Genomic DNA, 57,460 nt, shown 5'->3' on the forward strand with positions numbered 1-57,460 from the left:
CCCATGCTGACTCCTTGGTGAACGTCTTAAAGAGATTAATGTTCCCTACAATCATGAATGACCAATTCTCTATAGGCCTATATCATCATGACTGGAAATCAACATTTATGCTCGGTTTGCCTCTTGTCAAATTCCAGAGCTAAATTTAATTTCCTGATCTTGACAATTCCTTCCATTCCTTTCAGTGCTCTGTCTCATGAGCCATCTTTCTACTCTCCTCCTGAATATCATTGGGTAATACAATGTTAGTTATCTTTTGTCTGAAACGTGTGTAAAGCAAGTGTTTGTGCTTTCTGAGGGTAGGAGACAATGTTGAGTCTCCCTGTGGTAAATGGAAAGCTCTGACCATGTGAGTCATGTGTGCTGTTCGTGCAGAGACTGCTAATTTATCTCATCATAATTCGTGAGTTTAGAATTATAAGGTTCTATCTCCGTTTCGGGTAGTTCAGAGATATTGAGTGTCAAAGTTTTTACATTCTATTATGTTTTGTGAGATGGAACCTTTGTATTTTATTAATTACTAACTAAAAAATGTCAACATTTTAAAAATAACACCACACAGGCATTAATAAACACTTAATGAATCAGATTATGTAAAAAAACTCGATTTTGACAAAAATGGAGATAGAACCTTATAATTCTAACGTCACGATATGGATGGTTCATCATCACAAGATGTGTCCTGTCCTGTAAGCTCCACACTGTTCAGTGATTGGCTGTCCTGTAAGCTCCACACTGTTCAGTGATTGGCTGTCCTGTCAGCTCCACACTGTTCACTGATTGGTCGAACGTGTGTGTAGACGATGACTGCATGGTTGTTGTCATTACATATCATTTGAAGGTCATTCTTGTTTAACGGTCAATTGTAATGATCTTTTATCTTTTTTTTCTTCCTTTTTAAAAAAAATAAAGTTGAACAATTATGCGTTGTTGTTGCATTATTTTATATTTTAGAGTTGAGAAACTCCACCGACTAGAGCCAGAATGACCGGCGTAGAAATCGCGCGGACCCGTTCAGGACCATGACAATGGATATTGGCAACAAACAAAAAAAGCCTGTTGCTCATATATATATTTTACAGTTACATACCACACCAAAGCAAGTTATATAATTCACTGAATATGATCAGCAACGTCACAGGGAGTGAAATTACAAATTACAGGAAGACTATCTAAAGCTACATACATTATGTGTCAGGCTTATTTTTGACCACCCCTAATATAACCTACTTCCGTCAACATTACCTCAATTGATCTGACACATGCTTGCCGCTATCTTAGCTAAATGTTAGTGAAGCTCAAATATAATCTCAATAATAACATTTGGATATGTTGGGAGGTAAGGTAGAATAACGCAAGAACCGGAGACAATCAAGATCACACTTTGACTTTTGGCGGATCGAGCAATAGCCACCCGATGATTATAGTATTGCCGTTGAGTTTGAATTGAAAATCTGTTTAGCTAATTGTGACGTTAGAATTATAAGGTTCTATCTCCATTTTTGGTCAAAATTGAGTTTATTTTTTATTTTATTTTTACAAAATCTGATCCATTAGGTGTTTATTAATGCCTGTGTGGTGTTATTTTTTTAAATGTTGACATTTTTGAGTTAGTAATTCATAAAATACAAAGGTTCCATCTCACAAAACATAATGGAATGTAACAACTTTGACGCTCAATATCTCTGAACTACCCTAAACGGAGATTCTAGAACCTTATCATTCTAACGTCACGATGTCTCGGCTTTCCAAGAAAACACGATCTGTGTGCACGGATGATCCACTGGACAACCCTGAAATCTGTCAGAAGATGACAGTGATGAGGCAGATCTTGACGTCTTGTTTCGGAGCTCAGGGCAGACTGAAACTAGTCCATAATAACGTGGGGGGACACGTCCTGACCACCTCCACCTCCTCTGTGCTCCTCCCAGCGGTCCCCTCCTCCGAGCCTCTGATCAAACTCATAACCACCTCCATCCTCAACCACGTGTCTCGTTTCAGTGATTGTGGTCTGTACGCCGGCATCCTTTGCTTTGCCCTGATTGACCAAGCCAAGCAATCTAGCCTCAGTAGAAGCCTGGCCATCAAAGTGAACAAGCAGCTATTGGGGGTATGCACGGATTACTTGAATAAAGTTGATTGCGGCTGTAAAGTGCAGATCGACTTCTGCAGTAGTCAGAGTTTGGTCACCCTAGCCCGGGGTGTCATCTCCAGTAAACCAGCCTGTGTGTTAACAGAGAAGGAAACACAGCATGTAAGCACACTGGCAGTGCAGGCCTTCTTACTGACTGTTCCCTCCTCCAACTCCCCAGGCTCCAAGGTCTGTCTCGGGAGGACATTGACTGTGTCTGTTGAGGGCCAGCCTGTGGTTGACTCTGCTGTTTTCCCTGGGTTGCTGGTGGACATGCCAGACATGCTTCTTAACCCATCAGACATGGAGAAGAAGCTCAGACCTGGTCGTCCACTACGACTGGTCCTGTTTAACGTGTCTCTCTCTGGGGATCTGCCAGAGCTCGGCGAGGGAACAGTTGAGGTACACCAAGGGTGTGACCCAGAGGCAGAAGTCCTGGAGCAGCTCATGAGACTCGGAGAACAGGCGGTTAATGACAAGGTGGACATGTTTGTGTGTCAGAGGGTGATACACCCAGTCCTGCAGCATTACCTGAGGGGACATGGTGTGGTGGTAATAGAGAGACTGGGACTTGCACTCGTTGAGCCACTAGTTCAAATGACAGGTAATAATCTATGATGACCAGAAATTCAATGTTTTATTTATTTGTAGGTGATAAGCGTTTTTCATATTTGAAGAAATTGACCATTTGAAAGCCTCCTTACCAGATTGACACTGTTCTAAATACATGTTTGTATATCTGTGGGGGGGAAACCTCCCCAGTTCCACTAGCTAGGTGTTTTTGAATTCCAAAAAATCTAATTATGCACTTGTGGTTTTCATCCTTTCTTATGTACCAGGTGCTCAAGCTGTAGCCACATTTCAGACCCCAATCAGTCCCACAGCCTATGGGCAGGTGAAAGGCCTCTCTGTGAGGCACTTTGGATCCAAAGAGCTCCTTCACCTGCTTCCTCCCAGGGACTCAGATGTCTGCACTATGGTTATCTGCCACAGGAACGAGACCATGCTCAATGAACTGAAAGTAGGTTGCCACACAACCTGACCTACTGTATCACTCAGCAAGCCCATTTCCATCATGGACATTTAGATGGAACCATTCTCAAACTACCTCTGACAACATCACAGAAGATAGCCTAGGCTGGCTTTCATTCTCTTCAAAGAGTCTTCATTTATGAGAAAACATATGACAAATTGGTTGTTTTAATTCCCTTAATCGAGATGTTCCTCTGGTCATGTTTCAGGTAGCGTGTCAAAGGGCAGAACATGTGTTGAGACTCACCCTGAGGGACCCATTCGCCCTCTTGGGAGGAGGATGCACAGAGACACACCTAGCAGCCTACATCAGAAACAAGGTCTACACACTCTTCATCTCAAACCCAAGCAAATGTGAAACATATTTGGCATTTATTGACGGTGCTCTATGTTATTGAGAGGTCAAAGCAATGTTATAAAACGTTCCTATTAACATATCTCTAATGGAACAAAAACGTATTTTTGAATGATTTCAACTTCTGTCTTTGCAGACTGTTGACGAAGGGCGAGAGGTAGCATCAACGCTGGGATGCTCGCCGTCTGAGTACCTGATGGGTATGGACGGATTCTGCTGCTCCCTGGAGTCTGTTGCGCAAGCGCTGGAGCATGATGGGGGACACTGCCTCATTGATCTGTCTCACGGCCACCGGTGGATTGTCCCTGGAGATGCAGCCCCCCAAGACCAGTGGGGGGATGCTTTGGGCTCCTGTGGCTGCGGACTGATGGAGAGTAGTAAACCTGGTCTGGAGTGGTCCTCCCTCAACACCAAATACCCGGAGATCCCTACTTCCTCCCCCCTGATCAGAAACTCTACCTTTCAGCCACGTGTGCTGGACTCTTTCACAGCCAAGCTCAATGCTATGCAGGTCGCTGTGGAGACTGCTAATCTCGTGCTGGACATTAGATACATAATTCAGGATGTAAACTAACTGCAATGTTAATATATTTTCTCTTTTTTTAATATGATTTCTAATTTTTTTGTAGAAAGAAAGCCTGGAACCTACTAAGTTTCTTCTCAATGCTCTGTGTAATACTTCATTTCGGACACTAGATGTCCCCACTACTCTGTTAACCCCAAATCTCCTATTTACTTACGACTTTATCCCTGCAACATTTATGTGTATTCAAATGTGAGTTGCTTACGGTGATCATATTTCGGTAATTAAAAGACATGAATGATATACAACACGTTCAAGTGTCTCTGGGCTACATTTGTTGTGACGACTGTCAGTGCTCACCTCTGCTCCTGGGTGTGGTGCTGTTCACTTGAAACGGATCAGGTATCTTGGCTAGTGATGCTTTTTGGTCCCTTTTATTCAGTCTGGAATCACAATAGTGTTTCTCTTTAACTTAAAAGTGTCACTTGTGAACCAATTAAGTATCTAATGTCCACAATCTAAACTGTAGATAGAGAATGTTTGGAGTAGATAGATAGATAGATAGATAGACTGTAAACTGGCCTGAGCATAGATTCATTTTCCCTGCGATGGATAGATGGATAGATGTCCTGCTATGACTGATGGATAGAGACTTACTTAGTCAAATGTATTTGTTGTAAGTCGCTTTGGATAAAGGCATCTGCTAAATGTTAAAAATGTAAATAAATGTAAATGTAGCCTGAGCATCGATTACTTAACTGTCAGGTCACAGAGAATGTTGTTTAGACTGGGTTGTTTGTTTGTCACATATACATATCTGCATTTGTGTTTGTACTCTAACCTATTTGTTGAATTGAATTGAATGGTTGTTAAACACAACATGGGACCCCATCAGTGCACATGGTCAGGTTTAGACCATTGGAAGGGCAGCCAATAGGGCACATCCTCTAATTTTGCCATTCAAGAGGGCACTTTAGTGCGACGTTTTTCAACGGTGACATGGTCAAGTTTAGACCACTGGTGGGGCACCAATAGGGCATGTCCTCTCATTTTTGCCACTCAAAAGGGCACTTAAGAGAGACGTTTTTCAACCGTGGGGACACCAGGAGGGGCGGTCGCCCCCCCTGCCCCCCCCCTGAGTCCGCCAGTGATTATGAATATGGAAATAATATACATTTAGATTGGATCGAAACTTAGTTTTCAAGATTTACAGGAGTGATACTCTAGGCTACTCTATAAGGCTGCAGATTTCCCTCCATAATTAATACATTGGTCCAAGCTCTGTGCTATGTTAATTATAGTTACTGCAATAATATTTGCTCATAGCTGGCAGGGATCAATTCCCTGTGGAAATAAAGACCAAATTTGTCTCTAAACACAAACCTACTGTTCAGTCTCTCCCAGACAGCTGTGAAAATACACTGACTAACCTCAGCCTATTACGTCCAGGTCAAGGTTGATGTACTGTAACTGCTCTTCACTATACAGTGTTGAATCAAATTTGTAGAGTTGTTTTTGAAGATGGAGCCCAGCTCATCCAATAATGCGCATTCCATTTACCATGTTGCAGATATGTTTTGCTGGCATATATCAGTTACCTAGCAACATTGAATAAGATATTGGAATCCTAACCTGTGGCAGATAGCTGAGCAGGTTCAGAAAGGACAGCAAGCCACTATTTTTAGGAAAACATATATATATATTTTTAAATTTCCTCCAATCCATTTATCTGAAGTTTTGATCATTAACCCAGAGAGCTACTGCAGTATTTATTGAGAAAGGCAACAGCCTTGGTTACAACTGAACATGAACATATTAAGCCATTGTGGTAAGCAAAGAGACATATTCAGTATTCTGAACATACATTATGCTATGTGTTTGATGTTCCAGATTGTTGATTGGACTGCAAGGAGGAAGGAGGAATCCAAATGGTTCTAGTGCAGATAGAAAATACAGTTTGTGCAATGTCAGAAAAGGTTCAGTCAGACATGAGACAAATCAAAACAGTCAAAAGTGCCCATGAAGTTGATTCCTGCTTGTGTATTGCTGATCTCATTAAAGTGCTCTTTGAGACATCTCATTCTGACGATGGAATGCAAAACCTTTATTATCAAAAGATGAATGGATTGGAATCAGAGCTTTCAGTGACCTGGGGTAGTCTTTGAATTTCTCAAGGTAGTACCTGTGACCATGGGAAAAAGTCCAAAGTAATGGTAGGCACTTGGTCAATAAAGTGCCTCGTAGTTAGTACTATGCTGTAGCAGCTGCTTCTAGGAGAGCCAGCAGAGCATTTTTACTTGTTTGGAAGATAGAATAAAAGGCTGCATAATATCGTGAGCTTAGAATGATAAGGTTCTATCTCCGTTTAGGGTAGTTCAGAGATATGGAGTGTCAAAGTTTTTACATTCCATTATGTTTTGTGAGATGGAACCTTTGTATTTTATGAATTACTAACTCCAAAAATGTCAACATTTTAAAAATAACACCACACAGGCATTAATAAACACCTAATGGATCCGATTATGTAAAAAACAACATTTTGACCAAAAATGGAGATAGAACCTTATCATTCTAACGTCACGATGTTATGAATGTTATTACCAAATAGAGCCTATTGTCTACCATGGAGAATCTGTAACTGAGAGGCGGGGGTCGGGGGGCAGCTGAACTTTACTGAAAGAATCTCAGCTGCTCTTCAACGCACAGATCAGATCAGATCAGAGCCCACGCCAGCGTTCCGCTTTTCCTCGAGGGGTCCCGGGACACTTGGTGAGGTTAGAAATGATAAGGTTCTATCTCAAAAATTTTCAAAATTGAGTTTTTCCACATAATCTGATCCATTAGGTGTTTATTAATGCCTGTGTGGTGTTATTTTTCAAATGTTGACATTTTTGAGTTAGTAATTCATAAAATACAAAGGTTCCATCTCACAAAACATAATGGAATGTAAAAACGTTGACGCTCAATATCTCTGAACTGCCCTAAACGGAGATAGAACCTTATCATTCTAAACGGAGATAGAACCTTATCATTCTAAACTCACGACTTCACCTGCCCTTCAACTCCGCCCTCCGGTCGCGTCTCTCCGCCTCTTCCCCCGGTCCAGGCTGTCAAACACCGGGCAGAGCGAACAGCGAACAGCGAACACCGAACACGGGTCATGCACCGGAGCTGTGTAGGGAATGAAAAGGACTCCTCTTGGTTTTCAACAACCTTAAGACAAACTTCACTGACCAAGTGCCAAAGGTAAGTTCTATCTAGGGAACGGTGAGAGATCCGTTTCACAATAATGTACTTGCGGGGAATGATTCTCATAACTTATGTACTAAGTTGATAGGTCGGAAATCCAATTATAGCCTTTGATTCTTTCATTCGGCATGAACATAATTATAATAGAGCATCTCTGCAACTATGGACCATACGAAATGGACTACAACGTTTTTTAGTTTTTCCACAAGTGGCACAATTTCTGCGCGCAAATGGTTTTGGCGATGGTTACTTCCACAGTTCTCGTCGTGGACTCTTGTCCGGCCAGCAGAGCAGACAGCTGTTGGCGACATGTGTAATGATCGAACAAAGCCTATTGTATGTCTCCATTGAACATGTGAGTGGAACAATCATGCTCGATAGACTCCAATGTTGGGGCCAACAGAAACAATAGGCGTCCCAGGATAATGTCCTCACACTGTCACCAACTGAAGGTCAGCAATGTTTGGATCTTTCTCCTTTAGTGTAAATATAACACTCATCTCAAAAACAGAGCACATGATTTTAGCACATGATTTTAACCCAATCTTGAGTGACTACTAATTGTATAGTAGACCGAAGACCGATTATAATTGTTATTATAGGCTACCATGTTATGGTTTTGCCCTGTTTTTGAATCAGTCCTAGATTAAATATGGTGATCTGGAAACCACCCATACGACTCCCTGGGGCTCCCTGGGGCTCCCAGTCCTGCTAAGGTTCAGATATGACAGACGGCAAGCCTGTGTGTGTCCTGCTGTCCAGGGACCCACTGTTGACCCCCAGACTCAACCTGTCATTCAGACCCAGACAGCTTTGAATCCCAGGAGGTCTAAACTGAAAGAAAGCGTTAGTACTTTTGTATTGTACTTTTTAAATGTACTTTTTCAACATAGACTTGATATGCCCCATATGTCCCACGAGGAATACAGTAGTAAACAACATAAGTGAAATGTCATTTTGCTGGACATACATATGGCAGATCTTAACACAGCATGCTTGTTTTGTAACATACACTGTTGTGTATGCCACATTGTCGCATATTGTATCTGCACCAGAATCAACAAAACAATTATACATATGTTCTATTTGATACAGTCTATAAGTATGGTGTCCTGAAGGACTTTATTATATGAGAGGCAAACTAAACTATATATAATAATAAAGATATGCCATATAGCTGTTGCTTTTATCCAAAGCGACTTACATTGCAGTGAGTGCTATAATTTTTCTGTATGTGGTGGGATTCCCAGCGGGAATCAAGCCCATAACCTAAGCGTTGTTAGTGCCACACTCTACCAACTGAGCCACACATACCATACCGTTAACTATGTATACTCACTCAACAAACAGCATGTTTGGTCCACTTTGTCTAGACAGGTGGTTCTCAGCATGGTCCAATACACCAACTGCTTCAACTGGTCCAGTGCAACCAAAACAGGCTAAAAACAGAATTCAGACTGACCCCTTTTTCTTCAAGACAAGCATCCATTTTGAGTGTGGAAGCGGAGGGCAGGAGGGGCGGGGATGCTGCCGGCATTTGTACTAAGGCCCCCCAGGGAGTATTGTGCCATGTTGTGACCACACAATTTGATTTATTTAATTTAACTTTAAATTTAATTTAAAGTCTGTGTCTTCTGCTTCGGCTTTCTTCAGCAAAACCTACCGTCCCAACTGCCCCTTGTTTATTTGGTTAGCCATTCTCTAGCAATCAGACCAGCTTTGTATTGATCCTACTCAGGTAGGCTTCTGTCCTCACCTCCATATTTATCCTTCACCTGTTCTCCGTAGATGTGTCCAGCCTGGCCTCTTTACCTGTGACGGTCTTCTAATCTATTGAGCTCCCACTGTCACACTCCCTGCCTCTCTCTCACACATGCACACAGGCACGCATGCACACACACACACACGCACACACACACACACACACACACACACACACACACACACACACACACACACACACTCTCTCTCTGTGTGAGTGTGTGTTTGTGTATATATACAGTATATATATAGAGAGACACACACACACACACACACGCACACACACACACACACACACACACACACACACACACACACATATATACACATACACACACACTCACACAGAGAGAGAGACACACACACACACACACACACACACACACACACTCTCTCTCTCTCTCTCTCGTCCCCCTCCCCATCTGACTGGTCCTGCTCTCCTCTATCTCTCTCCATCAGTCATTTTCCAGGGCAGTGAGGAGTGAAACCGAAGCTCTCGTGTGCTCTTATCGTGTCTGTCAGAGCACAGAGCAGCATGGGTAGCAGGGGTAGCAGGGGTCTGCTGGTCCAGTATGCCAGGGTGCAGAGTGAGAGGACAGTGGAAGATCACAGGGGTGTTTGTTCTGTTTGATGTCCTCCCCTCAGTTCCTTAGGAGGGCCTCTGCCAATGGCCTTAGAGTCTGGAGGGTGCAGACAGAGGAGGAGAATCAAGTCACATTTAAAAATAAGTAATAAGTCATACTATATATATAAAGGGCTAACATAAGGCTTATGCCCTGAATTGTATCACTGTGATGTACAGTTAGTATGACATTGGCTTGAATCGATTTATGAAGTGTCTATCTACAGTATGGCATATAAAGGCTTTATACAGGCTTTATTAAGCATTCATAAGCTATCTTGTGCCCCCTGCCCCCCTTTTATTAAGACCAAAGAGAAACGTATTTTACCTGTGTAACTCCTGCAGCAAGGCCGAAATAAGAACATTGCAGAACATTGCACTGAACACTTACAGCGCTCCAGATATTTACCTTTGTTTAATGTTTAATTGGCCGCCTGTCGGTTCTTGGCAGTAAGATGGCAGCTCTTAGAATTATGGTTGGTGTGTTTGTAGTCAAGGAGAAGGCATAGGGGAAGGGGGTAGATTACTGCTAATGGTGTGGGAGAGGTAAGTAAGAATAGAGGGTAGATTAGATAACCGCGGATTATTGTTTCTGTTTATGATTATGGCAAGAACACCGCTAACGTATCCTACTGTATCACGTTCATCTTGACAAGTGTTGTTCATGTTTGTATGATTGATTTTTTTGCTCTACCTGGCAAAGAAAGTGAATTTAGTCGTTGGCTGCAAAGAAGGATGTAGAACTGGAATTGTTTGGCATTGTGTTTTGTAAGAGAATGTGGATTCACGTGCTGCCTTTGTTAGCGAACAGTTGATTACGGCAGGTTCTTCATTAAACAATTTAAATCCAAGCCAGGAGTTGAAGCTGAGTTGCTTTTGGTGTGTCCTCCCCCTTGTGTGTCGTATATAACCCACTTCATCAAGGCCTGATGCAGCTCAAGGTAATTACACAGGAATCTGAGAGTGGTCACACAGCACCAATTAACTTTTTATCACTCTGCTGAAAAGAGGGGGCCTTGTTCAGTGGACTGCTTTGAGTCAGCAGCCTCTTTTCCCTGTGGCTGGAGAGAGAGAGAGGGAGGGAGAGAGGGAGGGAGAGAGGGAGGGAGAGAGGGAGGGAGAGAGGGAGGGAGGGAGGGAGGGAGGGAGGGAGAGTGAGAGAGAGAGAGAGAGAGGGAGGGAGGGAGGGAGAAAGGGAGGGATGGAGGGAGAGAGGGAGGGAGGGAGGGAGGGAGGGAGGGAGAGTGAGAGAGAGAGAGAGAGAGAGAGGGAGGGAGGGAGAAAGGGAGGGAGGGAGGGAGAGAAATAGAAAAAGAGAGAGAGAGAGGGGGGAGGGGCTATGTATTATAGCCACCTTGGGTCATGGAGCCCCCTGGTATCAAAGTGATGATCACATGAGACAATTGAGTTTAAAACATACTCTTGTTTTATGCATGTACACTATAACGATCATATTATGTAATTGTTTGCTGAAGCAAAGTTAATTAAATTGGATGACAAGATGGAAACTGTATTTGAAAAAAAATTTGTTCCCTGCAGCAACTATTAAATCTGAAGAGACAAATCAAAGCACCGCTTAAAACTCCTACAAGAGCGAATGTGAACATGTGTGATTAATTGCTTATGTACATTTTCTAGACACCCAAAGTGCTCCACATCGTATGGGGGAGGAGGACTCACCTCACCACAATGCACAGTATAGCACCCACTTGATACTAGGGGCTGGAACACCCATACACTTTGAATGCAGTGACATCGGGGTTTTGTGGTGGGGTCTTCATTTAAAACACTATTAAATAGGTCAGCCCTCGGGCTAGTGAACATCACCTCCCCTTCATTACAGGTGTCACCTGAGTGTCATGACAGTACATCATGTACCTGTTGATGTCATGGAAGAGATGAGGACAGGATGTCATTTTAGAGAGGAGAGATTGATGTACATACACTTCACCCAAACGTAGTGTTTTCTCCTCCTACTTAAACAGGAACTTCCGCAAAATCTGCTGTTCTTCTCTCTCTGTGGGGTCTTGAGAAATCCCCAGTCAAATTAAATTACAAGCTTTGAATATCCCACCATACTCATTTTAACTACAAGAAAATGTACCACCATAACTCGTTTTAACTGGTTATTTCCAAAGCATTGTGTAAGATGGAACAATGTCAAAGGAAGGCCTGGTACTGACTGAGACAAGGGAGTGTCAGTAGTTCCTTGCAAGTTAATACTTAGATTGAAGGGGCAGGTGAAAACTATTGATCCAGCAAAGAGGAATGGTCACTTTTAAGCCCTATTGGTGATACGGCTCTGGCCTGAGGCACATGCCCTCTCCCAGAGATATGTCAGTAATACTGTGGTGGAGGAGGGGGGGATGGTGGCCTCTTCTCCCTGTCCAAGGCCGCCACAATGACTGATAAGGGTCTGTTACAGCCGTTTGGCAAATTGCCATCGTGTCCTCTCTGAGAAAACATGCAGGTCTCAAAGGCTATCTTGAATCCACATTATAAGACAGATAAGGTGAAGTCATAAAGAAACATTGAAGAGATATCGTTCGGTCTGCATGAAAACAAGAGCACGGTTCTGTATTTTTGATGAGAATGAATTTGACAACGTTTTCTATTTTATGCACGATTTTCCACGTCTTACTGTGTGATTAAAACGCTCGCTTGTAAAAATATTCTCTCGACTCCGTCATGAATCGGCGATTGAAGTGGTGGATTCTCTTCTGTTTAGTTGCCAAGGTGACGATTCTTAAATGTGGTGTGGAAACTAGAAACACCTCGTTTCCGTCAACAGAACACCCAAGTCTTCATTCCTGTCTTATCTAATCCTAAATTAAGAGTTTAGAAACACGTCTGTCATAATGTTGGCAAGAAAGTTAAGTTTCCCACTGTTGCCTTCTAGGTAAGGCTTGTCTTTTACACATGAATGAGCACAGAAATGAGTTATTATTTCCATCAGCCTCCTTCATCTCCAAGCCATTGAATGAATCTTGATTTAAATTACTAAAGGGATCTTTTTTATTACCAAGGGGAACCATGACAATTACGTTGACACGCTGTTTGGACATTATCCCATATGACCAGCACTTGCCCCATAATGAAAATCCGTAATCCCATTTAGATAAGTGGCTAGCTAAATGAATTAGTTCTCTTTGAAGTGCTGTGTTAAGAGTGTCATCTAAAGTCCAACCACCTTGACCTGTGTGTGGCTTTTTGATTCAATGTCATGGGACATCTCTAAAATGGAAACTGGTAGTGCCCCCCATCAAATGCACACAGGCCCGGACGGATGATTCCGGAGAAAGAGAAGAAGGGATTACTATGTACTCAACCTGGTCGGATGAAATGCCCAGACATCTCTTTTCAATTACCTTGGCCCAAGGCCCAGGTGGGACAGCCAAAAGGGGTTTTATTTAATCTTAACCTGACAAGCACGCTCTGCGATAGGACCCAATCTCTCATCGTCTCAGGAGATTAGATCTACAAGAGGCAAGGTCAACAAAGGTGCTAACTGATCCGATCCCCAGCCTTCTCTGGGTCTATTGATTCCACTGTAACGTTTGGAGAAGGCATTGTGTGCCGTTCATTAAGTTAGATTGAAGACCGTCCGCCGTTAAGGACTAGCTCAAAACTTAATGAGGATAATCGCTGACTTGAATGGACCGATTATACAGCCTATTAAACCAGGTACGTTTTGTCCTTTTTAAAAAAAAAGTTTCTCCATTCAATAGCATTGCGTCATGGGAAAGTGCTGAGTGAGCGATGCTACAGTGTCACTGGTGAGTTTTTCGTAAGTTGATTTACCAAATGTTTTATTCAATTTCAGCCAATTACTGCTGGTGGTCCTGAAACAGTTAACAGGAGTGGTAGGAGAAGTGCAGATAGCGCCCCAAGTGTTGTCCCAATTAGAGGTATGCACTGAACATCTTTAAAACCTAAGTGTTTACCATCAAAATGACTGTCTAAAACATGCAAATCCCCAGCTGTACTTGTTTAACTGCAGTAGTCCTGTGAATAGCTCCTCCTCCCAGCTCGAGGAAGCCAAGGCCATTGTTTTCCCATGAATAAAGTGCCTTGTATTTGAAACTCACCTGCAATTCCAGGCTCACCTTTTCAGTTGGAGTGTGTGTTCGATATTTGAAAGACTGCTTTGTCCTGGGTTTTTTCTTTCTTTTTTTATGCCAGAAAAGATTAAGTGTACAATCAACTCATTGATGTTTTTACGAAAATTCATTGATGTTTATTTTTTTTGTTAAAATCTTTCGATGTTGTTGTTGTTGTTGTTGTTGTTTGGGGTTACGTGGTTTAAAGATAGATAGATAGATAGATACTATAGATAGATAGATAGATACTATAGATAGATAGATAGATAGATTCAACGTTATTGTCTTCAAGTACTAAGACAACGAAACATAGTAAAAGTAGTTAAATAGACCATACTTGTTGTTGTATGGGGGTCACATGATAGACTATATCTGCTTAGTTGTACATAATGCAGTGCTCCATGTCCTATTGTCATCTCTGAGAGGTGGCTGCTTGGACTGAAGTGGGCGGAGTAGTGGGCCATTTGAAACCAATAGAAATGTAAGGAGGATAAGCCTTGTGCTGTACCTGACACAGGTCAAGCTGTCACAGCACAATAGACCTACAATAATCAGTCTGAGATTCCTCTTTCTCTGACAGAGTGAAGGGCTGACACAGCACAAAATACACTTCATTATCGTCTCAGCATTGGTTCTCCATCTCCATGACTTCCAGGCTGTTTAATACAAAGACCTATTATAGGCTACGGGGCTAGACATGTGAATGAACCACAATTGAGTGTGGACTGCTGCATGAGAATCGACTGCATCGTGTGCGATCTAGGAAGTATCGGTCTACTTTCTGTACTTTCTGTCCCATCCAAATGTCGCTCGTAGAGATAAAGTGGTAGTGAAATCGCCAATCTTCGTGGTCTTAATCGCCACTATGTCAAAAGCAATTCCGTTGCTTTTCAGATCAAACTAAATGGCTGGCCCTCTGAAAACCGTTCACCACCCGCCATTTGTAATCTGCTGGCTTCGCTTGCAGAGCGCTGCTTCTACGGTACGATACCTGAGACAACTCTCTCTCTCTCTCTTTTTTTTTTTTTTTTTACTCCGAGCCGTGCTGTCCAACCCTCTCTGAGGCCTCGGAGAAAAACGTTTTCGATTTCCTGGCAGAGTGGCCGACACAAAGACAGGCCTTGTTGTGGAGTCGCCCTCTCCTCTGGGCCCGGCGGGCTGAGACCAGGGGAGCGTAGCAGGGGCGGTAAGGGGAAACGGGGGGGACGTAATCAGACGGTCAATTTAACTGACCTTGGTACTTCGCCCCTGTGTAATGACCCAGCAGTATAACCAGGAGGGAGTAGTTCTCCTGGAGAAGAGCTCAGGAGAGGACAGAGCAAAAGGTGGATAGTTCAACATTCAACATTGCAGCACTGGAGCTAATGTTGGGGTCATCCCTATGTTCCAACATTTTTAAGTAATCAAGGGTTAGGTTTAGGGTTAGGGTTACCAGACCCAGGAACATTGGCTGAGTAACAAAAACATGAACAGCACATAACTGAGGAAAGTTCAACTGAGGAAATACAGGGCTATGGGAACATAGGGCTGTGGGAACATAGACACGCTCCCCTACAAAGCTAACTGTTACATGTAGTACATGTACATTTTGGGGCATTTAGCAGATACCTTTATCCAAAGCGATTTACATTTGTCTAAGTAAGTGAATCATCTATCCATCAGGTGTAGCAAGAAAAAGCAATCTATGCTAGGGCCACTGGCCATTGGCAGTCATAATGCTAGAAGAAGAATTAAGAAGAATTATTTCTACAGTATATTATGGTCTTCTCCACTGTGAGTTTGAGTGTGTCTACCATGTCTACATTGTTAATTCACTACAATAGCTTACCCTTTTAAATGTTGGCTTTATGAACCACAAGTCCACAAGTTTTAACTGGTTTGGAAAAGTGGATAAAGATAGGTTTCCTTCGTATGCAGATTAGTGTTGTGTTGTTGGAGGATTTGGATCAACTGGTGCCATGTGAGGTGTGAGGATCAGCTCAGTGTTGTTTCAGGAATCTCAAAGCGTGTTGGAGTGACAGTTAGCTGAGCTGCTTTTTTAGTTTCGTCAGATAAGATGACAACAATGCACAGAGAAAAGTTCACTGACCAATTCCGAGAATGGAATGAAATGCGAGACGCACGATGAGATTTCACAATGATGTCTGTTGATCCTATTATCATGCCATGGAAGATGATCGCCTCTTCCTCCTCCTTCAGAAAAGTTGTTCTCTTCTCGTTTCACTTTAAGGATAGAGCATACTCTCTTGATCATTGACTTTTATTTCAATTTGAATTATTTAAAAAAAACAATCTTGTCACTCTTTATAGTTGACCCCATACCTGTGTTGTAACTCTTGTGTAATTACTCTAGTAACAACATTGTATGAACACGCTGTTTAATTGTACATTAGTTATTGCTTTGTAATGGTCATGGTAATTGGGTTGAGTGTTACTACACAAGTGAAATAAGGATCCTCAAGCCTATAGGAAATGATTGCGCAATATTGTATTATCTTCTGCACTGTCAGCACCACGGAGCATACACGTCTGGCCCACGTGCATCATGCCATGACATCACCTCGACATGATGCAACCCGAATGAGTCACGTAGCGGGGGCTTCTGTTCGATCATTCTTTCTTTCCGTCTCTTTTCTTTGCTGACCTCATTAGAAATGACTCCAGATAGGCCTATAGAAGAACAGTACAGTACGATATGAAAGCCAAACCAGCCCGATCAGGATCCTCCACCTTGCTTGCTTTCTCGCCAAGGCACAACAGGACGAGATACACTAACAACCCCACATTACACTCCCCAAATGTATTACCACCATACATCACCATGCGTCTCCTACGTACACCCACCTGACACGGCCCAGAGGGAACTGAAGGCCCCTCTTAAGTGTTGGGTTGACACCGTAGCACCGAGCTGTCGTCCCCCGCCTGGGGCTTTGTGCGATGAAAGGAGTGGCACACCACAGAGCCATTTTCAGGTTAAATTAATGGACTCAAAACACACATTTAGTACCACGGTGATTCCCCCCTTCTGCCTTTTCATTTGACTGATGTCATTTTATTTGTCATTGTAAAACAATGTAAGTGCATGATGTAACAGGAATGATGTGCATTGGCAACACATAGTACAAGTGCATCTTAGACAACAGCACAGGGGAAGTAGGGTCTGTGTAGGGCCAAAGGGAATATTAAATGGAATATAGTATGCATACAGTAGCTATATGATGGAAGGCAATGTACAGTATGTAATGTGATGCATCCAAAACAATTCACTTATTGCTAACACAGAAGGTTCTCCTACCTAATGGTGGACCTTAATCTGATGGTTGCGTAACACCACTTTGGAAGCAGTCCCATTCTAAACACTCAGGTTAGCTTTTATATGGCCATTACCAGGGCAGTAAAGTCATAGTAAAAAAACGGTCCACCTGGATTGGGTCAGACTCTTGTGTTTGTTTATTAGCTCATTTCCATGCCTTTCAAGTCGAGCAGTATTGATGAGATCTTGAGTGACATAATCACAGAGTAAACAAGTAAAAGAGAAAGATGAAAGTGAACACCCTGTCTCCCAACCGCGTTTCTGACCCACCAAAGGCACATCATAGATGTCTGAACCGGCCTTGAGGCTAGGTTTGGTTTTATAGAGCAGTCTTTTGTCACACTTCGTTGGCTTGGTTTGTCATAATACTCTCTGTTCAACTGTCATTCCACTGAAATTACACCAGTCAGGACCCCAACATATTTTCACTTGGTTGGAGAGACTCATTCTGCAGTTAAGTGAATCAGCTGCACGCACGCACACACACGCACGCACGCACGCACGCACACACATGATATTTTTTCAATGGTAAATGGACTGCACTTATATAGCGCCTTATTCCAAAGTGATGGCCTCTCATTCACCCATTCACACACACACATTCACACACCAATGGCGGCAAGCTACCATGCAAGGCACCAGCCCGCTCATTGAGAGCAATTTGGTGTTCCGTGTCTTGCCCAAGGACCCCTCGACACATGGCCAGCTGGTGATCGAACCGCCGACCTTGCGATTATTAGATCAGCTCTTACCTCTTGAGCCACAGCCGCCCCTTCAAGTATGACATCATTCAAGTACGTCATTGAATCCGATGACTTGCTTGGAGATGCGTCTTCATCCCATTGTAACCCTTTTCCTGAGGGTTGAGTCTGGCTGTTGGCCTGCCTTAGGGAGGTCAAACTGTGGTCTAGACACACTAGCCCATTCACAGCAGGGAACACCACTACTACATGCCCCTGTACCTCTCTCTGTAACTCTGGTGCGGATCCGAGGATTGTCTGCACTGGGGCCTGAGTGCTTTTACGACCTGCGAGAGCCTGTGTTCTGGCATTGTGGCATTGTCAAACGAGTGGGTGAACGACCCACACAGACACAAAAGAGCCTTATAGCCCCAGAAAAGACCCCCTGGGAGTAAAGCTCCAGGCCTGAGGGTTTTTCTGTTTTTTTACGACTGCCAGTGGCCTGCCCACTCTGCCATATCCTGCTTTGGGGGATACAACCTGCGTGGGAGAGAAGGAACAGAGGAGATGGTTAAAGGGTGACACTAAAAGGAAACAGGAATTTGGTTTTGTTTAGAAGCAGACAGTGGGCAAACCGTCTTATTTGGAGAGCAGTGTGGGATTGCTGTTTGCGGTTACTAATGGTTTTCTCACCACCACCACATCTCTTTCTGTTTTTTTACGTAGAAGAGGATAGAAGACTCGAGAAGGCCCACTGAAGACTGAAGACCGACTGACTGACCGTATTAGGATATCTCAGGTAATCTAATTGTTTGTGTGTTTGGCGTGCTCTGTGTTGGCTATGCTTTGTGGATGTTTATCACTCGTCTTGCCTTGTCGTCTTTGTTTATAGAACAAATGTTACAGATTACAATTCATTATTGAAATACAGTATGTCCCTGTTAAGTGATACAGTAAAATTAACACATACCACACATGAAGAGAGAGAGAGAGAGGGGTAGAGGGAGAGAGAGAGAGAGAGACATGGAGAGGGAGAGACAGAGGGACGCTGAAAGAGAGAGAGAGACCGAGAGAGAAAGTGAAAGAGAACAAGAGCGAGCGAGGGTACGAGAACGAGAGAGAGAGAAATCATTTCCCTAAGCTCTCTCTGAAGCACGGGGCTCCCAGTGGGAGTTTTATGGAAGGTAGAGAGACAGCCCTACATGGCATCCCTTTGAGTCATCCCCAGCTCCGACAGCCCTGCTGGCTGCTCACCACACTAAACAGAAAGCTGATCCCCTCCGCTCTCTGCCTCTTAATGGGGGCCCTTCTAATAGCCAGCACATTCCTGTGGGCAACAGTGGTTTGTCCTCCGCCAGCTTCCCTCCAGGGGCAATATGGGCTGTCTGTGCCAGGGTGCTGAAGGAAGCTATCTGTGCCGTGCGGGAGCGATGTACCAGCAGCACGACTTCACAGGCCTCAGGAGTTTTCTCACCTGCCGCACAGTGATGTCAGCATGTGTCCAGGTGTTGTGATGTCAGCATGTCCAGGTGTGTCTGTGTTGGATTGGGGGAATGGCTCATCATTGGACGCCTCCCTCTTACATCATATGCTCGCCCCTTCGCACACACACACACACACACACACACACACACACACACACACACACACACACACACACACACACCTTCATTTTAGTTGTCTCTCATCAAGGCAGTATGTAATGGCACAATGGACACCAGCTGATTGAAGGAGAGACAGACTTTATCGGATATGTATGATTATCTTCATATCTATTGCTTAAGTTGCATTTCAAACGAACATATTACACAATAGAGGATACACTTACATTTGTGTTCAAAACAAAATCTTGAGTTTGACCACATAATAGTTCACCGGCTTCCTTCCCCCCCACAGGGCAAACCTCACCACTGTCCCATAATGCCTCTGACTCAAACCTCTCTCAAACCCCCATGATCAGCTGGAGCTATAAATAGAGACTTTCATTGTAAAACACAATGGCGGGTAGATCCATTCAGGTATACCCACAACCCTCAAGGCGCCACCATCTACTGTCACATTAGCCACACTGTCACTAGTGATTGGGGTTGGGTGTGTCCCCTAACTACTGTAGGTCATGAGGCTGTTCCTCTCTCTGTCTCTGCTGCCTCCACGTTGAACACCTTCACCTGCGGTAGAGTCCAATACTCTGCTACCAAAACAAAGCTATAAATCTGTCATTTGTATGGCCCATGGCAGTCTAAACTGGTACAGTGTAATCGTATATACATACAATAGGTGCTTGCAACACAAAGGTGTAACGCTGTCAGAGAGAGACTCCCTGTCTTTCATTCTCTCTTTGTCTCTCTTTCTCTCTCTCTCTCTCTCTCTCTCTCTCTCTCTCTCTCTCTCTCTCTCTCTCTCTCTCTCTCTCCCTCTCCCTCTCCCTCTCCGTATGGCCGCACCACAAACCTCTTGTCCCATCTCGCTCCTTAAATGAAACAGTTACCACCATAAACAGTAATTAAGTTATCAGCTCATCAAACGGCAGGTAGTATTTTGACTGATAGAAGACACTGGCGGGCAAATATGAAGAGTAGATTATTTTAACCTCCACAGTTATGAGAAACAGTCACTTATCAAAATTCCAGTAAGAATAAAAAACTGTGGTATTCGAAGAATGAAAATATCCATATTTTTCTGAAATAAATCGCCTTCATCTGCTCGGCGAGGCCTGTGTCTTCACTGAGAGTGAGAAAGCCGTCCCCCTCGGGGGAAACCACCTGTCTAGGGTTTGTATTCTCAGTTTCTCCTAGATTTCTGCTCAGGTATTCAGCATCTCTTGTTTAAAACATTTGCGATTTGTGTGTCAGTGGAGCTGGAGTTATGTCTGTAAAGGTTTGTGCTTGACTCATGGTGGCCACCGTGACAGAGGAGTCAACCAACCAACCCTGTATTTGTTACGACAGTCAAATACACCCGCAGGTGTAGCCTGGGGGCGTTGCAGTGTTTATGGGGTGACAGAAATGCAGAAACTTTGTGTAGTCAATGTGAAAATGCCTTTGTGGTGGAATGCACGTTTACTACTTGGAAACTTTAACAAGATAGTGAGGTATCAAAGAGAAAACCTACTCTTTCTTTTTTTTCTTTTTTTTATCAAAAACATTTTTAAAATCTTGAAACGGGTAATCAACCCTCAGTTGAGTTTTTTTAGTGGTAAGTTCTTGTATTGATGTGTGTGTGTGTGTGTGTGGGGGGGGGGGGATATAGGATATAGAGTTATGCCTCTTAGCGTATTGTTGGTTTCTGCAAAGCTCTTCAGAAGATGCTGTAAAGTCCGTTGACGTGCGGCATTTCAGCTACGTGTGTTCTGATCATATCTCCCGTCTTGGTTTACGGTTTACTGTGTGAGCCTTGGGGGAAGCCGTAGAGCCCATGCAACAGGAGGAGAGGCTCAGTGAAGGCTGAGAGCACTTCCTCATCAGATTACACCCTCCTCTTTCCTCCCGTACGTCCCCACTATCAAACACTTAAAATGACGTATAGGAGCTGTCCCAGTTAGCATTACCTTACCTCTATGTGATTTATAGGACTTAACTTAATGGTCATATCTCACAGAATTCTGAATGGACCACCCTGTTTCACAGTTGAATACTCACTAGTTGGACACAGCAGAGGCAGAGAAACCACATGGACCACAAGTCCGAAAAAATGTATGAAATCTTCTTAAAGTCAACACTCAACAAGCTGCAGAGATTTGGTGTTGCTGCGGCTATTCACTGTGGAATGCGTAAGAAAGCCATCTGCTTTCGTGAGAAATACACTTCTCATAGCTGACCCATAGAGGCCTACATATAAGTTCACATGCAGCAGGTTTGCATGTACAGAGAAAAATCCACACACAGCAAATCAAATCAGACTTTATTTATATAGCGCCTTTTCGTGCAAAATTGCGATACAAGGTGCTTAAGATTTTGACGCCCTCAGCTCCTCTGGCAGGCTGTACCAGAGGTGAGGTTTGCACAGAGGCAATTTGCAACCTGACTCTATGGAGCAGGAAGCAAAGCCAAGGGGGCTTTAAATTAAAAGCTGAAGAAACAGTGTTTTCCCCACATGCTGCTGATCTGCTATCAGAGCCAGGTGTGTGTGTGTGTGTGTGTGTGTGTGTGTGTGTGTCTGTGTCTGGTTAACTAACTCAGCAGTCAGGTGCACCAAACCGTTGGTCTGGAATGTGTTTTCCAGACGGAGCTTGAGCTTCCCCGGAACTCCGGAGCTGGAAGTGGTTAAACTTAAACCCTCCATGCAGAAATGTCTGGAACCCCGCTGGGAATGCCCTTGAAAGGGATTGTACCCCCTTTTCCGACTCTTCTCGTCTCCTTTCCTCCTCTGTCATGGGAACGTGACTCCCGGCGTGCTCCCAGTGTCCTTCAGGTTGATATTTCCTGCTGGTTCCAGAAGGGAGAGGGAATACTGTTGTGTTCCAAAAAACAGAATGTTGTGGAAGAGGGAATATAGTTTTTACAAAAAACGGGAATGTTGTTCTGTAGGTGCTGCGAAAATCATGGTGACATGGCGATTTCTAACGTCCAAACATGCCCTTATCAGACCTGTTGTTTCCACTCCCTGTGTGATAAGTGGGTGTGTGACCACTAATTACAGATGACTAGAATGTTTGGCATCAGATAAGTCTGTTATTGCCTCCTTTGTCTCTCTGTTCTGTTCTGGGACTACAAATCAATACTAGAGCTATTGACTCAGCAGCACCAGGTCTATCTCTCCACTAGTGCACTCTGTAGCTAACCTGTAACCTTTTCCCATGCCCTCACCTGGTACGGCTTTGTAAAGGAGGAAGTGGCTTGTGTCATGTGATATGATAGGGCAGTAATCTCTTTGTCTCTGGCACATGTTTAATCTGCACTTACCATTAGCTGCCATGTAGCCAAGTCCCACAGGGATAAGGAACTACTGTGTCTACTGAGAACTCCTCCTCCGCTGTAGTTAAAGTGTGTGTGTGTGTGTGTGGGGGGGGGGGGGGGAGTTTGTGTGCGAATGGTAATGAGGTGGGCCGGAGAACTAGCTGACACTACCTTGTTAGATAGTGACTGTTCTCATAGCTCCCCCACCTGTCTGCCAATCACATCGCTGCATTGTCAGGAAGTTGGGGGGTCGGTGACCTCTCTGGGTTACAGAGGGGGTAGCAGGGAGGAAGTGACTTCTTCTAGTGCCTCTTTAAACTAGAGTTCTATATCTGCCGCTCACACCGAACTGGAAGCTGCAAGACTTCTGTCAAGCAAGACTTTTCCTCACTCCGTGGATCCCCGAGGATAAGGTCACACATCTAGGTTCTAGGTGAGCCTTACTCGTTGTGTTTGGCTGACCAACCTGTTTTTGTGCTGTTTTTCTTATGGTGAACTGATGTTTGTGGTACGTGTTCAGAGGGGGTTTTCCTACACCTATCTAATCAGTCAATATTGTTTATTTTGAGTAATCACCATCTGTGAGAAAAGTGTTTAAATTCTGATTGTTTTACAATGCCCTGCCATGTTTTCTTGTTTCTGGAAATTATATTGTATACATCATTACAAATATGCAGTAGCTGGTTAGGCTGGTTTAATGTGTCTTAAGAACTGTGGGCAGTGAAACTGACAGTGTGAAACCGACAGTGTGTTTTGGAGCATTGTTATCTCTGTTGGTAATTGAGGTGACAGTCTAGACACAGGAAGTGATGGAATAAACACCCCCGGTATGGCACCAGGGGGAAATGGGACACATGGGGAAGAAACCTCAATCAATGTGTGTATCTAGGAAAACAGCTTTGGTTAACCTTGGGGTATACATTTTTGTAGCTGTACTTTATCTTCAGAAATGATGCTTCATGAACTGTCAAGCATTTTTAAAGACCTGAGGTGACAGGAGGTAGCATTGCTTCACACCATCATACCTTTCTCTATGGTCATCGTTAGCGATTGCTCACCCTCCGCTTACACATTTCCCAGTCGTAAACAGTGTGTTTTCTCCCAGCTATACTCTGACCCCCCCCCCCTTCTCCCCTGAGAGAGTAACTGACAGCGACTGAGGGCAGTTGAGGACCTAAAGATAGCAAAACACTTGTACAAGTGTATGCATGTACCAGCAAATAGCTCAGCCTCAGGGTCACTAGACCTCCAAACCCTCCTGACATACCGTGAATGCTAACCTCCTCCAAGTGTCACTGGAGTCTCAAAGGTTTATGTGCTTTGAAAAGCTCTGGTTCAGCCTCACAGAGAGCTGTGGAGTGTGACCTGACCACTGGGGAAGATTGATGGGTAATGGGCTGGCCCCTCTGGTCGGTGTGTTCAGAGAGAGTTGGTTTTGTAAGGGAGATGTGTGTGTGTGTGTGTGTGTGTGTGTGGTGTGTGTGTGTGTGTGGTGTGTGTGTGTGTGTGTGTGTGTTGTGTGCGTGTGTGTGTGCGTGTGTGTGTGTGTGTGGTGTGTGCGTGTGCGTGTGTGTGGTGTGTGTGTGTGGTGTGGTGTGGTGTGTGTGGTGTGGTGTGTGTGTGTGTGTGTGTGTGTGTGTGTGTGTCTCTGTGTGTGTTTGTGTTCAGATGTTGATTCAGTGTAAGGTCAATGCCAGAGTGTGATTTCAGGACACAGGTTGCTACTGTTGACATGGAAACAGTCATTAGCGTCTTGCTGCAGTTAACTGCTGAGTTCCACCAAGTCAGGCTGAACATTTCTCCAAATGATTTGCTAAAATGTTAAAGACCTAACACAGCCATTTTTTTAAATACAGTGTAATATGTTTGGGTTGCATTTTTGAGGAGATCTTTATATGGAAGAGAAGGGGAAACGCATGAGAAACGCATGTCACACTACTCGGTCATAGCTTTTCACTGTCCTGGTGTCACTACCTATCTACCATAGATTGAAGACACACCTCTTCAGGCTACATCTTAACTGTCCCTCCTAAAGACCTCTTCATCCCCACTAGCCCCCTGTACAGTTTCCCTACTGTGAAGAAAAAAAAGAAAAGGAAAGAAAAGTAATTCTTCCTTTCTCTAGCATTGTCACTGCCAATGACCCCCCTGGTCCTAGCATAGATTAATTTTGCTTAGGATGACTGATGGATAGATGATTCACTTAGACAAATGTATTTGTTGTAAGTCGCTTTGAATAAAGGTGTCTGCTAACTGCTAAATGCCAAAATGTAAATGTAATGTAAAATATAGCTAAAGAGCATTAGATACACAAGCTTAGTTCAGTTCATTATGCCCTGACAGGCATAACTAAACAGCTTTAGCCGAGGCCAGACCACTGGCATTCCCTCTGTGTATTTGCAAGACAACAGACAGGGTAACATTCAGTTCTCTGAACAGCTCGGTACAGTATCTATCTTTAATCAACTTGTTGGATATCTGAATCATGCGCCTCTGGCACAGAAATACGACATGCAACAGAATGCCCGCAGAGCCATTTTGATCCGAATCGCAATTATCTCCAGCGATACCTTCTCTCCTAGGCCTTTGTCCTGTGACAGTGATGAAGCTGTGGCTGTGCTGTGTGGTCAGGTTACATAATGTCTGTTGCTACCCTGGCCTATGTGTGCTATGCTGTTATTAAGCACGACGTTACCGTTTCACGAATGTTGCTCGATGACAAATGATGCACATAAATAAGTGATAACAATAACATACAAACCGTGTACTGAGGTTTTATCAAAAGCGCTAATGAAGGGACGTTGCTCACGGTAACAAGTGTTCATGCAAAATGAAATTGCCCCCAATCCCTGTGTAGTGACACTGTAATGACTCTAAAACACGTTAGAAACACGTGTCATTTGCGGTCCTCGGTTGGTTCTCAGTTCTCAGTGGCTCAGTTGGTAGAGCGTGGCACTAACTACGCTTAGGTTTTGGGTTTGATTCCCGCAAGGACCATATATACTGAAAAATGTATGCCGCTCACTGCAATGTAAGTCGTTTTGGATAAAAAGTGTTAGTCGAATGGCAATGGAGTTACTACAAAGGTATTGGGGCAACTTCATGTTAAGTGGTACATCAATCTCTCTCAGCTTCTCTAAACATCCACAAGGGTCTCTTGGGTTGGGTGTTCTCTAATGCCTGCTCAAATAGCAGCTATTGATACAAGGGGAGGGATCGCTATCATAGCCCCTCTTAAGACACCTTGCAATCCCAGTGTGTCTGAGATACGTCTCCTGATCTCTCTGATTACCACACCCTACTTACCTGACCTCAGGGTCACCTGCCCAAGGGTTAGGGGTCAGGAGGTCAATGCCTGAGCAGCAGCCATTGAGCATGTCTCTGTGGTCTTGCCCCCTCAGCTCTGTGGGTTGACCTCCAGGGATCAGGTAAACATGCTAGGGCTATTTAATATGGGGCTATTTAACAACATAGCTATTCTTCTTCTCAGGTTCTCTTCTCAATGTCCGAAAGAGAGTTTAGTTGTTCTTCTATTCTCCTTGTTACTAATTTTCTCCTGTCCAATGAGTATGTATGAGTGAACCTGCAAATACCACTATAATAATAATAATAATAATAATAATAATAATAATAATAATAATAATAATAATAATAATAATAATAATAATTCATTTTATTTATAAAGCGCTTTTCAGGAACTCAAAGACGCTGAATATACTACAGTATAGTATATAATATATATATATATATATACTATATACTATACTATTTAAGAAAGCTTATACACTGTCGTAATCCTATGTTGAGGAACCAAAGCCAAATAATTTTACTCTTGTGTACTTGTGTACAGTGAGATGTAATAAAAGCGATTCTGATTCTGATTCTGATCTTCTCCATTCTGTATTTTAGGTGTTTTGAGAGAGAGAGAGAAACAGAAATGGCGTTCTACATGACTCTGCACTTCACCACCGTTCTTCGTCTCCTGGCTCTGGTGGCCATCTGTGACATGGTGAAAGCTGATCGCATCAACTTCTACAACGTCAGACCCCCAGTGGAAGGTGTGTTTCTCTCTTACGAGTACATTTCCTGGAATCACTCAATGGTGGCTAAAAGGTAAGAGCTGCTGAGTGAAAACATCCATTGACACAGAGTGGTCTTGTGATTACAGCCACTCCGTTCCCTAAGAGCTTCAAGTGCTTCACCTGTGATCGAGCCCTGGACAACTACAACTGCAACCGCTGGGCTGAGGACAAGTGGTGCCCTCAGAGTGAGTGTTCTCTGTTTCACACAGCTGTCTGTCTATCTATCTACAGTATCTATCTATCTATCTATCTATCTATCTATCTATCTATCTATCTATCTATCTATCTATCTATCTATCTATCTATCTATCAGTGGCGGCTGGTGGCCAAAAATTTGGGTGGGGCACAGCAGTGTGGCGGGGGGGTCCTCTTTCGCGCGCGCAGCGCGCGTGACCGGTCTATGGACGTCGGTACGGTCCAATACCCAGTGTCAGACAAGGAGGAAGTCTAGTCAACAAGGCTAGTACAGGCCTCACAGCTACACTCAGGTTAATAAAGGTAGCAGATGAATATGTGTACTATGTGTCTGTGTGACATGGCTACATCAATGAGCAGAGATGAATGCTGCAGTCAGTAGTACAGTAACTATCTATTTCATAGACACATGATGGAGGATGATGGAGAGTGATGGTGGTCAACACATCACAGCAGGTCAACACATTCAATGATGTATCACAACCAGACCATGTCAGAAACACAACCAGACCATGTCAGAAACACAACCAGACCATGTCTGTATCACAACCAGACCATGTCTGTAACACAACCAGACCATGTCAGAAACACAACCAGACCATGTCAGAAACACAACAATGCATCAGCTGAGTTAAAGAAAACCAACTCTTACCTTTGATGACAGAACATGAGCCGTGTTTACCCGTACCGCCGCCTTGCCCCGCGCATATTGCTATGAATAGTTCGAAGATAGGTGCTTGCACGTTAGGTGCAAGGCTGCTTGGTTAACCCATTAGCAGGAACATTATTAGTTGCACAAAATAGGCTGATTTAATTGACCATGAACATCAGAGACAGACATTACGAATGTTCATTTAAAATACTCCGGAAGCCCGAAGTCCGGAAAACCGGAAGTCGGGAGTCCTCAGCATAATGCATTGTCTGCAATACAACCGGAGATTTCTTGGCCAGGGCGCACAAATGTGCGTCCTGGCCAAGAAATAGAGACAGCCAATTGGAGCGCTGCTACAGCTCACGTGTAAACGAAAAGTATTCGTCCTGGCATAGACTTGCATTGACACGGCGCCCCGCGTTCTCTCCCTATGTATTTTAACAGTGAGTTTTACACACACACACACACACACACACACACACAGAGATAAAAATGTTTATTGTATTGGAGGATTTTTAATGAATGCTGATAGGCGCCGACAGAATATCAGCCGCATTTTGTGAATAAACAATGTTTATTTAAAAAAAAAACTTTTACAAATCGCAACGAGGAAGTGAAGGTGGGGGCGGCGCCCCAGCGCCCTCTATCGGCCAGCCGCCACTGCTATCTATCTATCTAATCTATCTCTCTATCTCTCTCTCTCTCTCTTTCTCTCTCTCTCTCTCTCTCTCTCTCTCTTTCTCTATATATCTATCTATCTCTCTCTCTCTCTCTCTCTCTATCTATCTATCTATCTATCCATCTATCTCTCTCTCTCTCTCTCTCTCTCTCTATCTATCTATCTAAACGGTAACCTAATTATGTGGTATGTCTTCTTTGGTCACCCCCTTTCCAGATACCCAGTTCTGTATGACAGTCCACCACATCAGCAGTCACGGGAAGACCAAGTTTGTGACCAAGAGGTGTGCTGCCCGTGAGGACTGTCATGCTTCAGGCTGTAGACACCACAGGGACACGGGACACACTGTGAGTCTGGCACACAAACTCTTTCACACACACAATAAAACACCCAGTGTTCATTGTTGTAGTATCAGATGAAATGGCAATTCCGATCAAACTCTGATGATTACTGCAATCAATTCGTTCAATACTCGATATTATTATTATTCCCATGCAGGCCATATATATATACACATGTTGACTAAGCCTCTTGGATAAAGGACCATTATTCCATAGCGTGATCCATACATGATCACATATTATTTATTTTATTTTTTTATTTTTTTTATTTTAAACCTCATAGGAGCCAACGGACCCTCATGTGGATCCGAAGTGATATAAAGAGTATACCTCGATCAATTCTCTTCATCGATTTCACATTTTTTTCACAACTTTGCATGCTATACGATGCCACCATTTTCCCCCCCAAGACGGTAAACACGGCCTAAGTCACATCCAGTTTTCTCCAACTGGAGAATGTGTCATGTCCGGTTTCAACGCCGAATTTCCATACCATTGGTCAGCCAACCCAAAAAAATCCCCCCCAAAAAACAAACAAAAAAAAAGAAATCTGATACATGAGAAAGGTCAAAGGTCAAAGATGGTGCCAAAATATCTCCAAATGGCCTAAACATATAGGTGTCCGCCTAAACATACCTGTACTAAAACAGGTACAAAGTTGCATTTGCTCACATTACTAGCATCGACTTTGGCGCAAGTACTAATAAGACCCTGGAGTACTGATTCCTAGATGATTTGGGCTTCGTTATCAGGTTTCCAACTTGATATTCACTGTAAAAGCTGTTGTTTTTTTAGGCGGAGACTGAATTTGAGATGTTTTATAATGTTCTAGCTCTATTTGCTCTGACACAGTAACATAGATTTTGATTCTGACACTTCTACAGCCACCCCACAGGTGTTAGCTTTCATTTGATAACAATATCATTATGAAGGCCCTTGTGATTGTGGAGATATTCTATATTCACTGTGGGCATGTCATTTCGAGCAGAAAACCAGAAAAATTAGGTGGATAAGGTCAGCTACTTGTAGGAAGACTGGATAGAGAGTCTGTGGGGGTTTGCACATTTTTTAATTTTTAATTTTGAATTTTATTTTGCCTTTAAATTTTTTGCACTCCTGCATTGACCATTTGAATGTTTTGAGTTTTATTTTGTCTCTTGTACGTCCTGTCTGCCTGTAACTTTGGGTTATGCTGCTGTCTACCCTGAACAGGTCTCTCTTGTAAATCAGACCCTGGGTCTCAATGAGACTGTTTTACCTGTATAAATAAAGGTTAATGATAATGAATAAAATACAGTACGATATTATATTGCCATATCATTACCAAATGACTGTATCGTACTGCGCCTTGTAGCGAGCGATGTGACTTGACTGTGTCACTCATCCCTCTCTCTCCTTCTCCCTCTCCTAGGAGTGTGTGTCTTGCTGTGAGGGTATGATATGTAACGTGGAGGTCCCCACCAACCACACCAACGCAGTGTTCGCCATGAAGCAGGCCCACAGCGCAGCACCGTCCTGGGTTAGGACGAGGCAGGGCTTGCTGACGTTACTCGCCCTGGAGCTCAACAGACTGCTTCTATCATGATGCTACAGTCTGACTCCGTCAGTAAAGTCCCATATATCTATTTGGGCCTTAGATGATTGATTCTACATGTACTGTCCCAGACCTGAGTCCATACGAGCTGGTCTCCTATGAGGCTCACTACATGTTCCAGGTCAACATGAATCTCCTGGCACTGATGGGAGCGGCTGTGTGTTGTAACCAAGATGGCTTGTCACAAGGATCAGTCACGAAAGGACTACTGCCATCTCATGACTACTACAGCAGTGCTTGTATTCACTGTAGCCAGAGGAACTGGAACTAACAATCCACGAAGCCATGGATTTGGCCAGTGGATGTACATAAAAAAGCATATGATCTGCAGAATGTAATGGAGACAGAATTGGCCCATGGATGCAGAGACAATCATGGCTTCCTGGCCCTTGGGTACCAGGATACTGTTTACCCTGACAGGTCCATGGAACTATACAGGGAATAATGTTTGTATGATGGATGCCCAGTGACTGTTCACCAACCTCTGGCAGAGCCCCCAACTATGAAGCATGCAGAATCAAGAAACTGAGGAGAATCTAAATGTCCGCTTAACATTCTCTGGGATTATTCATTGTTTTGGGAACGCTACGCATGAGTTCACTGTTTGGAATTCCACAGCCGAGAGCACGGAGACCAGATATCTGATACTGGACTTAAAGGCACACAGAAACTGCCCTTCATTATGGATCAGGGAGCGCTTTTTACAGTAGTAGGCAATATGGACATACTATGGCGCTTAGCTTTTTAATGCCAATTTGTGATGGCGCAAACATCACTAATTAAACACATTTTGCACTTGGATGGCCTGTTACGAAATACTGTTGTTGTTGTTTTTTTTTGTTTTTTTTACAGAACTAGTGAATATCCTGAAATAAAATTGGAAAGAGGGCAATTGACATGACGTGTTGTTTTTGTGTCCAAAGACAATATTCAATATCGAAATAATTGGCTAGCCCATCCCGATCAGCTAGTTAGCTAGCTAGCACTAACATTAGCCAGCATGAATGTTCTGCAGTCTTTTTAGTTAATATGGGATGTTTCACACTTTACAGTGTTTATATTACAGTGTTAATATTGTTGTAGTTACACTATTGGGACAACAGTAATCATAATCACCCTGTTATACTTAGAGTTATGGTTAGGGTGCATGTTTTTAAATGGCGAAAAGCTGCAATAACAGATAGGGGCAAGCTGCAATAACAGATAAGACTATTCATCTGCACTAAAATAAAGTTTAGAAAAAAACTATACCGCAGTCTACCCCGAATATTCATGGGATTTAACAGAGGATTCCTTTGTTTAAAAACTGGTTTACAAACTGGGTGACTATTTTAAACCATCATTCGTTTATAGACGACACTTGTGTGAACATACTTGACAATCTGTGTTCAAAGGAAAATATTTTTAAATTCATTTTTTCCAACTCTTAAAATGTATACTATATGCGCAAGAATGAACAGCTGTCTCTGTGAATTAGATAATTGAAAAGGCACCAAATGGGAGCCATATTTAGACACTCAAACTATATTAAGAACAGGACTGAGTTGTTTCTCATAAATAACATTAGGGATTATTAGGAGTTCTGATTGGAGTGTGACATTTCAGTCAACAAGTCTTAAGATTTAATTGTCTCTAATTGGACTAAATTTACCTCTTATATGGTAAAAGACCCCATTCATGTTTATGTCGTGGCATCTTGCTCCTCAGAACATCAATATAGACGTCAGCAACATCCCTCCCCAGGCTGTGTACTGGCTTCCTTTCTGCCTTACTTCTGCTGGCTGACTCTTGTCTAATGGCTCAAACAATGTCCTGTTGAATACCATACAATACAGTATATTGTGTTGTTTGCTATAACCCACACACAAACAAACAAACGTGACATTCCATGCAGTTTTATCATTGGCCAAAACTGAATTAGTCACAAAACATGAAAAGTACAGTTATTTATGGTCCTATGATTTGCTACAAAATGTTGTTTGTTTCTAGTGTCTGTCCAGTGGGACAGTGGGACATCACCATTTAAAGAACAGCTCACATCCATCGTAAGTTACACCTGAAACAGATTATATTAAACAGTGAACAAGAGAGAGAGAGAGATTGAAATGTGTCCTGTTCATCTGCATATTCATGTGGTGATAGTGGTTATACGTGAGGTAGAACGAGGGTCATTGTGAGTGGCTTTACCTGTTTGCTTTCTTTTTTGAGGAGTGTGTTTTTGGAATGTCACTGGTAGCGAAGTCCTAGCGTGACAGATGAGCAGGGATTGTTGTGATGGATCGGCCATCCCCACCACAGCACCCCTATCCAGGGAGAACATCGCCAGCAGGGGCCTCACCTGCACACAGGCCTTGCATGTACCATGAAGGGGGTGTTGATGGAACTGTCAAAACAGACTTTCACATCCTAAAAACAGGGCCCGGAGGGAACTTTTAGCATTTCTTCTCAGTCGTTTTTTTTTTCTTTCTCTAAAACAAGCAGTGTTTTACATCACCCTTGGAAAACATGCTCTTCAAATTGAGAGAAATATAGCTTTAGAATTGTGAAAGTTGTATGTGTAAGTGTGTGACTATTGTATTTATGTGTTTGTCTATGTGTGCTTGTCTGTGTGTGTATGTGTGTGTGTGTGTGTGTGTGTGTGTGTGTGTGTGTGTGTGTGCGTGTGTGTGTGTGTGTGTGTGTGTGTGTGTGTGTGTTTGCATGTGTCAGTGGGGGAGGGGTATCCATTGTCAGACCAGAGACCGGTGAAAGTGTGTGTCTCTGTCTGTGTGTGTGTCCCTGTCTGTGTGTGTGTGTCTCTGTCTGTGTGTGTTTTGGCCTTGCAAAAGAGGCCCCACTGGACAGTCGTTGACTCTCTGTGTGTGTGTGTGTGTGTGTGTGTGTGTGTCTGAGTGCGTGCGTGCGTGTGTGTGTGTGTGTGTGTGTGTGTGAGTGCGTGCGTGCGTGCGTGTGTGTGTGTGTGTGAGTGCGTGTCTGTGTGTGTGTGTGTGTGTGTGTGTGTATGTGTGTGTGTGTGTGTGAGTGCGTGCGTGTGTGTGTGTGTGTGTGTGTGCTGTTTGCTCTGGCGGCTGCTCTCTTTGTTCTGGCTTTATTAGGCATGGAGCTGGAGCCTGTCGCTTTCCGCCCTCAGAGTCATCCGCCTCACAAAAGCGCAGTGACAGTCTACCCAGAGTACCACACCACCCTCAGAGTGGCCTCCGATGGCTGTTGTCTGTCTGCTCCTGCAGTTCACTGTCAGCAGTTAAAGGAGTTATGCAGAATGTGTTACCTGCTCAGATTAGACTGCTCATGGATTGCATGGATCCTGAGGTACTGGTTTCATCCACAGTGTTTTCCACCATCCACAATTTTGCATTTAAAATATACTTCTACTGGAAAGTGATCTACTGGTAGATTTTGCATAGCATTGCTCGCTAGAGGACGGTTATCATGCCTAGACCACTCTTTCTATGCAATCTCCTTTTCAATTAAACTTGATCAAATTAAATGATTCCATATAAGATTATGTAAATGTTCGTTTAAAATGATAAAACTTAACATTTAAAATGATTATTTAAAATGATAAATTGATTGAAAATAACGTTTATTTGACATTAGCTCCTTCCGATCTAATAGATCTTATGGTTGTTGGTGCCACCGGCATTTGAGGAACTTTGAAGCCGTTGATGCCATTGGTGATTAGAAATCGTCCCTGAGGAAACCATCAGAATTGCGTTATGTCTCAGAACGCTACTGCAATGAAATGGTCCATACACGACAGATGATAATCTAATTCTTAGCACGGTTAAGACTTCCCGCCATGCTTGGATGCCCTGCGGTATGCTTGCCAATGCTCTCTCTCTCTCTCTCTCTCTCTCTCTCTCTCTCTCTCTCTCTCTCTCTCTCTCTCTCTCTCTCTCTCTCTCTCTCTCTCTCTCTCTCTCTCTCTCTCTCTCTCTCTCTCTCTCTCTCTCTCTCTCTCTTTTAACTGAATACTCTCTCTCCCTCTCTCTCTGATCTTACAGCCCTCTAAAAGGCATATCACTTACCCCCACTCTCATGTTTAAGAGCAAATCTGACCATTTACCCTCCGACAGTAGACAATGTTTCAACCTCGCCTATACGTACTCTTGTCTTACAGTCGCAGTATTGGTAGGCTTGGTTACCTAACGATATCCATTGTCTCTGTGTGTTTACACAGCGACGGCCAATCAGGGATTAAAATTCCACCTCGGGGGCAGAGTTCACTGTGCTAATTGGCTCCTGCGTTTCCGAGGGAGGCGTCCCGACACTTTGTTCTCTTGAGGGGATCTCAGGCCTTGCGATGTGGTTAAGCTGAGCCTCAAAGGAGGACGGCCAAACCCCAGAGAGACTCTTACCAAAGAGGGGACAGGAACTCTAATGACTAGAAAGGTCTGCTGATGGATTGGGGTGGTCTGGTGGTGTGTGTGTGTGTGTGTGTGTGTGTGTGTGTGTGTGTGTGTGTGTGTGTGTGTGTGTGTGTGTGTGTGTGTGTGTGTGTGTGTGTGTGCGTGGGGGTTGGGGTTGGGGTTGGGGGGAAGGGGTGGGGGGTGTTAGTTTCAAAAGGGAATGAATACCTTATAGCTGAACACATGTTTGTTTTTGTGTTTGTATTAGAACAGAGTTATATTAGTATATGATATACTTAGCACTGTTCTATGAAATATGATTACATGGATGGTGTGATCGTGACAGTATGTGGAGATTTATGTGTATCTACTTCCCAATGTTCATCGCTCAGTCCTGGCTGTCAGTTTCAGCTCATCTTTCATCACTATCTCATAGTAAAACTGAGCCAGTGGTTCACTAATGCACCTTCCCCGTCCCCCCTCCGTATGTATTATTGATAGTAATGGTAGAGGTCAGTGCTCTCTCAACCCAGCTCCTCTATAAACCAAACCCCCCTCATTAATGTTTGATATGTGTTGTATTAATTACCACAATGGGTGTATGGCGTGAGATCACCAGGTGAAAGTAAACAGTCCCCTCAGTCCCCAGTCAGAAATGTCTCTGATATTTGTTACATTTACGTACATTTTTTACATTTTTGACATTTAGCAGACGCCTTGCTTTATCCAAAGCGACTTACAACAAATACATTTGACTAAGTAAGTGAATCATCTTCTATCATCTTTGTGTGATACACTGCACTATGGTGTAGCACTCATACATCGGAATGGTCATAAAGTTTTGGGAGTGTACTGTATGTACCAGTCAAAAGTTTGGACACACTTCCCCAATTCAATTGAACTGCACATAAACCTTTCGTTCTCCTCAATGGTTTGGCACTCGGCATCCGTGTGACAGACGGCGCTGGCATGTTTGATCTGGTTCTACAGGTCCTGTCACCAGCCACATCCCCGGTCGTCAAACACATGGTGTCTGGGTTTGTCATCACGGCTTGAGAATCAAGGCTCAGGGCTTGGGAGGATCCAGCAGAGAGGGGTCACGGCCCTGCAGCCCACCCTACAGAGGGGCCTTCATGTTTGGGGGTGGTGGCAGTAGCAGGGTCAGGCCTCTCGTCTAGGAGTGGAGGGTCTGGATCTCCCTTGTAGTGTAATGAAAACACTGGGCACTCAAGGCTTGTCTCACTTTAGACGAGCTAACCCTGTGATCTGCTTTACGCATCCCCATCATTCATTCCCAGCAGGAGAGCTCCTGTGATGTCAGTAGTCCAAACCCTCCTGCTGGTTACTTAAGGACTGATGGGGCTCCAGAGTGTAAGCCTGGTTAGATGGCTCATTGCTGTAGGTGTGAATGGAGAAACAGTAGCCAGAATCCGAATCCGAATCAGATCATCTTCTTCATAATCTTTTATTACATGTCATTACATAAGAGTAAGTACACAAGAGTAAAATGCTTTGGCTTTGGTCCTCAACATTGGCATTGCAGCATCAAGATAGAAAAATCACAATAATAAAATAAAGTCAAATAATAGCTACTCAACCCCCCAGGCTCAGATCACAGATATCTGTCAATGTCTTTAAAAGGACATTATTATTGTATTATATTATACACACTGTAAAGGCCAATGCACACGGCGGCGATTTTGTCGCACAGCCGAATTCGATTCCATTGTTTTGAATGAGACAATGCACACGGCGTGCGATGCGATTATGTCTTCGGTGGTGTGAATTGAGAATCGAATGTTGTCGTGCGACAAAATCGCACGCCGTGTGTATTGGCCTTAAGGGGGAAAAGAAATTCTGATTAAAATGAAAGGAGGGAAAATAAGATCAAAAGAGAGAGACAAGATGAGTCGCCATCAGCATTCTAGAACGCAGAGTTGCAGATGGTCCTGGCAGTCCATCTCTTTTAGACAACATTTTTTAAGCAACAGTTGGTGATGGATCGACGGGGTCCCGCGGCAGGATCATTTTCATCCACCCCTCCCCTTCAAGAGTACATGTGTCTCGTGTCTTGTAGGGGGGAAGATGACTATCTATCTTAACTCTAGCCTTTCTTAGACTCCAGACTCAGTTGTGGGAATCAGTTAGTGGATTCAAATCTGTTGTGTCAGCCAGCCACATAACTTATTAAGAAGTCCCTTTGTATATTTTGATATTATTCAAGAAGCATCGTGACTGAAACTGAATTCCATCTCCTTCAGTATCCCTCTCTTTCTATTTCTCTCTATGCTTTTCATGCTCTGTCCACCCTCTCTCTCTCTCTCTCTCTCTCTCTCTCTCTCTCTCTCTCTCTCTCTCTCTCTCTCTCTCTCCCATGTGTTTTGCCACCCAGCATGTCTTTGATGTTCATGGACAGGGCACAAGGTGCTTGGCCACAAACTAATCTCCCCCCACTGGGACCACAGGGTGGCATGACCTCTGTCTGATCCAGGTGGCTCCGACCACTCACAGTTTGGAGAGGGGGACTTGTTTGGCCTGCTTAGATCATTAGATCTTGTTTGGTCTCCTCCTTAGATGTGCCTGAACTGCAATATCCTCTTTTACATGTTGTGACATTAGAATTATAAGGTTCTATCTCCATTTTTGTCAAAATTGAGTTTTTTTACATAATCTGATCCATTAGGTGTTTATTTGTGTGGTGTGGTGTTATTTTTAAAATGTTGACATTTTTGAGTTAGTAATTCATAAAATACAAAGGTTCCATCTCACAGAACATAATGGAATGTAAAAACGTTGACGCTCAATATCTCTGAACTGCCCTAAACGGAGATAGAACCTTATAATTCTAAGCTCACGATATGTCAGAAGGTCCTATAAGCAGTTTCAACAGTTTGTGTTTAGGTATTAACACTCAATGGTATTTTAGTGGGACTCGATCAGTAAGGGGTCAGATGTCAAAGGGTTGGGGACTTCTATAGAACATTTTTTGGATTGAATTTGAACATTTGAATGATCAAAAAGACATGGCAGTTGAGGTGTATCCATGAGAGTTTGATATCCAGAGTGATGCTTTTAGCCTGAACACGCTTGCCCTTCGGAAGTGTTGACAGGGGAGGGGAGGGGTGTTGGCACTGGCTTCCCCTGCCTACGGCCCTCTCTCTACAGCTCTGCTCTGATGTGGAGACAAAGCGAGCACGCACGCACACACACACACACACACACATGCACGCACACAGGCATGCACAAACATACACACACACACACGCACGCACACACACGCACACGCACGCACGCACATGTGCACACACACACACACACGCACACGCACACGCACACGGCACACGCACACACACACACACACACACACACACACACACACACACACACACACACACACACACACACACACACACACGCCTTGGGCTCCAGAGATTAACTCAGGTTTAAATGTGTCAGAAAAGTGTGGAAAGCAAAAAACGGAAAAGGTCACTTGAAAGTGTGCTTGACATCAGGAGCCATCCTCACTTCCAAACAATTTCACCAATACACAACAGTGACTCAATGACATTTAAAAACAACATTTTAGAGTGTAAACATCAAACTACAATGAGGCTGGATTTTGCTGTTTTTAACCTATACATGACAAATACAAGAGTTATATAAAACTCATGTTTCATTCTTCCTTTATCATTCAGTGGGGACCAAAGTGCACTTCAAAGCAGGGGGATGAGTCCCGCTCTAGTGTCTGATTTATAGATAACAAGTGTAATGCCAATACGGTCGTGGACATCCAGAGTCTGCACTTAGAGTCTGTCTTTAAGAGGGGGTGGACCTGTGCTCTGCCTTGTTGCTGGCCTGAGCTGGCGTGGTCTGGCCTGTGCTGTATGACTGGTGTGTTGATGTTTCAGGCCATATGAATGGCCCTCTGTCTGCAGGCGTGTCCTCCTCACTGTCCCCATTGTCTCCTCTGATTGACAGGCCGGCCGCTGATAAAGCAAATGGACATGGTATAGGTATAGTCTACCAGCAGCATCCCCCTCTCTCAGGAGCCAAATACATGTATGGCTTTATCTTCAATTCCGTTCTCTAGAGAAAAAAAATCCAGTCAACATGATATGGCTGAAAACAGCCCAGTCTATCCCGCTAGCATGCCACCTCTCAACTTGGTATTCATCATATATTTTCACAGTGTAAAAATGACACACATGTTGTATGTAAGTTAAATACAATGTTTTAAAAGACTGTAAGCATCAATGCAGATGTGTTTTGATGGTTAGGGTTAGCAGCTGAATACTGTCATATTCTTGAGTTCAGGCATTTGGAAGCAGCCATTCTAAGACACAGACTGCCATGGATGCATCTAATTATGACATGCTTGCCAGAGGTGATGTGATTAGCTTCGATGATTTGACTCATTTAGCTGGGTTTCCCTATGAGAGGTAGAGGTCTTAACACACCAGTCATAGAAGTGGCTCGAGACAGTCATAGAAACAGCCACAATATACTGTAATTCAAAGTACAACCAAACTAGAGATTCAGAACAGCTTCAGATTCAAAGACGAGAACAGCCATCCGCAGTGGTGTCCTCCGTATCCTCACGTTTTGTACATGGTTTTGAAAATGAGAGAACATGTTTTTCAGAGCACAATGTAACCAATGTAAAAGTAATCCTTCCTTATCCTTTCTTATGATGACTGATGTATAGATGATTTACTTACTTTAGACAAATGTACTTGTGGTAAGTCGCTTTGGATAAAAGCGTCTGCTAAATGTCAAAAATGTAACTGTATAAATGTAATGTGAATCTATCCTCAACCCTCATCCTCTGCTCCTTGGATACTTTCTACTCTCTCTCTCTCTCTCTCTTCTCCCTTTTATCCTGAAGTGAATTCATTCCTATCTTGAGGCTGGGCCTCCACCGTCCTCGCTTCCCCATTAGATGACACCTGATCCCCAGGTAGGAGGTTGTAATTATGGGGAAATGGCTGTTTTTTAGATCTTAACTTCAAGTGGAACCCAGTCATGCTTGAAATGTGTACATGGAACCGATGATCTATCTGACTACAGTCGGATTCCGTGACAGAAAAAGACAAGTGCATGGGGTGGAAAGGAATGTAGGCAAAATGTGATACGTGAGTTATGTAAATATAGTTTGTACTTTATGCCATGTAAAATGTGTACACAAGCACACACAACATTTGACCGACTCCTGTTCCGTGTTTGTAGTTGAATGCCTTAAATGCATTTTAGGTTATTTCCAAAAGTGAGATCCTGAAGTTGATAAGGAAAATAATGGTATTTTGATTTGGTTCAGAGAATCCTCCAGATCAGTCATAAATTACATTTTGTGAAAACAACAAGTGTCTCAATAGTGATTGCATGTGTATTTCTCACATTATACACATGGTAGGCTATTCTGAAGGGATGACGGTAATCTGACGTCACTGGGGGTACAAATTAGTTTTGACTCTCTAAAAGGCATAACATTTTCAGCATGTGACAAACTGCGGTTTCCTAATTAGGTTTACAGGCCGGAAAACTGTTTGATTGAACTCTAGTGAATAGCTGCTCTGAGATGGTTTATATTGAACGTTCCAGCATCTTAAAAAAAACATCAAAACTATTATGAGTGGCTGAATGACTCATGGTCATAATCATGTTAATACACACATACATTAACATTAACATCTATCTATCTATCTATCTATCTATCTAACATCTATCCTTTGCCAAGGTGAATTTGGGATCAAAAGCTTTTTCTAATGTTTAATCTACAGTACACCATTTATCACTAACAACAGGACAGGACATTCCTCATCATTTCACAACATGTTCAAGACTAGACCCAGCGAACCACCAAGTTCACCAGTTCAGTGCGAGAGAAGATGATCCCTCCCCTTATGGGACAATACAGCCATATCCATCAACGCTTCCATCAAATAACACTTGACTTTCATACACAACCAGTTCCGTTCCTCCGAGTCTTATATCCGCTCATCACAAATCAAACTCTAAACCCCAGACTTAAAGTAAGGCCTGCATGGCACACTCTCTTTGAAGTAGCTGTAGCTGTATCTTTAGGCCGACTGTTTTATGTGTCCTTGATTTATTTATTTATCAAAAGCTTGCACACTCCCTCCCCCATAGTTTCTCCAAAGGAACCTGGGCTATTTAAAATCCATAAACAGGACTTAAATCATGCCCCCTATGTTAGTGCAGATACAACTTTTACACTGTGCAATATGTTAATATAAAAACAAACAATACAAGGTCTTTTATATGTTTGTATATATTCATATCTTGTTACTCCCGTTCTATATAACACAGTGGTTGTGGCATGATATGTCCTGTAACACACCTGCTTTTCTACATTTAGGAAACATGATGCATATCCCTATAAATAAGAACATAAACATGAACATTAGCATACACACTGTGCCTAGAGCAAAACAAATAAAACACATTCCAGCAATTGATTGTCGAAGTTGATTGCTTGGCAAATAAAATAACACACACACGCACGCACGTGCACACCACACCACACACACACACACACACACACACACACACACACACACACACACACACACACACACACACACACACACACACACACACACACACACACACAGGGCCCCGCTTTTACAATTGGAGTATATTTACATAACAAGGCAAATTCATGAGTACACAATAAAATAAATGCCGAGGATAATGTCAGTCTTCATTACTGATGTCATCTTTTCTCACCACCAATGGGGGGCGTTGCGCTTAGAAAGAGTCATCGTCAAGTTTTTCCTTGATCATTAAAATCGATCATATTGGATGTGTCAATTCAGTTGCCGGCTGGACTCATCAAAAGGTGTGTTTGAGAATTCAATTCAAGGTAAGATGTGGGTGTTAGACGTAGGGACAAGCTTGTCAAATTGACGGCACAATTATCCACTTCTGAGGAGAAGCATTGCTTGCACTTTAGTCTGTTCAAGCAAGCATCTAAGTATACAACAACAAAAATGTAAAACATCAATAGGAGCCGAAAGTCTTAACGTGTTTAAATGTTAAAAGTTATAACAATAATAATAATTCGTATCATTATGTTTATAATTATAACAACAACAAAAATAATAATATTTTTGTTGTTATTATTATGAACGCAGCATGTTTTTGATGAATGGGATCGAATACGAAGTCATAACAAAAAAAGTGAAAGGTTTTTTCACTGCCAAATATTGGCATAATTGAGACGCGCAGCCTATCGGGACCGTCCCAGGCGGTATTGAACACGCCCACCTCGACCTCTGATAGGACCGGAGTGGCAATTCATCCTAAACAGCCTGAGTCAACTTAATGTATTCCGTTTCAAGACGTTCAAAGAGTCACAGAGCCAATAATACAACCACGGACAATAATCCTCAAAGCCAACACAACGGGAGGAGTGGATGTTTGTTTTAGACCGGTGGAGGATTCAGAAGCTGGGACCCGGGGGTGAAGTTTGACAGCTGGATGAATTCCTGACAAGTAAGTGTAAAACGTTTATTTTGGAAACCGCAACAATGAATAGAGATCAATAATAAGCGACAGAACGAGAGCGTATGGGGTGGTAAAGAGGCATACGGAGCCCCCCACGAAACAATTGCATGTATTATTTATTGTTGTTAGAGACGGAAAATACCTACAGCGAGAATAGAAAAGCAAAGTGCAATATGATCCACCAGCAGTGCGCAGGGGGTTTGTGTTGTGTTTCTGTAGAAAATAGAAATGCTCTAGTCTTGTTGACCCACTTTGACCCCCTGCTAGGGCCATGAAAATCAATAATAACCTGATTAGAGAAATGATTTGCCATGAAAATATCTAACAGAATACGTATTTGATATGGAAGAGGATTAAGAAGCGTATTGGATCATTATTTTTGATGTGTGTACCTTTACAAAAGCTTAATTCGTATGCTTGACACATTCATAAATGATAATATTATGCACACAAATGGCGGTAGGCCTAGTAGTGATTCTCCTTTAAAAAAAAAAAAGTTGATTTACCATATTATTACAACACAAATAATTACAATATCTTATTTATTTAATTTCTATTCCATTCTGCAGTCAGGTGGAACGGAATTATAAGTCTATATAGGTTCTGGAACACATCCCATTCAGATTGTAGGCTGCTAAATACATGCTTTCAAATGCTATGTATGCAGGTTCAATTTCACACATTTGGTCTGTATTACCGGGTCCTGATCCCTAGTGGAAAAAAAGAAAGTTGTTTTTGCACAGGGTGTGAACCCATACACTAACACTTACCAGCAGGTGCCTAGGCTCTCATACACTGCACTGTTTTATTAACCACCAGATTGACAGAGGCATGTAGAGCAGAGGTTTTTGCGGTTGGGGTTGGGGTAACACCCCTGAGTAGCGGGGTGCTTTGTTCTAGGGGGCACACTGTAGCTGTTGCTATGTGGATTTTAGTGCATTTGGGAGTGGTCTCACTGCCCCGTATTCTAACAGGGGTTGCTGGGGGCAAAGACCTGCCCCAGTCACTGACTCGCCCCTGCTCCCTGGATGTGCCCATGCTGTGGAAGTCCTGTCCGTTTGGCTCAGATCACCATGCTGTGTGCGTAGTAGTAGTATACTCATGTATACTCTTTGGATGGGTGGCAGACCATGGCACTGAAATATGGTGGTCTGGAAGAAGGACTGGTGACCACAGGCTCGCAGAATTATTAAATTAAATATTTATTCAATTTCTATTCCATCCTGCAGTCAGTCAGGCGGAATGAAATGATCAGTGTATAGGTTCCGGAACACACTGCTGTCAGATTGTAGGCTGCTAAATACACACACTTGGTTCAGTCTCTCTAATTCAAGGATAAATAAGGCATAAAGGAATAAAATAAAAATAGTGTGTGTTCGTACTTCTATAGCATAGATCTCCCATTCACACAGCAGGGTAGCTTACGCTATAAGGCGCTCACTCAGTGTTTCTTTCAACCTCTATTTCCATGGAGGCGACCTTATCACACTCGACATCAACGGGGGTGTTGCAAGTGCATGTGTGTGGTTAGCTTAAGGGACACAGATAGTTGAAATCCCCCAGCACATACCCTTACTAACAAACTGATACATATGGGGATCTGAATAGAAGAATAAACTGGCGTTCATTAAGTGTGGAAGCCCCAGCTGTAGCCTGGACGATATTGGTAATCATACAGCGTGTGAGTTGGGCTTTTGTCGGGATCACATCAGCATAACAATGGAGGATGAAAAATGAGTTTTTGAATTGAAAGGATCGAGTTCCCTTCAGTAAAACTCTGTGTTTCTGTGTGCTAGGCTAGGCTCTTCTCTGCTGCAGCCCCTGTGCCCACGCGTGGCAGTAACAGGCATGGGGTCCCCTGGGCCCCATATCTGGGGGCTGTGTGAGCGTGTATAGGCCCCCACCGCCTTGCTCTGAGTGGCCCGCAAACCAAAACACAGGCTACTGGAGCTTAATGTAGATCTCTCACAGGAGTGTGAATAACATTCTGTTTTTTTTTTTTCCATCATGACTCAGACACTGAGAAAACTGAGATCTGAGAAACTGCGAAAAGCTCACATTACATTTAAACCTTTGGCATTTAGCGGACGCCTTTATCTAAAGCGACAACAAATTAATTTGTCTAAGCGAATCATCTATCCATCAGTCAATCGTAAGATAATCTATGCTATGACCAGGGGCCATTGGCAGTTCTAATGCTAGAAGAACGAAGAAGGTGTTAAAAACTATTACGTCAAAGGAATTATTTAAGTGTAATAAAACTTCAACATTTATTAAATAGAACTTGGTCAATACACTTTTTTTGTCAGTCGAAAAACCTTTCTATTGATTTTCTATTGACTTGCTTTCATTTTGCATGACCAGAATTGTATCATTGGTGGATAGGCACATAGCCCATAGTGCACATAGTGTGATACACTAATCTGAAGCGGCGGCAGGTCTGAGAAATGGGCTTCATGTCGTTGTTGTTGTCATCTGTGTAGGGTAAAACTACATTTCCCTCTTATTAGAAGGGACACATTCCATTATGTGGTGTGTCTGATGGAGAGCGGTCCCACATCTGTGTCTGGTCCTCGTTCCTTTGACCCTGGGGAGACATCATCAACCTGGTACGATAGGTAGAGACAGATGTCCCACCCGCAGGGAACCGAGTGATGAGACTGACACACGCACACACACACACACACACACACACACACACACACACACACACACACACACACACACACACAGGGGTGTCATTTGAGACGACAGGGTAATGACAAGGATGCGGGAGACACAGGATGCAGGGATACGGGTCATTATCTGCGGTCGCCGCAGACAGGTTATGAGGGCAGCTCCCAGTATGGTGCAGGTATGGGCATTCTAATGGCCTGCTATTAGAACCCTCACTCAGGTGGAGTTGATGGATGTCTGGTGTAAACGTGCCTGTTGGTCATCACGCCATCCATCCTTTCCTTATTCCATCCCTTGAACATGCAAAAATTAGACATGTTAGAGTTATCTATCTCCCCATCCTTCTCTCCCCTCCCCCCCCTCGCTCTCTGACTACCTCCCTCTCTCCATATCTCCTCTAACTACATACATGCAAACCCTTGATATATGGGACCTATTACGATCCTGGTAGAAGTGTTTTCAGCTCTGTATTGGTCCTGCTAGAATGCTGTGTTTGCTGTGTTTGCTGTGTTTGCTGTTTTTTTGCTTTCCCTCACAGTAGCCGGGTTATCTGCAGTCATTTACCCTCAGTGACAAAAGCCTGTTGGAAAAATAACTGGAAAATTGAGATAGGGCAGTATCTCTCTGTCTCTGTCTCTCTCCCTGACACACACACACACACACACACACACACACACACACACACACACACACACTGTCCTTGTGGAACACGCCGCCCCCTGTTTCCTGAAGTAAGCCTGGATGCCAGACCCCACCATGTCTGGTAGTTTATCAGCCAAGAGATAAAGACACATTTGTGAAAAAATGATTTCCTGTCATTTTTACTGACAGACATACTGTACAGCCTAGGCTAGTATTGACTATGCCAGTCACTTTGAAAGAGAACGTTTTTCACACGTCCTTTCATAGGTTACTGTACAACTTTTAAGGGTCAAACTCTCACTCTGTTCCTATAAGTAAGGCTACTGTCTTTATCTCGTTCTCTCTTCCCCCCACCCCTCTCTCTCTCTCTCTCTCTCTCTGTTTCTCTTTACCCCCCCCCCCCCCTTCCCCCGCCGCGCACCTCTCTCTTTCTGCACTGTTAAAGGCATTAAACACGCATTAAAACGGAAATACTCCACATTTTTATATGGGGGCACTCAGGAACTCCTCAGCTGCCCTCGCACAGGCTTCACAAATCACTGTCTCTCTCTTGTCATCGCCATGACTTTCAAGTGGGTCATGCACAGGCAGCCGGGGTTGGTGGGGTGATGGTGGGGGGGGGCGAGCTCAGAGCTGTGATGCCGATGCTTTAAACTAAACCAGTTCAAACCAGTGTCACCCCGGCCCCCAGGCCTGTGGGCAGAGGATAGAGGATCTAGCCTAGTCCTGGTGGTGGGTACTGAGGGAATCTCTCCATTACCTCAGAGGCTGGGCGTGCTACTGCTGCTGCTGTCCCATAACTCTTTCTCTCTCTCTCTCTCTCTCTCTCTCTCTCTCTCTCTCTCTCTCTCTCTCTCTCTCTCTCTCTCTCTCTCCCTTCAGTGTGTCACTGAGGACACCCTGTCGACAGGATGAGGGACAAGGTCAGAGATGGCAGATATGGCTCCATGACCTTGGCTTAGTTCCCCTCGCCTTGGCTAACCATAACCCTTGGTTTTTCCCTCTAGGGCATGTCAGATCATTCAGAGAGCCTAATCAGGCTCAAGATGTAGCTTTCTATGTATGTATGTGTGTGTATATATATATATATATATATATATATATATATATATATATATGGGAGTACAGCATAGTACATTTATAGTAAAGCAGCCCATGCCAATGTGTTATAAGGATTAGAATATGTGGTTCCCTTTTGCCATAGTGTATACTTACGAATACTCTGACATACTGCTACTGTAATGCTCCCAGTGAATTATTCAGCAATGTTTGTCTAAGCTTAAACGCATGGATGCCTCCTAGGAGATCTGTATGTTCACGGTCACTGCGTCACTGCTCCGTACTGAGAGAGCAGCGCTGCTGAGCTGTCAAAGTCAGGAGACTCTCATGTACTCTAAAGACAACCAGGGGCTGTACTCATGTCTCATGTCCATTAATGAAGATGGGTTTTGAAAAGTGGGTTTCTAGGATTAACCCATGTACAGTAGTTCTTTTCGAGGGAAACCTTCAGCGTTAGTTAAATCAACATTGTCCAGTAGTTATTTTCGAGGGAAACCTTCAGCGTTAGTTAAATCAACCTTGTCCAGATTTTCATTTCTATCAGATTTTGATAGTGATTAGTACCTTTTTGCTCTCTTTTCTAATGTTGAAACGGAACAGATGTATCTCATTTGTCCGTACTGACACTTGCCACTTCTATGCGTGGGAGAGTCTTGTGTCCCTGTGTGAACCTGCTGTCACTTTGTTTTGTCCCCGAATATATTGGGGTTAAACACTCGATTACCATAATCTGTTGATGCTGTGAGTGGCACATCCTAAATATTCAACTGATTTGACTGATCTTTTTTCAATTTTGGGAGGATGACATTATACTGCTCTGTATGTTGTTGTTGTTTTTTTTCTTTCATCATCACAGAGTCTAGATTAAAAATGAAATTTGCATTGCAATTAAGTAGGCGGCTGTGGAGTGCTCACAGCTGAGATTGTGTTGGCCTACAAATACAGATCAAAGCAGAGAGAGAGAGAGAGAGAGAGAATATAGCTTCTACGACGAACAACTCGAAATGTTTAATTTTGGAAACGCTTTGAAGCCAATATTTTTTTCCCAAGGAGGATCTGTGACGCAAATATTCAAATGAAGTCAGAGCTGCTTGTTGAAAGCTTGTCACATGTCTTTTTGATTCACACTTTTGATGTCAGATAATATTCTGAAGTCCCCTCACCCTTCCACACATAGTACATAGCTATGGTAACCCTTTCCAGTCAGAGCTGCTTGTTGAAAGCTTGTCACATGTCTTTTTGATTCACCCTTTCTATGTCAGATAATATTCTGAAGTCCCCTCACCCTTCCACACATAGTACATAGCTATGGTAACCCTTTCCATTTTAGTATGCAGGCGAGGTCTTCACCCCTCTCAGCCCATTCAGAGTGTGTCAGGGCAAAGAGTCAGAGAGGATCTCTCCACAACCAAAGATACATATCCCTTGAGATTCATCATTTGATGATATCCTTTTGAAGTTCAGTACTTTTACTCCATGTGTGTGATTGGTTGGATTCTTATGAATAATTCATCCTTTTGCAGTAGTAGTAGTAGTAGTAGTAGTAGTAGTAGTAGTAGTAGTAGTAGTAACCTCCATTTTCTCTGGCATGCAAGGGCAAGCGTTACAATCTAGCCAAAGAAATTAAGACTTTCATTTATTTTCTTACTATAAACAATAGTCTGTTTTAAATGTTTATTATTTATTATCAACCTAGATTTAGCCTACTGCAATAATCCCAAAGCTATTACTCCCATATGCACTTGCATTGTCTCAGCATTTCCAATAACGACTGGTCCAATTTCAGAGGATTTGTGTCTCTCCATCTACGAGTGCTCGAAGCTATTTTTCTCAAAGTGAATCGATGGGTGCAATTTTCCTCAGGTTACATGGTCATTCTCTTCAAAATGAAGCGTCCAGTCCTCTTGACTTTGAAGTGGAGACTTTACAGGCCGAGACATTCAAGGCTTTATGCACCGTGTCTAATTGTATGTGCTTTTTTTGGACAGACTTTGGTGTTGAGAAGAAAGGGTAGAAAATGCGGTCCTAAACCTCTCATATTTCCTGAGGGAAATTAGGTCTGGGAGCTGAGCTCCTCTCAGGCTGACAGGAGAAGTCTACTGTAACTACGGGTTCTCCTGTGACTACAGTCGTTTCCAGAGGCTGCTAGGGAGTAGACAACATGAGATTGTACTGCGTTCTGGTTGGAAAGATTCAGCCATCGTGTCTTTTATACACTTGAACAAAAATATAAAGGCAACAATTGCTCCAATTCTTCATGAGTTGAAATCAAAGACCTAAGACCTTTTCTATGTACATAAAAGGCCTATGTCTCTCAAATCGTGTTCACAAATTTGTTTAATTTTGTTTAGAGCACTTCTCCTTTGCTGAGATAATCCAGCTTTGAGGGAGCGTGCAATTGGCAGGAATGTACACCAGAGCTGTTGCCGGTGAATTTAATGTTAATTTCTCTACCATAAGCCATCTCCAAAGACATTTCTGAGTATTAGAATTGGAATTGGAAACGACTTTGGAGACAGCTTATGGTAGATAAATTAACATTCAATTCACCGGCAAGAGCTCTGGTGGACATTCCTGGAGTCAGCATGCCAATTGCACGCTCCCTCAAAGCTTGTTCAGGGTAGATAGTTGACTGGTGCTGCTTCTTTTCATTCTCTCCTCTACTGGCTGGTTCAGTTCACAATATTCATAGCCCAAATAAAGATATCAAAACCAGCTCCTCATCCTCAAACTCAAGCTTCCTGCCTCTGGAGAGATGTACAGTGCAGTACAGTACATTTCCATTTCCTCCATTCTCCCAGATTCCACCAAAGAGGGGGGAACCTAATTAAAGTCTTCGAGTCACCCTCCTATGCCCTGTGCATGTGGTGTGAAAAGGCTTTGCCGCTGATCCGTGAGGGATGTGCCGTTCCCTAACCTCTCTTAAGACAAAAGGGGACACCGCAACCTAGTCCCCTCTAAAATCCCAATTAGCTCCCGTGGCCTTTCAACTGGTCTCGGGCTTTGGCTCCGGTCGCCCTCAAGTTCAGGCGGATCCGATCCACCCCTGCAGCCCCTCCAAATTCTCTGCAGCTGTCACGGGGGTACATTATCCCCACTCTGATCCCCCTAGCCCCCCCCCCCCAACCCCAACCCCTGTACTGACCCCCCCCCTCACACACACACACACACACACACACCCTCATGGACATGCATCAGGAAATTCACACGTCTCAGCAACCCTTCAAAGGGATTTGGTGTACACCCTTTCTTTCTCATGCAGCCAGCAGAGCTTTATTTCCCTCTCAGGCAAACAATGTGGGAGAGCTGGTATGTCCCAGTGGAGGGGGGGGGTCCGTACCCCCCCTAAGCCCCTGCTAAAACATTATGTGTAAAACAGGAGAGCTTGTACATCACGCTGCGGCCCCAAACACGGATGACACACATAACTCGGTGGAAGACGAAGGCCTATGTGTTAACTGTGGAAAACAGAGGGTGGAGGTCCGGAGAGAGGGAGCGAGAGAGAGAGAGAGGGAGGGACAACAAATGGAGGGAGGGCAAGAGAGAGGGACAGAGAGGGAGAGAGAGAGAGAGTGAGTGAGTGACAGAGAGAGAGAGTAATTAGAGATGGATAGAAGGAGAGGGAGAAAAGGTGAGAGGGGAGGTCTCATTCCAGACATTAGGGGCCGGTTTCAGAGACAAGGCTTAAGCCTAGTCCTGGACTAAATCACACTTTCAATGTAAAATCTCCATTGAAGATGTTTTTTAGTCTAGGATTAGGCTTAAGCCTTGTCTGTGAAACCGGCCCTAAGTGTTACAATTAACTCAAGTGGTCCAGTTCTGTGAGTTGTCTGTCTGTAGAGCTCTTTTACATTTTACATTTACATTTTGGCATTTAGCAGACGCCTTTATCCAAAGCGACTTAAAACCCATACATTTGTCTAAGTACATGAGTCATCTATCCATCATCGGTCATCATAAGAAAAGTCATCTATGCTAGGACCAGGGGCCATTGGCAGTCACAATGCTAGGAGAAGGAAGGATTATTATTAAAGCTCCATTGTGAGTCCATTGGACTCCTGTAATGCCTTTCCTGTTTTTTCTGTAGCCACCCCACATTGTGTAGAACATTACACAAACATGGTGCGCACACATGTCTAAAGTCACGCGGGGTATTAACACAGCTACTGTTTCACCCTCTTTTGATGTAAAAAGCATTCCTAGCATTTTTTTGAGTCATGCCAACATTTTACTGTTTGCTCTGAATTGATAGGAACATTGGATGGACTCAAGACCATTGAAATAATAAATCATTTTAATATAAATAAATAAATGTACATAATAACCTTTATAACAGACATTCCAATCTAAGAGAACACCCAAGTTACTTAATTGGCCTCGACACAGGAAAGCCATGTTTTGCCCGGAAGACAGACAAATGAATGTACTAGGTATTCTTAAAGCAACATCTGTACAGGCCAAAAACCACAGAAAGTAGTATTACCCTGAAATACACCGAATGAAATTACCCTGTAATTGAGATGATTACTACTTGGAATTTCCTCATGATGTCATAACAGGGTTTGAACTAATGTGATTTACTGTATGTAAATCCTGATCACATTTAAACAGGGTAAGTAAGAGTCAATTAAAATGTAATTGTGTTGTGGGCTACTTTGTTACGCCCAACCTTGTTATTTTCTCCGAGGCCAAAATCTATAAATCAAGGACTTATTTGATAATGTCCTTTATAATGCCTTATCCTACGAATGAGATCTCAATGGGTTTCTCTCTGGTAGTTTTGTGGTGCACACAGACACATACACTACACCCAGACAAGCATTAGATTTGTATTCCCATCCCAAACTATCAAATTCGACTTGCTTCCTCTTCTTCTTGCTCCTGCTCCTCTTTTCCAGGTTGCTAGGTTGTAACAGTCCCAGGTCATTTGAGAGGTCCCCCTCTTCTGCTGTGAGAATCTGCCGTGTCCACAGGTGGCCTTGGCTTGGGCACTTCAACAGTGTCTCTGCGATCTAATGCAATGTAGCATCGTTTTCATGTCATGCTAATATGAGCAGCATTGAGCTTCAAACACTGCTCCTCCTTCTGGCAACAACAAGAGTGTGATAGCCCGTTGAGCAAAAGCCTAGGTTTTCTGGTTTCAGGCAAGGGTTCTCGTCAAACAACAAACATGGTTCATCAAATACCCTCAGTTAAACCCAGGCCAAAGCAGAATAGATTTTTTTGTTGTTTTTGATTTCAGACAACATTCCAGAGGTTTATTATTGTATAGCGGACACCCTTCTTTCCTGACGGTGGCATTTTTGGGGCTCTACACCTCGAGCCCTGTACCCTTTGTGAGAAGGCTCTATATGGTTAATCCTCTAGATCTTCATATGGGCCTCATGGCTGAGATGGAGGATTAAGAAATTATACAGCTGACTTGGAGCACTTCAAAAGGAAAAAATGGGCTGGATTAGGGTGCCTGCGCATGCAGGGTTTCAATTAGCCAGCCTGGGATTCTGATCCGACCTGACTCCCTGAGTATTGTTGGGTAGTGGCGGGCCAAGAGGGCAACGCGTCGTTAGCTACCCTATGGCCCAGTGAAAAGCGGGAGACGGATCCAGGATCCACACAGTCCCTATTTTGTTTTGGTACTTTTGGATCAATGGAGGGGGGGTTTGGCTGCGGTTGTCACACGGACGTAATCAGCTTTACTTGGTTTCCTATGTGAATTGTCCAGAGAATGCACTAATTGGATTTGTTATGGGGACAAAAGGTTCTGCGTACTGTATGGATTTGTTGAGCTTTGTTCAGCGGAGCCGGGCTAGTAGCTCATGCTATTCGAGGGGCAAACGATTACAGTACGGGTTAAGGTTTTTTGTTTCAGACTGATCCATTTTCCAGTTACTGTTCAACTGCTGTTGTAATCTGCCTCTCAGTGCACGACTGAAAAAGGCCCACAGAGAGAGAAAAAGCTTGTCGTAACTACCTCACCACACTCTCCCTCCCTCTCCCTCTCCCTCTCCCTCCCCCTCCCCCCTCCTTCTCTTTTTCTGAATCTGGTCAGACCAGTTCTGGGAGTCACAAGACAAGGTGATTTGCATTTCTCTCCCTCAGTATGGGAGGACCCACCCCTATTCACAGGTCATTGCTCAGCCCTGGATATTGTGTTGCAGGCCTGCAGATAGCCTTCCCCTGCTGGCAGTGGTTCATAGCGGGACTGCCTGGTGCGTTTGGCCCTACAAGGAGACAGAAGCCTTGAATCGTTACATGTTTTGGTTTTGCTTGCCATAGCTAATCCACCAGCTCTGACTTTGGCACTTTTGGCCCACAAGGAGACAGAAGCCTTGAATCGTTACATGTTTTGGTTTTGCTTGCCATAGCTAATCCCACCAGCTCTGACTTTGGCACTGATCTGAACATATATTATAATAGCGTGCCAATGTGTCATCCTTTCTTGAGAGAAACAGGGTACGCAGCCAGGTGTGCTGAAGAAAAAGGCCGATTTTTAAATTTGTGTTTTGTTCATTGAAATGTATCTATACCGCAATGAAATATTGGTAGCACTGGAAATGCTATAGAGTAGTAGAGGCTATGGGAGGGAGGTTAAATGTCAATTGGGGTGTGGGTTTTTGCTCAGAGGCACACATTGCTATGAGAATCGACTTTTGAAATCGAAATTGACTTTTGAAGCTGCACAGCTCTATGATGAATGGGGCTCATTTTCGGTCACGTCTACTATCCGCATCACCGTCCCTTGGAGGCTCCTTACCTGGGGCCATGTCCTGTGCAAAGGCTTTCCTAACGAGGAGGAAGTGTCTGGTCTGCTCTGCTTCGTTACTACCCCCTTGACTTCCCTCACACACACACACACACACACACACACACACACACATAGTCACACACGCATACACACAACACTTCCTGTGCAATTAACCTTAAACACTCCCAGATGCCCCCCCCTTCCTGAGCATTTGCATTTAGAAAGGACAAGTGTTTCAATGTCCACCCCAGAATAACAGTTAGACAACATGGCCAATACATTATACATTCTAACTTTGGTTTAAAAAAAAAAAAAAAGGACCTTGGTGTAGATTTAGGAATGCAGACGCTGTTCCCTGTTGACCCGTCACATCAGAGAGTGTTTCCCCCAAGGATCTGAGGGATGGATGAGAAGAGGAAGAAATACCTAACTAGCTAGAGGAATTAAAGGGAGAGAAATGTAGAATGAGACTGATACTATCACATGAATTGTTAATGAATGAATGAATGAATGAATGAATGAAACTTTTTTATTTTATTTTCATTTTATTCAACTTTTTATTTCGAACAAAATAATAAAAGAACAAATAACTAATATGAAGAGTAACAGGCCTATCAATGATTAATGATTGTAGTTTGTCCCGGAGACATCATGCAGTTTGCAGTTGAATTCTGGCTTTAGTCAGAACAACCTTACTTGACATGCACACCAGCAATGATAGTGCTGCTATCCTTAGGACAAACCTAATCATGTGCCCATTACCACAGTTTCTGTCTGGGTTCCTCCTCTTCTGCTTTGGGCAGTGATTATCTCCCCCCGTGTGCCAACAGTCTATCAATCTTCCCCTCAGACCCATTAAACCACAGAGATCATTCCTCCCTCACTAAAGATAGCTACACAAACAACAAGCGACCGCAGCTTCCATGTGTGTGCCAGGGGGGGAATATAGGACTTTGATCACAGGTGTTTGTCTACCTATGGTAGACAAGGCAAGAGGGTCCATACCAATCATTTCCTGACTGAGAGGTTGCCCTTTCTGAGGCACCCTTTAATTGTTTTGTCTTGCTTTGAAAAAAGAAAAAAAAAGAGAAATATTTGTATAGTGGGGTGTCTGCAGATGGAGTCTCTGAACGTGAGAAGATGCTTGAGCTTCCCACTGCTGTCAGGACTGCAGTCCTGTGTCACTCCCCTATCTTCCACTGTAGACTTAAGACCTCTTCACATCTCTTCAGGCTATACACCTTAACTGTCCCTCCTGAGACCTCGCCATCCCCTCTACCCCCCTGTACAGTTTCTCTACTATAAATAATAATACAAAATATAATAATAAAAATAATAACACATACATCTTAATTCTTCTCTAGCATTATGACTGCCATTGGCCCTAGTAGGCCTATAGGTTACTTTTTCTTGCAATGACTGATGGATAGATGATTCACTCACTTAGACAAAGTGTAATTAGTTAATAGTTAGTAGTTAATGTATTTGTTGTAAGTAGCTTTGGATAAAGGTGTCTGCTAAATACCAAACATGTAAATGGGAATGTGGATAGCACTTAGAGCTTAATAAAGCTGTGGAGAAATCCCCCAAAACAAACGAGGAAGAGGGCACAGGGTTTCTTGTAACACCATTGGGTTGTGGGTAAAACCCTTGACTCGTGTTAGATTAGTTTCTGGGTTCATAGGCAATTTCCTTGTAATTCCATTATCTTTGTTTGACGTCTGTAGGGAATTTTGGCATCGTCACCCTCGTTTCTCTCTGGATCACTCTAGATGCTTCTATGAAGACGTCATGGGAAGTTTAGTCAGGATGCTTGTTCACTTAACAGACAAAAAGAAAAGAAAGTGTTTTTATTTGTAACACCCATATGAATGTAATATACCATGTATTACAACACCAATAAAGATAATATATTGTTGACTATTCATAGATTGTATAGATGAGGCGAATGCTATCTGGGCGCCAGGTTCCATTCTAGCTTTACTAGAAGTCAAACATTTTAGCCTACATTTAGCCAGATTAATTAAAGCAGCCTTCATGTGTTTCCCAAATGTTGGGGGGTGGGAACATAGCACCTGGTGACAAGGTCACAGAGTCACTCTCCTATACAGAGGCCAAAGCATGTAAAGTTACACTCCTCACAGTGAGATAGAGGTAAAGATGTCCTCAGGCTTCTGTTCGGACACCTGCAGCGTTGAAACCGAACCCTTGTCCCCATGTCAATGGGATGTCTGTTTGTGTCTTTTAGCTTTCTCCTCATATGGGAGCTATTCTTTCGGTGCTCTCGTGAGTTGAAAAGGTTGAGGCTGAGGTTAGTCAGGTTAGCAGACGGCTATCGGTACACCCATCTAATCTGCCTCATCAGCTCTGTGTCAAGACAAACGGGATTCCCTGGCAGATTTTTTAGACCCACATGAGTCGACCTAACGACTTAATTCGCGACTGAGAAAGTGTTTCCATCTGTGACAGGAATGGAATAAGGCAATTACCTCACTCGAACTAGGGGTTTCTGGAATGCTGGTATTTTCTAAAATAAATGTTCTAAAACGATTCGCTCTTGGACAAAAAAATCTATGTTGGCCGTTGTTTCTGCATACTTTAATCACTCCACTATTTAGTTAAGCACAAGAGGCCTACTGAAATTAACTGATTACAGTTGATTGTGTCTTCGCAGGTTCATCCAAAATGTCTGTACTCATTTGTGCACCGTAGTCCAACTGTACCCAGTGGTATGTTACGGAGGTGCTGTACACCTGGATATCGCAACATGATAGCCTAACACAGGGTCAGTCCTTTGCTACATAAGGTTTTTGCTTCAATCCATTTACATGAAGTCTATGTACGAACTTCACTGTCAATACTGTACATTTCATGGATTTGTGAGTCACTCCACCTACACACTTTCACTGTCTATCCTGTGAGTCTCTTGCTTGTTGATATGCACACCTCTCGCTTTGCTCTTTCACTGAATACACTGTGGACCCTTGGCCATGATAACAATCTGCCCATGGAAACCCAATGCAGTCCGGCGTGGCTACGGAGCGCTACAGCGCATTGTGCCCGGGGTCAAAAGGTACAGCGTTACAAGGGGCCATGACTGCTGAGCCAGTGGGTCTCCCTGGCTACCAATCCTCCACCCTTCTTCCTGAAGTGTGCGTTGTCTCTTACACCAATCCTATGCTTTCTAAATCCATATAGGGGAGTGCACAAGTGCATACTTCTGTGGCAACATGTGTTGTGTGATCATTATCTGTCTTTTACAGTAAATCTGGTAATTGCAGACTGACAACCAGGATTAAGATTGTTTCATGCCTTAAAGGTTTCATTTTCGTAGGGTAAGCCAAGTTTGAGCAGAACACACCCAAAACATTACCCTATTGACCCCGCGGCACCTGCAGTAGCGTCTCAACACCAAACAATTAGGTTATTCTAGAACAAACCATGGAGTCTGCCAGTACAGTAAATCATGCTAAAGTGATTGAAAATATTTACCTTAGGGTCATTAGCCTAAAGAAAGCTAACGTCACACGCTTGGATAAACACTCTTATCTTATCGTCCTCAACAGCAGCGCACGGTAAGGAAGAGAAGGTGTAGTACCGTATGAGTCAGAGGCCAGAGAGTGACGTTTTGTTTGGGTCCGCTGAAAACCAAAGAGTGCGTGAGTCTTGCTGCCACACCCAGAGATCAAGATAATTCACTCAAGTCTATCAGGCAGATTTTCTTTCTTGTTCCCTGTGCCGTACCTGTGACTCAAGGTTCACAAACAACACAAATAAATACAGTAATATTGGCAGTCCAGGGAATTTTCACGTTTTTTTACGGTGTGTTTCATTCTTAAATCGCGCTGACTTGAGTTGTCACGTGTATAAATGCGCTTTCACACTTCTCTACCACAGCAGTCGCCCCGGGTGACAGGAGGCTCTTATAGGCCTTGTACGCCTCTCCTTAATGACATCACTGGATGACTGAAGAGGCAATGGGCCATACAAAAGATGGCTTACAGAAGCCTTAAATTCTCAAGGAGATGCTTATCTGTAGAGCAATATTTGATTTTGTTTGAGCATGGGCCTCTTTTTGAGCGTGTCAAAATCACACACCTCGATTCGGGTCAGCTGACTTTGTGAGCTAATCCTAAAATTACCCAGTCAGCTACGGAGTTAAATCCCCCTTAATGCCAATATAAGTACGTTTGACTTATGACTGTACGTATCAGGTTTTTGCCAGCAGAAAATGAACTGAGTGTGAACTTAGAAAAAA

General features: G+C 43.4%; 2 protein-coding genes across 2 annotated transcripts; both read left to right on the forward strand.

Annotated features, from left to right (window-relative positions):
- Positions 1 to 1,735: 1,735 nt before the first annotated feature.
- On the forward strand, positions 1,736 to 4,092 carry mkks (MKKS centrosomal shuttling protein; the record flags this gene model as incomplete). Its single annotated transcript, XM_080535596.1, has 4 exons — positions 1,736 to 2,735; positions 2,971 to 3,152; positions 3,373 to 3,483; positions 3,655 to 4,092. 4 exons carry the CDS (start codon positions 1,736 to 1,738, stop codon positions 4,090 to 4,092), a joined length of 1,731 nt encoding a protein of 576 aa, XP_080391722.1.
- A 22,506-nt stretch (positions 4,093 to 26,598) lies between these two features.
- Positions 26,599 to 30,195, forward strand: lypd6b (LY6/PLAUR domain containing 6B; the record flags this gene model as incomplete). The annotated part of the gene is made up of 4 exons (XM_080536965.1): positions 26,599 to 26,719; positions 26,830 to 26,928; positions 28,486 to 28,616; positions 30,022 to 30,195. 4 exons carry the CDS (start codon positions 26,599 to 26,601, stop codon positions 30,193 to 30,195), a joined length of 525 nt encoding a protein of 174 aa, XP_080393091.1.
- Positions 30,196 to 57,460: the final 27,265 nt, after the last annotated feature.

This window comes from Nansenia antarctica (genome assembly GCF_963989245.1).
Source record: "Nansenia antarctica genome assembly, chromosome: 7".
In the NCBI taxonomy this organism is placed as follows: Eukaryota; Metazoa; Chordata; class Actinopteri; order Argentiniformes; family Microstomatidae; genus Nansenia; species Nansenia antarctica.